Genomic DNA, 72,089 nt, shown 5'->3' with positions numbered 1-72,089 from the left:
GAGATAGCAAGGTAGCTGTTTGGTGATCGTAGTCCCTGCTCTTCTCCCTCTAGTTGTATTTAGTTATTTTCCAGGCTGAGTTAGCCTTGATATTGTTAGACGGTTTGAAGTAGATGCTCATGACTAGTGACACCCCGATGTCGGGCTTTTCTTTCCGCACTTTTATTTTGATTGGAACTCCTTTACGAAGGTTTTTATGTTAAATAACATTGAAATTATCTTTGAAATGAAAATATCGGTTTGTTTTGGAAATGAGTCGGCTTGCCTAGTTCCACGATAGGCGCCATCACGACAAGGGTTAGTTTGGGTCGTGACAGATTGGTATCAAAGCCTAGGTTACATAGGTCTCATGAGTCATGAGCGGGTTTAGTAGAGTCTTGCTGATCGGTACGGAGACGTCTGTACTTATCTTCAGGAGGCTGCAGAACCTTTAGGAAACTCCACATTCTTGAATTCTTGTTGTGCGAATCTGTTGATTCTAGTAACTAAACATCTGTTGTTTCATTCTCTCACAGATGGTGAGGACTCGTACTACCGGTCAGGAGGTCCAGCCACCAGTACCACCAGCCAGGGCCGTGAGAGGCCGAGGCCGCGATAGAGGCCGTGGTAGGGGCAGAGGTGCAGCCCATACAGAAGCTGGGGCAGTACCTGCAGATCCACCGGTTGTCCTAGATCAGGACCAAGTTCCAGTTGTTGATGCACCAGCTCAGGCACCACCTGTGCCGATTGTGATTCCAGACCTTCAGGAGGCCATAGCTCAGATTCTGACAGCGTGTACTGGCCTTGCTCTGGCGGTCTCCATTTCAACGGCCGCAACCACTTCTCAGGCCAGGGGAGGCACTCAGACTCCCGTCGCTCGCACACCCGAGCAGGTTATTCAGGGACTTCAGACACTGGAGGCACCACTAGCCCAGTCGGTTGCTGTTGCTCAGGATTATATGGTTCCTGCTATGCCTGAGGATGATCAGCGTAGGTTGGAGAGGTTTGGGAAACTTCAGCCACCACCTTTCAGTGGCATAGAGAGAGAGGATGCTCAGGACTTTTTGGACAGGTGTCAGAGGATACTCCGTACTGCTGGTATTTTGGAGATTTATGGGGTCTCATTCACTACCTTTCAGTTTTTTGGGGCTGCACTCAGATGGTGGGAGACTTACGAGAGGCGTAGACCTGTTGGCGCAGCACCCCTTGCTTGGCAACAGTTCTCTGTGGTTTTTTTGGAGAAGTTCGTGCCTCGATCCCGCAGAGATGAGTTGCGCAGACAGTTTGAGCGGCTTCGCCAGGGTGATATGTCTGTGACACAGTATGAGATACGGTTCTCTGAGTTGGCCCGTCATGCGATCTGGTTGGTTCCCACGGACAGGGAAAGGATTATGAGGTTTATTGATGGTCTCACTTATCAGATACAGTTGCTCATGACCAGAGAGAGTGTATCGGGTGCTACCTTTGATGAGGTTGTCAACATTGCTCGGCAGATTGAAATGGTTCATGGTCAGGAAAGGGTTGAAAGGGAGGCCAAGAGGCCTCGTGGTCAGGGTGGATTCAGCGGTGCTCCTTTTGGGGGTCAGTTCCAGCACGGTAGAGGTCGTCATTTCAGACAGGCTCAGTCAGCTCGACCATTTCATCGGGGTACATTATCTGGCCATGGTTCTCACAGTTCTCATCAGGGCCACTCATCACATAGTGCCCTTCCAGTTCAGAGTTCGTCCTGTGCTCCACCTGTTCAGGGCTCTTCCATGCCAGGTTCTTCTACCAGTCATCCCGGTGCTAGGGGTTCCCTTCAGTTTCCGCCACCAGCACCAGGGAGTTGTTTTGAGTGTGGGGAGCTTGGTCATATATGGAGGTAGTGTCCTCGTCATCATGGAGGTCTATCTTAGCAGAGGAGTCAGCCTCCGACTACAGCACCAGTTACCTCACCACCCGCCCAGTCAGCTCGGGGTAGAGGTCAGTCAGTTAGGGGTTGCCCTAGAGGGGGTGGTCAGGCCCGTTTCTATGCTCTCCCTGCCAGACCAGATGTTATTGCTTCAAATGTTGTGATTATAGGTATTGTCTCAGTTTGTCACAGAGATGCCTCGGTATTATTTGACCCTGGTTCCATGTATTTATATGTTTCCTCGTATTTCGCCCATTTTATGGATATGCCCCATGAGTTCTTAGTTTCATCTATACATGTATCTACTCCTGTGGGCGATACTATTATTGTGGACCGCGTATATCGGTCATGTGTGGTGACTATTGGGGGTCTAGAGACCCGAGTGGATCTATTGTTGCTCAGTATGGTTGATTTTAATGTGATATTGGGTATGGATTGGTTATCTCCATGTCATGCTGTTCTAGATTGTCATGCTAAGATGGTGACATTGGCTATACCGGGAATTCTGAGGTTTGAGTGGAGCGGTTCTGTAGATTATGTACCAAGTAGGGTGATTTCATATTTGAAGGCTCAGTGCATGGTTGAGAAGGGTTGCCTATCTTATTTGGCTTTTGTGAGGGAAGTTAGTGCAGAGACTCCTGTCATTGATTCTGTTCCGGTGGTACGTGATTTTTCGGATGTGTTTCCTGCAGACCTGTCGGGCATGCCGCCTGACAGGGATATTGACTTTGGTATTGATTTGGTACCAGGCACTCAGCCCATTTCTATTCCACCATATCTTATGGCACCAGTGGAGTTAAAGGAATTGAAAGAACATCTTCAGGAACTCCTTGATAAGGGGTTTATTCGGCCTAGTATGTCACATTGGGGTGCACCGGTTCTATTTGTGAAGAAGAAGGATGGTTCCATGAGAATATGTATTGATTACAGGAAGTTGAACAAGGCCACAGTCAAGAATAAGTATCCTTTGCCTCGCATTGATGATTTATTCGACCAGCTTCAGGGAGCGAGGGTGTTCTCCAAGATTGATTTGAGGTCCGGTTATCACCAGCTGAAGATTCGGGATTCAGATATTCTTAAAACAGCTTTCAAAACCCGACATGGCTATTATGAGTTCTTGGTGATGTCTTTTGGGTTGACAAATGCCCCAGCAGCGTTCATGTATTTGATAAATAGTGTATTCCAGCCCTATTTGGAGTCATTCGTTGTTTTATTCATTGATGACATCCTGGTGTACTCTCGTAGACAGGAGGAGCACGCTCAGCATTTGAAGATTGTATTACAGAGATTGAGGGAGGAGAATTTTTATGCAAAGTTCTCCAAATGTGAGTTTTGGCTCAGTTCAGTAGCATTCTTGGGGCATGTGGTGTCCAGTGAGGGTATTCAGGTGGATCCGAAGAAGATAGAGGTGGTGCAGAGTTGTCCCAGACCATCCTCAGCTACGGAGATTAGGAGCTTTCTTGGTTTGGCGGGTTAATACCATCTCTTTGTGGAGGGATTTTCATCTATTGCATCGCCCTTGACCAAATTGACCCAAAAGGGTGCTCTATTCAGGTGGTCGGATTAGTGTGAGGAGAGCTTTCAGAAGCTCAAGACTGCTTTGACCACAGCTTCAGTGTTGGTTCTGCCATCAGCTTCAGGTTCTTACACTGTGTATTGTGATGCCTCGAGAATAGGCATTGGTTGTGTTTTGATGCATGAGGGTAGGATGATCGCCTATGCCTCGCGCCAGTTGAAGACCCATGAGAAGAACTATCATGTCCATGATCTTGAGTTAGCAGCCATTGTTCACGCCTTGAAGATTTGGCGTCATTATTTGTATGGGGTTCATTGTGAGATCTATACTGATCACCCGAGTCTGCAGTATCTGTTAAAGTAGAAGGATCTTAATTTGCATCAGCGGAGATAGTTGGAGCTTCGTAAGGACTATAATATCACTATTTTGTACCATCCGGGGAAGACCAATGTGATGGCTGATGCTTTGAGTCGTCGGGCAGAGAGTTTGGGGAGTTTAGGAGCAGAGAGACCGTTGGCATTGGATGTTCAGGCCTTAGCAGGCCAACTTATCAGATTGGATATTTCGGAGCCTAGTCGGGTATTGGCTTGTGTGGTCTCCAGGTCTTCTCTTTATGACCGTATCAGGGAGCGTCAGTATGATGACCCCCACTTGCTCGTTCTTCAGGACAGGGTTCAGAGAGGTGATTCTAGGTATGTGACTACTGGTGATGACAGCGTGCTGAGAATGCAGGGGTGGATATGTGTGCCTAATGTAGATGGGCTTCGAGAGTTGATTCTTGAGGAGGCCCATAGCTCGCGGTATTCCATCCATCCGGGTGCCACGAAGATGTACCAGGATTTGAGGCAGCACTATTGGTGGAGGCAGATGAAGAAGGATATAGTTGGGTTTGTGGCTCGGTGTCTCAACTGTCAGTAGGTTAAGTATGAGCATCAGAGACCGGGTGGCTTGCTTCAGAGATTAGAGATCCCAGAGTGGAAGTGGGAGCGGATCACCATGGACTTTGTAGTTGGGCTCCCACGGACTTCAAGGAAGTTCGATGCTATTTGGGCTATTGTTGATCGGCTGACCAAGTCTGCGCACTTCATTCCAATTGGTACTACTTACTCTTCAGAGAGGTTGGCTGAGATTTACATCCGAGAGATCGTTCGCCTGCATGGTGTCCCAGTTTCCATCATTTCAGATAGGGGCACTCAGTTCACATCGCAGTTTTGGAGGGCCGTGCAGTGAGAATTGGGTACTCATGTTGAGTTGAGCACTGCTTTTCACCCTCATACAGATGGGCAGTCCGAGCGCACTATCCAGATATTGGAGGACATGTTGCGTGCTTGTGTCATTGACTTTGGGGGTTCATGGGACCAGTTTCTGCCACTCGCAGAGTTTGCACATAATAACAATTATCATTCAAGTATTCAGATGGCTCTGTATGAGGCTTTGTATGGGAGGAGGTGTAGATCTCCGGTCGGATGGTTTGAGCCGGGTGAGGCTAGGCTCTTAGGTACAGACTTGGTCCAGGACACATTAGATAAGGTGAAATTGATTCAGGAGTGGCTTTACACGGCGCAGTCTAGGCAGAAGAGCTACGCGGATAGGAAGGTCTGTGATGTGTCTTTTATGGTTGGGGAGAAGGTTTTGCTGAAGTTATCACCCATGAAGGGTGTTATGAGGTTTGGGAAGAGGGGCAAGTTGAGCCCCCGGTTCATTGGGCCTTTTGAGGTGCTTCAGAGGATAGGAGAGATGGCTAATAAGCTTGTCTTGCCACCCAGCTTGTCGAGTGTGCATCCAGTGTTTCATGTTTCCATGCTCCGGAAGTATATTGGAGATCCGTCCCATGTTTTGGATTTCAGCACGGTTCAGTTGGAGGGTGATATGACTTATGATGTGGAGCCAGTGGCTATTTTGGATCGGCAGGTTCGAAGGTTGAGGTCAAAGGATATAGCTTCAATGAAGGTGCAATGGAGAGGTCAGCTTATGGAGGAGGCCACCTGGGAGACAGCGGGAGATGCAGAGCAGATATCCACGCCTATTTGAGACTCAAGGTATGTTTCTAGACCCGTTCGTGGACGAACGGATGTTTAAGAGGGGGAGGATGTAATGACCCAGTCGGTCGTTTCGAGAGTTATAGCCCCATTTTCTCCATTTCTACTTCTTTTACTGTTATTCAGCTATATTGTGTTATATCGGGTTAGTTGGTTCGGTTCCGGAAGGAACTCGGAGTGAAATGAGACACTTAGTCTCATAATTGAAAATTTTAAGTTAGAAAAGTGGACCGGATATGGACCTATGTGTAAACGACCTCAGATTTGAATTTTGATGATTCCAATAGCTCCGTATGGTGATTTTGGGTTTAGGAGCGTGTCCGGAATATTATTTGGAAGTCCGTAGAGGAATTAGGCTTGAAATGCCGAAAGTTTAATTTTTGAGAAGTTTGACCGGGGGGCTGACTTTTTGATATCGGGGTCGGAAGCCGATTCTGAAAATTGGAATACCTCTGTTATGTCATTTATGACTTGTGTGTAAAATTTTAGGTTAATCGAACGTGATTGGTAGGTTCCGGAGTCGTTTGTAGAAATTAAAAATTTCAAAGTTCATTAGGCTTGAATTAGGGTGTAATTCATGGTTTTAGCGTTGTTTGAGGTGATTTGAGGGTTCGACTAAGTCCGTATGATGTTTTAGGACTTGTTAGTATATTTGGTTGAGGTCCCAAGGGGCTCGGGTGAGTTTCGGATGGTTAACGGGTTGGATTTTGGACTTGGAACTCTGCTGGAATTTTTTTGATGCACTATCTCGTTTCCTTCATCGCGTTCGCGAGTGGAGCCTCGCGTTCGCGAAGAGGAACTGGGAGGCTCGCAATATTTGCTCTTCGCGTTCGCGAAGAGAAGCACGCATTCGCGAAGGGTGGACTGGGTGTGCATCGCGAACGCAAGAGGTGTTACGCGTTCACGAAGAAGAGAGGAAGCAACCGAAGACCCTCATGCAATTGGTCTACGCGTTCGCGTAGGGGGTGTCGCGTTCTTGTAGTGACAGGGAAACAAAGCATCGCGTTCGCGATGAGGTGAACGCGTTCGTGTAGAAAGCATTGAGGCAGAAGCATTTTGTGCTTCGCAAATGCGAGGGTGATGTCGCGTTCGCAAAGGAGGAATTTGAACGGGAGTTATTTTGTGCTTCGCGAATGCGAGGCACTGACCGCATTCGCGAAGAAGAAAAGTCTGGGAAGTGAGTTTAAGTTCTGTAAATGGGACTCAGTTTTTGGCGATTTGGAGCTCGGAATTGAGGTGATTTTGGGTGATTTTCAGAGGAAACAACGGGGTAAGTGTTCTTAACTCAATATTGGTTAAATTACCCGAATCCATGGTTGTTTTTATCATTTAATTGGTGAATTGAGTTGGGAAAAATTTGAAAACCCTCTTGGTTTAAATTAAAGATTTGAGGGTCGAGTTGGGGTCGGATTTTTGTAAAATTGGTATGGTTAGACTCGTGCTTGAATGGGTTTCCGGATTTTGTAACTTTTGTCGAGTTCCGAGAAATGGGCCCCGCGGGCGATTTTTGAGCTAATTTTCGGATTTTTATGGAAAATAATTATTATCTTGTGGAATTAATTCCAATGAATTTTATTGACTGAAACGATTTATTTATGACCAGATTCGTGGCGTTTGGAGACCAATTCACGAGGAAAGGACATTGCAGAATAAGAATTTCGCGGTTTGAGGTAAGTAACGATTGTAAATCTAGTCCTGAGGGTATGAAACCCTAGATTTTGTATCATTCTACTATTATTAGTGACGCACATGCTAGGTGACGGGCATGTGGGCATGCACTATTGGGGATTGTGACTTGGTCCGTCCCGTAGCAACTGTAAAGTTGCATACTTTGTTAAAACTATATGATACTTATATGTTTTAGAAAGACTTTCTCTAAATTGGGCTGAATGCCATGTTTGGGCCTTGCACCAGTGCTGTTTGGACCCTTAGGGGCTTTTTCTTACTATCCTCTCATTATTTTCGATTGAAAATCTATACTCAGTCATGTTTATACTTGTTTACCGCATAACTCAGTTTTTGTGACTCTATTTTGATGCATATAAATGTTTTGGGCCAAATGCCCTGTTTTACTGAAATGCCCGAGTGGCTTGAGAGGCTTATGACTGAGTGAGGCCGAGGGCCTGATTTGTGAGGATATTTATGGGATCGGGCTGCACGCCGCAGCATGTTTGATATTGGCCGAGGGCCTGATTGTGAGGATGAGTGTGGATCGGGGTTGCCCACCTGCAGCATACTTTCGTATTATTATAGCACGTGAGTTGTTCGTGCAGCACATGAGTTGTCCGTACAGATTATAGCGCTTGGGCTGAAGGAGCCCCTCCGGAGTCTGTACACACCCCCAGTGAGCGCAGGTACCTACTGAGTGCGAGTGTCGAGCGCTGAGTGACTGGGAGGCATGAGTGATTGTGAGGTATGCCCGAGTGGCAAGAGTGATTGTGAGGTATGCCCGAGTGGCACGAGTGACTGTGAGGTTTGCCCGAGGGGTTGTATATGAGTGATGTTTTGCCCCAGGGGTTGTTTATGATTTCATCATTTTTGCTCACCTTTGCATTGAGCCTTTGTTTGAAAAACTGTTGGAAAAATATCTTTAAATGATTTTTACTGGAACCGGGTTTAAACTAGATGATTTGATTCAAACACTGATTTTTAAAGCATGATGTATTTTACTGAGATTTCATGATATGAATGTTATATGCTTTATTGCTCGTCACTACTGCTCAGTCTTTATTTATTGTTGTTACTTAGTGAGTTGAACTCACGTTACTCCCTACACCTTGTGGGCAGATTCATGTGTAGCTGGGCACGGTAGCGGTTATTGAGTGTTATGGTTGCAGATTTTCTTGGAGATAGCAAGATAGTTGTTTGGCGATCGCAGCCCCTGCTCTTCTCCCTCTTATCTCCCTCTAGTTGTATTTAGTTATTTTCCAAGCTGAGTTAGCCTTGATATTGTTAGACAGTTTGTAGTAGATGCTCATGACTAGTGACACCCCGATGTCAGGCTTTTCTTTCCGTACTTTTATTTTGATTGAAACTTTTTTACGAAGGTAGTTATGTTAAATAACATTGAAATTATCTTTGAAATAAAAATATCGATTTGTTTAGGAAATGAGTAGGCTTGCCTAGTTCCACGATAGGCGTCATCACGACAGGAGTTAGTTTGGGTCGTGACACACCATCTCTCCATGACCGCTACTCGTTTTTTGGCATTTGAAAAGCCATAGAATAGGAATTCCTCCCGATTCCTAGATTTTTCGGTGTTATAGCTGACGTCTTCCTGGATCTCCTATAATTTTTCCGGCCCATCAAAACCGACCTAAGTAACAATAGCCACTGCCTCACCATGACTATTCCTCATTTTTTGGCATTTTAGGGCCATAAAACTAGTATTCCGCCCGATTCTCAGATTTTCATGTTCTATAGCGCGCGCCTTCTGCATGGACCCCGGCCACCGGATACGGATCGCCTAAAATTTTACCGACCTATCAAAATTGACCAAAGAACAATAGTCACGGTCTCGCCATAACTGTTACTCATTTTTTGGCATTTTAGGGCCATAAAACTAGAATTACGCCCGATTTCAAGATTTTCTTATGCTATAGCCCACGCTTTACCCATGAGCCTGGGCCACCGGACCCGGATCCCCTAATATTTTGTCGGCCCATCAAAAAAGATCTAAGGAATAATAGTCAGCACCTCCCCATGACCTTTACTCTTTTTATGGCGTTTTAGGGCCATAAAATTGGAATTCCGCTGATTCCCAAATTTGTGTGTGCTACGCTTTAGGCATAGGCCCGGGCCACCTGACCCGGTTCACCTAAAACTTTGTCGACCCATCAAAAATGATCTAAGGAACAATATTCACCGCCTCCCCATTACCTTTACTTGTTTTATGGCGTTTTAGAGCCATAAAATTGGAATTCCGCCCGATTCCTAAATTTTTGTGTGCTATTGCCCACGCCTTCTGCATGGGCCTGGGCCACCGAACCTAGATCGCCTAGAATTTTGTCGACCCATCAAAAATGACCAAAGAAACAATAGTCACTGCCTCGTCATGTTCGTTACTCGTTTTATGGAATTTTAGGGCCATAAAATTAGATTTCCGTTTGATTTCGAGATTTACATGTGTTATAGACCATGCCTTCCGCATGGGCCCGGGCCACCCGACCCGGATCGCCTAAAATTTTCTCGGCCCATCAAAAACGACCTAAGGAACAATAGTCACCGCCTTTCCATGAGTGTTACTCATTTTTTAGTGTTTTAGGGTCATAAAATTGGAATTTCGTCCGATTCCCATAATTTTTTGTGTTATAGCCCACGCTTTACGCATGGACCCGGGCCACCGGACTCGGATCGCCTAATATTTTGTCGACCTATCAAAAATGACCTAAGGAACAATAGTCACCACCTCCCCATAACCTTTACTTGTTTTATGGCATTTTAGGGCCATAAAACTGGAATTCTGCCCGATTCCCAAATCCTTGTGTGCTATTGCCCACGCCTTCTGCATGGGCCTGGGTCACTGAACCCGGATCGCCTATAATTTTGTCGGCCCATAAAAAATGACTAAATAAACAAAAGTCACCGCCTCCCCATGACCATTACTCATTTTGTAGCGTTTTAGGGTCAAACAATTAGAATTCCACCCAATTCCCATATTTTCGTCTGTTATAACCCACGCTTTACGCATGGGCCGGGCCACCGGACCCGAATCCCTTAATATTTTGTTGGCCCATCAAAAATACCAAAGGAATAATAGCCACCACCTCCCCATGACCTTTACTCGTTTTATGGCGTTTTAGGGCCATAAAACTAGAATTCCGCCTGATTCCCAGATTTTCTTGTGCTATAGCATGGGCCAGGGCCACCGGACCCGGATCGCCTAATATTTTATCGACCCATCACAAATGACCTAAGGAACAATAGTCACTGCCTCCCCATGATCTCTACTTGTTTTATGACGTTTTAGGACCATAAAACTAGAATTTCGCCTGATTTTCAAATTTTTGTGTGCTATTGCCCACGCCTTCTGCATGGGCCTGGGCCACCGAACCTGGATCGCCTAGAATTTTGTCGGCCCATAAAAAATGACAAAAGAAATAATAGTCACCGCCTCATCATGTTCGTTACTCATTTTGTGGCATTTTAGGGCCATAAAATTGGATTTCCGTCTGATTCCCAGATTTTCGTTTGCTATAGCTCATGCCTTCCGCATGGGCCCGGGCCACCCGACTCGGATCACCTAAAATTTTGTCGGCCCATCAAATAAGACCTAAGGAACAATAGTCACCACCTCCCCATGATCGTTACTCATTTTTTAGCATTTTAGGGTCATAAAATTGGAATTCCACCCGATTCCCAGATTTTCTTGTGCTATAGCCCACGCTTTACGCATGGCCCCAGGCCACCGGACCCGGATCCCCTAATATTTTGTCGGACCTTCAAAAAATACCAAAGGAACAATAGTCACCGCCTCCCCGTGACCTTTACTCGTTTTATGGCATTTTAGGGCCATAAACCTGGAATTTCACCCGATTCCCAAATTTTTATGTGTTATAGCCCATGCTTTACGCATAGGCCTGGGCCACTTGACCCGGTTCGCCTAAAACTATGTCGACCCATCAAAAATGATCTAAGAAACAATAGTCACCGCCTCCCTATGACCTTTACTTGTTTTATGGCATTTTAGGGCCATAAAACTGGAATTTTGCTCGATTCCATGATTTTCGTGTGCAATAACCCACACCTTCTGCATGGACTCAGGACATCGAACCCGGATCGCGTAAAATTTTCTCGGCCAATCAAAAATTAACTAAGGAACAAGAGTCACTGCCTTTCCTTGACCGTTACTCGATTTTTTATGTTTTAGGGCCATAAAACTGGAATTCCGCCCGATTCCTAAATTTTAATTTGCTATAGCCCACGCCTTCTGCAATGGCACGGGGCACCTGGCCCGAATCGCCTAAAATTTTTCCGGCCCATTATAAATGACTTAAGGAACAATAGTCATTATCTCGCCATGACCGTTATTCATGTTTTGGCATTTTAGGGCCATTAAACTGAAATTCCGCTTGATTTCTAGATTTTCCTATTCTATAACACACACCTTATGCATGGGCGCAGGCCACTGGACCCGGATCGCTTAATATTTTGTAACCCATCAAAATTGACCTAAGGAATAATAGTCACCGCCTCACCATGACCGCTACTCATGTTTTGGTATTTTAGGGATTAAAACTGAAATTTCGCCCGATTCCCAGATTTTCATGTTCAATAGCTCATTCCTTCTGCATGGGCCCGGGCCACCGGACCCAGATCGCCTTAAATTTTTCCGGCCCATAAGAAACTACATAAGGGACAATATTCACCACCTCGCCATGACCACTACTCGTTTCTTGGTGTTTTAGGGCCATAAAACTTGAATTCCACTTGATTCTCAAATTTTTTTGTGATATAGCCCACATCTTCTGTGTGGCTCGGGTCATCAGACCTGGATCATCTATAATTTGGTCGACCTATCGAAAATGACCTAAGGAATAATAGTCACCACGTTGTCATAATCGATACTCGTTTTTTGGCGTTTTAGGGTTGTTGACGGAAAATTTTGACCCTCCCTTTAGAATTAATTTATTTTTACTTAATAATTTACAATAAATATTTTTAAAATAATTTCTAGTAACAAATATCTATCGTTTTACAAATTAACCAAGTATTAATTTTTAAATTAATCACATAGTATTAACATTATATAATTACAAATATATTTACTGTTTTTAAGATTATTAAAATAATTCTTATATATATACATCACATAGGTTCTATAATTAATTTGATAAATTACTCTTTAATTTCTAGTTAATTAGACTATTATGTGAAAATTCAAAATTAGTGTTACAATGCAGAAAGTAAAGTATTTTTATAAATAATTAATTTAAAATAATTAGTAGTATATAATAATTATAATTTTTATTATATTTTATTGAAATTATTAAGTTTATTTAAATTAAATTCAAAAGGGGTTAAAAGACCAAAAGGCCACAATTGCAATTCCCAAGTCAAATGCAAAATGATCATTCCGTAAATAATTTTGGCCCAATGCATCAGTCCATTCCGAAAATACACCCAACCCAAACACCCATCCATGGCGATCCAAGTCACTCTATTCGCACCAATCAACGCTTGCCACGTCGCCCGTCTCCCGCCCTCACATAAGAAACACAAACGATTTGAGCCGTTGATCCAAACCATCGACGACCCACAATTATTCTCATTTTCTCTTTTAATTTAGACCTGTTACCAGACATTATCTCCACCATTGGATCACACAAATCCAACGGTTTCCTTTTTTCCAAATTAATTTCTTTAGACATATAAAGCCTCGATTTATCAGGGTCGTTAATCAAATGATCAAACATGCCATATTCCATCTTCAAAACATAACCCTAGAGACCAATCCCCAATTACCCAAACCCTAAATCATTTCGCCTCTAACCTCTCCGCCTTTCTTTCCACTCCCTCTCTCTTTTCTCTCTACCTCACAAACCAAATCAATCAAAACCGTTGCACAAATTCGTGCAAGGTCACAAATCAACCAGAAATCATCCACTTTGCCTTCTAAATCCCTGAATGCCTCCGGTTTCTTCCCCATTTCATCGTTCCAATTTAAATGCCTAAAATCTGGAACCCTATGCTTAAACATGAAAATTCAAATCCTCTTATACTCCATCAAATTGGAGCATGCATGAAGCGTTCTTCAGAGATTCATCATGAAATTTTATACATAGAGGTCAAACGCAGTGACCTATGGGTTTTAGGATTTGTCCGTAGGTTCAAAGCCTTCAACAATCAATTCCCCCTCTCAGGTAAACTCAACATTGAATTCCCCTCTATCTTCGAGATGTTTTTACTCGATTTTCTATCATCATCTACCATGCGTCACTCTCCACTACTGATTTAAATTTTAAAACCTAGAGCCTTAGATGGCACTATAAAAGGGGCCTTTAATGTTCTCACCACATACACAACATAAACATGAACACAACAACCTAACACTGATATCATCTAAGAGCAATTTTGAGTTCAAAAAGCCTAGGGCTCCTAACTATTTCTTTTCCTTTTCATTTCTGAGTACTGTCGCTGCTTCGAACTTGAAGTTCTTGGGATCTTAAGCAACTGAGAGAGCCTTCATTTGGTCTGCTGCCCTCAAAAAGGTCAGCACATCCCTCATCTCTCTCTCTTTTGTTCACCTCCCTTGAATGCTATAAATATATTAGTTATCTTCTGAGAATGACAGTTGTTTATGGTGTTTGTGATTAGTATGGGAATGCTTATGTTCTGATAGTATAATGCCTGCTTGTGATTATTTGTCTTGTCTTTCAAGTCTTTAATTGATGATTGATCAAGTCATTAAGTGATTCTTGACTCCACAGCCTTTTATTGATGATTCTATAGTGATCTTTGTCTTTACATATTGTTTTCCCTGCATGTTATTAGTCTTATAGTCGAGTCAATTGTCTGATAATCATGACTGAGATGAATCTGAAGGTCCCTAAGTTTACATCATCTACCCTTTAACTTAAGCATGAATTTCTAAGTGTTTATATGTTTTTCTTCTCTATACTTATGTCTGTTAAACTGTGAAAGCAATTTCTGGGTTGTTACTATGACATCCTCATGATCTCATCTAGTTATGGTTGCATCTGTTGACCTAGTCTTGTTTTGAATTAAATTTTCTTCTTTGCATGAATATCAATAGTTCTATTGTACACATTCTATTAAGATTAAGTCATTCTCCCTTCATAAACAAGTCATGATCATGATTTGTTGACTGGTATTTGTGCAGCTATCTCATGTTTGGTTAAAACCTTCAATTACATGTTGCATTCAAAACTTATTTGTTATAGTACTTCCCTGTCTTTAATCTCTTTGAATTACTGTTGGTTTTTTTTGTAAAACTTACATGCATCTATCATTAAGTTATCTTCTTAAAAGTATGACTTAGTTATTCTATGTTAATCAAGTGATAACTTTTAAAAGCTGAAGCATGACTACTTCACATGTAGATACTAAACTAGACTTATGCCTAAGTTAAACTTGTTTCGATACAATGCTTTCTTTTATATGTAACTCCTTCTCTTCGTGACATATTTAACTTGATTCTATAAATGTGCAAAGCTCCCCTGTCTATATGAGGTTATAACTTCACTTGAAGTGTTCATGTAACTGTATGTTCCTGTTTGACTCTTAATTTCATGCTTTGTCCAGAAGCACCCCAGTCCTTTCCCTATTGTTGATTTGAAACTAGATATGATCCTTAAATCTTATTAGGTCATTTGTTGATACTGTTCGAACATGATAACTTCTTAGGGGGCTAACACTGTTAGGAGTATGACTCAGTTGAGTCCTTAGGGATTCCATGTTTAAATATGTGAACTTATAGTCATGTTGAGAGTCTAATCTTGTTCCTGATATCTTTGATAACTTCTGTAAAAATGTTTAGCCATGACTACTTTGTCTGAATCTTCATTGATGACCTTCAAAGTGCTAAGTAGTATCACCAATCCATGCATATGCTAGAAGCAAACCAATCAGTTCACAGTTGGTTTGCCAGAGATAGGAACATCTATATTTGTTGTGTTGTTGTATATATGACCATGTATAGCTTGCCTTTCCCTTTGAGTGTGCTCTTCTCTAATTTTCAGACCTTTATAGCATACTTGTGATGTTTATGCTCCATTGCTGTGTGCATTCGAAAGTCAGATCCTTAATTTCACCTGATATGCATTTTTTTTGTTTGGTATCAAATGTAGATTATGTGTTCTCATGTTAAGAAGGAAAGTATATTTTGCGGCAAGTAATGCTATAACATTTAGTTTACATTGAAAGGGCCTCATTGGCATTTAAACCTGTAAGAAAAATATGTTGTTAATGTTTAAGGGTATTTGGGAGTGGGGTTTAACTTTAGGTTGGGTTTCCCTCTCCGGCACAAGCATTGCCTTGGGCCTTAAGTCCCTTGGAAACTTTGAAGTGTCGGTGGATTCAAAGGGGGCATCGACCTTGAGTAGAACTTCCTCCTTAGCCCTTAATTCATTAACACATTTGAGCTCTTTAGGGATGTAGTCTTTAATGGTAATGAAAGGTTTTCAGTGTAAATTATTTGCCGAGTATAACTACCACATTAATATAATTTCCCATAACATTTGAATATTGATAGTTTCTTGTTCCAGTTGTTTGTCTATATACATTTCATACATGTTTGAATATGCAGAGAATGTGGAATATACATCTAATGACCTTCTTTATTTTTGGCATGTACATATTTGGGACTGCTGAGTTCCTAACCATCAGAGTCTAGTTTTCTTTCCCTCATTCTCTTCATTACTAGTTATTGCTTCCTTAATCTAGTTTACTGCTTTATTACTGCCTTGTTGCTTCGTCATATTTTGTTATCATGTATCTAACACTCATCTATTAGATCATGTACTTTACCTTCATGCTTTAATATCATATGAAACCTAGGCAATCTTTAAATAATATAGAATTTAAAGAGATTTAGTTAGTATTTAATCTTCACTCCGCTAATTATAATTTATTCATCGTGTTCACTCACCTCTCTTAAAAGATTTTTTTAAACCCTAGAATTTAATCAAAACAGCGCCCCGTTTTCAGAAATAAAAAAATCAGAAAGGATCGTTGGTCTCACCCACAAGAGGTAAATCAGATTTTTTTTATAAAAAAAAGTACGGTACTGTCACCCCAAATGAATTTTCAAAGATCGCTCATCTTCAAACTTTTAAATCAAGGTACATTTAGAATCACTTTCTTACGAACATCTTTTAGAATCATATAAACATTTATTCCCTAAGTTAATTACTTCCATATTATTACAAGCCTTGTAAAAATGTGGACTATTTTTTTAGAACTCTTTTAACCTTTCATAATTCTTTTATAATCTCACATCCCTCTTAAGTTTTACATCCCTTATATATACCCTCCCTTAAGTGTGTGTGTGTGTATATATATATATATATATATATATATATATATATATATATATATATAGTAAGTCATGCCTTAATAGCAATTAAGCATAGTATAAATAAATGGTTCCCTAAAAAATTAGTCTAAGTCCTATGGAGCTACCTCAAGTAGATTTTAAGGGGTACCTAATACCTTCCCCTTAGAAGAACAAGAACCTTACCCATAATCTCACCGGTTTGCAGACTCATAAGGAACATGACTTAGTAATTAAATAGATACCCTAATATACCTTTAAATATCAGGTGGCGACTCTCTTTCATCAACAACAGAGAAATCACAAGTTGAATCTTGTCTTGACTAGTGCAAAATAGGGTACAACAAGGGCCATAAAACTGGAATTACGCCCGATTTTTAGATTTTCGTGTGTTATAGCCCAAGCCTTCTGCATGGGCCCGAGCCACCGGATCCAAATTGCCTAAAATTTTATCGAAACATAACAAATGACCTAAAGAACAATAGTCACCGCTTCTCCATGCCCGCTACTTGATTTTTAGCATTTTATGGCCATAAAACTAAAATTTCGCCCGATTCTCAGATTTTAGTGTGTTACAGTCCATGCCTTCTACAAGGGCCCGGGCCACCAAACTCAGATCGTCTAAAATTTTGCTGGACCATCAGAAACAACCTAAGGAGCTATAGTCATCGTCTTGCCATGATCGTTACTCATTTTTTGGTATTTTAGGGCCATAAAACCGAAGTTCTGCCGGATTCCCTAATTTTTGTGTGCAATAGCTCACTACTTCTGCATGGGCCCGGGCCACCAGACCCGAATTGCCTAAAAATATTTTCTGAACCATCAAAAAAGACCTAATGAACAATCGTCACCGCCTCGCCATGACCGCTACTCGTTGTTTGGCGTTTTTGGGTGATAAAACTTAAATTCCGTCTGATTCCCAGATATTTGTATGCTATAACCCACGCCTTCAACATGAGCCCGGGTCACATGACCCAGATTGCCTAAAATTTGTTCGACCCATCAAAAATGACCTAAGTAACAATAGTCACTGCCTCGCTATGACAGTTACTAATTTTATGGTATTTTATGGCCATAAAACTGGAATTCAACCCGATTTCTAGATTTTCGTGTGCATTAGCCCATACCTTCTATATGGGCCCAGGCCACCGGACCCAGATCGCCTTAAATTTTGCCGGCCCATCAAAAATTGCCTAAGAAATAATAGTCGCAGCCTCTCCATGACCGCTAATCATTGTTTGGTGTTTTTGGGTGATAAAACTTGAATTTCGTCCAATTCCCAGATTTTGATATGCTATAGCCTAAGCTTTCTGCATGGGCCCGAGCCATAGGACCCAACTTGCCTAAAATTTTACCGTTCCATCAAAAACAACCTAAGGAACAATAGTCACCGCCTCGCCATGTCCACTACTCGTATTTTGGCATTTTGGGCCATAAATCTGGAATTCCACCGAGCCCAGATCACATAAAATTTTGTTGGCCCATAAAAATGACCTAAGGAACAATAATCACCGCCTCGACATGAACATTACTTATTTTTTGACATTATAGGGCCATAAAACTTGAATTCCAAGCGATTTTCAGAATTCGTGTGCTATAACCCATGCCTTCTGCATGGGCCAAGGCCAGCGGACTCGGATCGCCTAAAATTATGTCAACCCATAAAAAATGACCTAAGGAATAATAGTCACCGCATTGCCATGATCATTACTCATATTTTGGCCTTTTAGGGCGATAAAACTAGAATTCCTCCCGATTTTCATATTATCGTACGCGTTCTGCATGGGCCCGGGCCACTGGACCCGGATCGGCTAAAATTTTGCAGGCCCTTAAAAAAGACGTAAGGAATAATAGTCACTGTCTCGTCATGACTATTACTCATCTTTTGGTATTTTAGGGCCATAAAACTGGAATTTTGTCCGATTTCTAGATTTTTGTGCGTTATAGCCCATGCATTCTGCATGGGCCAGGGCCACCGGACCCGGACCTAAAATTTTGTTGGCCCATCAAAATATACCTAAAGATCAATAGTCATTGCCTCGCCATGACTGTTACTCATTTTTTGGTATTTTAGAGCCATAAAAATAGAATTCCACCCGATTCCCAGATTTTTGTGTGCTATAACCCGAGCCTTCTGTATGAGCCCGAGCCACCGGACCCAGATCGCCTAAAATTTTGATGGCCCATCAAAAAAGACCTAAGAAACAATAGTCACCACCTCGCCATGATTGTTACTCATTGTTTGGTATTTTAGGGTCATAAAACTGCAATTTCGCCCGGGCCACTAGACTCGAATCGCCTAAAATTTTGCCAGCCTAATAAAATTGACCAAAGAACAATAGTCATGGCCTCTCCACAACCGTTACTCATTTTTTGGCGTTTTATGACCATAAAACTAGAATTACGCCTGATTCTCAAATTTTTGTGTACTATAGCCCACGCCTTCTACATGAGCCCAGGCCACCGGACCCGGATCATCTAAAATTTTGTCAGCCCATCAAAAACGACCAAAGAAAGAATGATCATTGCCTCACAATGGCGGTTACATATTTTTTGGCGTTTTAGGGCCATACAATAGAAATTATGCCCGATTCCCAGATTTTCGTGTGCGATAGCCCACACCTTCTACATGGTCCTAGGCCACCAGACTCAGATCGCCTTAAATTTTATCGGTCCGTCAAAAATCATCTAAGGAACAATAGTCACCGCCTAGCCATGACCGCTACTCGTTGTTTGACGTTTTTGGGTGATAAAACTTGAATTTTAATTGATTGCCAGATTTTTATATGCTATAGCCACGCCTTCTGCATGGGCCCGGGCCACAGGACCCAACTTACATAAAAATGACCTAAGAAACAATAGTCACCGCCTCACCAAAACCGCTACTCGTATTTTGGTATTTTGGGCCATAAATCTAGAATTCCACCCGATTCCTAGATTTTCGTGTTCTATAGCCCACGCCTTTTACATGGGCCCAGGCCACCAGACCCGGATCGCCTAAAATTTTATCGTCCCATAAAAATGACCTAATGAACAATATTCAACGCATCGTCATGACTGTTAATCGTTTTTGGTGATTAGGTCCATAAAAATGGAATTCCGCCCGTTTTCTAGATTTTGTATAGCCCATGCCTCTACATTGGCTCGGGCCACCGGACCTAGATCGCGTAAATTTTGCTGGCCCATCAAAAATGACCTAAGTAACAATTATCACCATCTCGCCATGACCGATACTCATTTTCTAGCATTTTACGGCCATAAAAATGGAATTCTCCCCGATTACTAGAATTTCGTGTGCTATAGCCCACACTTTTTCCATGGTCTCGGGCCACCGGACTCGAATCGTCTAAAATTTTACCGGCCTATAAAATGACATAAGGAATAATAGTCACTGCCTCGCCATAAACATTACTCACTTTTTGGCGTTATAGTGCCATAAAACTTGAATTCCAACCGATTTCTAGAATTCGTGTGCTATAACCCATACTCTCTGCATCGACCCAGGCCAGCAGACCCGGATCGCCTAAAATAATGTCAACCCATATAAAATGACCTAAGGAATAATAGTCACCGTATTTCCATGATCGTTACTCGTGTTTTGTCCTTTTAGGGCGATAAAACTGGAATTCTGCCCGATTTTCATATTATCGTATGTTATAGCCCACGCCTTCTGCATGGGCCCGGGCCACTGGACCGGGATCGGCTAAAATTTTGCCGGCCCTTAAAAAAGATGTAAGGAACAATAGTCACTGCCTCGTCAAGACCATTACTCATTTTTGGTATTTTAGGGCTATAAAATTGGAATTTTTTCCGATTTCTAGATTTTTGTGCGTTATAGCCCACGCATTCTGCATGGGCCAGGGCCACCGGACCCGGATCACCTAAACTTTTGTTGGCCCATCAAAATATACCTAAGGATCAATAGTCATTGCCTCGCTATGACTATTACTCATTTTTTGGCGTTTTAGGGACATAAAACTGGAATTCCACCCGATTCCCAGATTTTTGTTTGCTATAACCCAATCATTCTGCATGAGCCCGGGCCACCGGACCTAGATCGCCTAAAATTTTGACGACCCATCAAAAATGACCTAAGGAACAATAGTCACTACCTCGCCATGATTGTTACTCATTTTTTGGTATTTTAGGGTCATAAAACTGCAATTCCGCCCGGGCCACTAAACTCGAATCGCCTAAAATTTTGCCAGCCCATCAAAATTGACCAAAGAACAATAGTCATGGCCTCTCCACAACCGTTACTCGTTTTTTGGTGTTTTATGACCATAAAACTAGAATTACGTCTGATTCTCAAATTTTTGTGTACTATAGCCCACGCCTTCTACATGAGCCCAGGCCACCGGACCCGGATCATCTAAAATTTTGTCAGCCCATCAAAAACGACCAAAGAAAGAATAATCATTGCCTTACAGTGGCGGTTACACATTTTTTGGCGTTTTAGGGCCATACAATAGAAATTATGCCCGATTCTCAGATTTTCGTGTGCGATAGCCCACACCTTCTACATGGTCCTAGGCCACCGGACTCAGATTGCCTTAAATTTTATCAGTCCGTCATAAATCGTCTAAGGAACAATATTCACCGCCTAGCCATGACCGCTACTCGTTGTTTGACGTTTTTGGGTGATAAAACTTGAATTTTAATTGATTGCCAGATTTTTATATGCTATAGCCACGCCTTCTGCATGGGCCCGGGCCACAGGACCCAACTTGCATAAAAAAATGACCTAAGGAACAATAGTCACCGCCTCACCAAGACCGCTACTCGTATTTTGGCGTTTTGGGCCATAAATCTGGAATTCCACCAAATTCCTAGATTTTCGTGTTCTATAGCCCACGCCTTTTACATGGGCCCGGGCCACCAGACCCGGATCGCCTAAAATTTTATCATCCCACAAAAATGACCTAATGAACAATATTCAACGCATCGTCATGACTGTTAATCGTTTTTTGGTGATTAGGTCCATAAAAATAAAATTCCGCCCGATTTCTAGATTTTGTATAGCCCATGCCTCTACATTGGCTCGGGCCACCGGACCTAGATCGCGTAAATTTTGCTGGCCCATCAAAAATGACCTAAGTAACAATTATCACCACCTCGCCATGACCGATACTCGTTTTCTAGCATTTTACGGCCATAAAAATGGAATTCTCCCCGATTACTAGAATTTCATGTGCTATAGCCCACACTTTTTCCATGGTCCCGGGCCACCAGACTCAAATCGTCTAAAATTTTACCGGCCTATAAAACGACATAAGGAAAAATAGTCACTGCCTCGCCATAAACATTACTCACTTTTTGGCGTTATAGTGCCATAAAACTTGAATTCCAACCGATTTCTAGAATTCGTGTGCTATAACCCATGCCCTCTGCATCGACCTAGGCCAGCGGACCCGGATCGCCTAAAATAATGTCAACCCATATAAAATGACCTAAGAAATAATAGTCACCGCATTGCCATGATCGTTACTCGTGTTTTGTCCTTCTAGGGCGATAAAACTGGAATTCCGCCCGATTTTCATATTATCGTATGTTATAGCCCACGCCTTCTGCATGGGCCCGGGCCACTAGACCGGGATCGGCTAAAATTTTTCCGGCCCTTAAAAAAGACTTAAGGAACAATAGTCACTGCCTCGTCAAGACCATTACTCATTTTTGATATTTTAGGGCTATAAAATTAGAATTTTGTCCGATTTCTAGATTTTTGTGCGTTATAGCCCACGCATTCTGCATGGGCCAGGGCCACCGGACCCGGATCACCTAAACTTTTGTTGGCCCATCAAAATATACCTAAGAATCAATAGTTATTGTCTCGCCATGACTATTACTCATTTTTTGGCATTTTAGGGACATAAACTGGAATTCCACCCGATTCCCAGATTTTTGTTTGCTATAACCCAATCATTCTGCATGAGCCCGGGCCACCGGACCCGGATCGCCTAAAATTTTGACGACCCATCAAAAATAACCTAAGGAATAATAGTCACTTCCTCGCCATGATTGTTACTCATTTTTTGGTATTTTAGGGTCATAAAACTACAATTTCGCCCGGGCCACTAGACTCGAATCGCCTAAAATTTTGTCAGCCCATCAAGATTGACCAAAGAGCAACAGTCATGGCCTCGCCACAACCGTTACTCATTTTTTGGTGTTTTATGACCATAAAACTGGAATTACGCCTGATTCTCAAATTTTCGTGTGCTATAGCCCACGCCTTCTACATGAGCCCAAGCCACCGGACCCGGATCGCTTAAAATTATGTCGGCCCATAAAAAACGACCAAAGACAGAATAATCACTACCTCACCGTGATGGTTACACATTTTTTGGCGTTTTAGGGGCATAAAATTGAAATTATGCCTGATTCCCAGATTTCATGTGCGATAGCCCACACCTTCAACATGATCCTAGGCCACCGGACTCAGATCGCCTTAAATTTTGTCGGGCCATTAAAAATCTCCTAATGAATAATAGTCACTACCTAGCCATGACCGCTACTCATTGTTTGACGATTTTGGGTGATAAAACTTGAATTTTAATTGATTGTCAGATTTTTATATGCTATAGCCACGCCTTCTGCATGGGCCCGAACCAAAGGATCCAACTTGCATAAAAAATGACCTAAGGAACAATAGTCACCACCTCACCAAGACTGCTACGCGTATTTTGGCGTTTGTGGCCATAAATATGAAATTCCACCCGATTCCCAGATTTTCGTGTTCTATAGCCCACGCCTTCTATATGGGCTCGGGCCACCAGACTTGGATCGTCTAAAATTTTATCGGCCCATCCAAAATGACCTAAGGAACAATAATCACCGGCTCGCCAAGACCGTTACTCATTTATTTAGGGCAATTAACTGAAATTCTGCCCGATTTCTAAATTTTCAGTGTTATAGCCAACGCCAACTGCCGGGGCCGGGACCACCAAACTCGGAAAGCCTAAAATTTTATCATCCCATAAAAAATGACCTAATAAACAATAGTCACCGCATCGCCATGACTGTTAATCATTTTTTGGCGATTAGGGCCATAAAAATGGAATCTCACCCGATTTCTAGATTTTGTGTAACCCATGCCTCTACATGGGCTCGGGCCACCGGACCTAGATCGCCTAAATTTGGCTGGCCCATCAAAAATGACCTAAGTAACAATTATCACCACCTCGCCATGACCGGTACTCGTTTTCTAGCGTTTTACGACCATAAAAATAGAATTTTGCCCGATTACTAGAATTTCATGTGCTATAGCCCACACTTTTTTCATGGTCCCGGGCCACCTGACTCGAATCGTCTAAACTTTTACCGGCCTATAAAATGATATAAGGAACAATAGTCACCGCCTTGCCATGAACATTACTCATTTTTTGCCGTTATAGTGCTATAAAACTTGAATTTCAACCGATTTCCAGAATTCGTGTGCTATAACCCAAGCCTTGTGCATCGGCCCAGGCCAGCAGACCCGGATCGCCTAAAATAATGTCAACCCATAAAAAATAACCTAAGGAATAATAGTCATTGTATTTCCATGATCGTTACTCATGTTTTAGCTTTTTTGGGCGATAAAACTAGAGTTCTGCCCGATTTTCATATTATCGTGGGCCCGGACCACCGGATCCGGATCTGCTAAAATTTTGTCAGCCCATAAAATAAGACTTAACGAATAATAGTCACTGCCTCGTCATGATCGTTACTCGTTTTTTGGCACTTTAGGGCCATAAAACTGGAATTTTGTCCGATTTTTAGATTTTTGTGCGCTATAGCCCACGCCTTCTGCGTGGGCTTAGGCCACCAGACCTCGATCGCCTAAAATTATGCCTGCCCATCTAAAACGACCTAGGAAACAATAGTTACCACCTCGCCATGACCATTACTCATTTTTTGACGTTTTAGACCACAATACTTGAATTCCGCCCGATTACCATATTTTTATGTGCATATAGCCCACGCATTCTGCATGGATCCGGATCACCGGACCCGAATCGCCTAAAATTTTGTCGGGCCATCAAAAACGACTAAAGAAACAATGATCACCGCCTTGCCATGATCGTTACTAGTTTTTTGGCGTTTTAGAGCCATAAAACTGAAATTTTACCTGATTCCTATATTTGCGTGTGTTAACCCACGCCTTCTGCATGGGCCCGGGCCACCGGACCCAAATCGCTTAATATTTTGCCGGCCCATCAAAAATTACCTAAGGAATAGTAGTCACCGCCTCGTCATGATCGTTACTCATTTTTTGGGATTTTAGGGCCATAAAACTGAAATTTCGCTCAATTCCTAATTTTTCATGTGTTATAGCCCACAGCTTCTGCATGGGCCCAGGCCACCGGACTCGGATAGCCTAGAATTTTTTCTGCCCATAAAAAATGACCTAAGGAACAATAGTCACTGCCTCTCCATGACCGTTACTCGTTTTTTGGCATTTTAGGGCCATAAAAGTAAAATTCCGTCGGATTCCCAGATTTTCGTGTGCTATAGCCCACGCTTTCTGCATGGGCCCTAGCCACCGGATCCGCATCGCCTAAAATTTGGCCGGCCCATCAAAAATAACCAAAGGAATAATAGTCACAGCTTTGCCATAACCTTTACTCTATTTTTGGCGTGTTAGGGCCACAAATGAAAATCTTGGAATCGAGCGAAATTCCAATTTTATGGTCCTAATACTTCAAAAACGGGGAACGATCATGGCGAGGTGATGACTATTGTTCCTTATATCGTTTGTGATGGTCCGACAAGATTTTAGGTGGTTTGGGTCTAGTCCCCGGATGCAGATGGCATGAGCTATAATAACACACGTAAATCTAAAAATCGAGTGGAATTCCAAATTTATGGCCCTAAAATGGCAAAAAAAAAAATGAGGAATGATCATAACGAGGAGATGACTATTTTTTCTTAAATCATTTTTGATAGTCCGAAAAAAGTTTATGCGATTCGAGTCCGGTTGCCCGGATGCATGCAGATGGCGTAGGTTATAGCACACGAAAATCTAAAAATCAGGCAGAATTCCAGTTTTATGGCCCTAAAATACCAAAACACGAGGAACGATCATGACGAAGCGATGACTATTGTTCCTTAGGTCATTTTTTATGGTCCGGCAAAATTTTAGGTAGTTCGTGTCCAGTCGCTCGGATGCATGCAGATGGCGTGAGCTATATATAACACACGAAAATATGGGAATCGGGTAGAATTCTAGTTTTATGGCCTTAAAATGCCAAAAAATGAGAAATGGTCATGGCAAGGCGATGACTATTGTTCCTTAGGTTATTTTTTCTGGTCCCGCAAAATTTTAGGCGGTTCAGATCTAATCGCCCGGATATAGCACATGAAATTTTGAAAATCGACCTGAATTCAAGTTTTTTAGCCCTAAAATGCCAAAAAAGATGAAGAAGCCTTGACTATTGTTTATTAGGTCAATTTTTATGGTCCCGTAAAATTTTATGCAATTCAGATCCGGTAGCCCGGAATCATTTAGTGTGTTTAGGTGACACACTAAAGGGTTGGAAAGTGGCTATATTGAACGAACTAAAAAATAAGTGGTAAAGTGAAAAGCTGATACGAGTTTAATGTATTTGTTTTAGACGTTTGGCTGCATGTGCTACAATACTAGTAGCATTCCCCATTTTTTATCACGTGCATGTTCTATATACTACTTTTGAAAGCATGGCAATGCAACTGGTTTCGAATTTCTTCGTTTTCAAAGGAAAGCATAACTTGTTGTCTGCTTTCGTTTTTTTCTTTCTTCACACCTCCAATTAGTCTTCTCAATCCAACAAGAACAATCAAATGGATAAATTGGCCGACTTGAATCACCTGTTTGTGACAGTGTTTCTAGCAAATTTTGCGTTGAATGTGATCCCTCCTGCTATAACTGATATCACCGTTGGCGCACTCTGCCCTGCTCAAGACGAGTGCTCTCTTGCCATTTATCTTTCTGGTTTCCAGCACGCTGTCTGTACCACTACCTCTATCTTTTCTCCTTCATTCCTTTTACACAATTATACTGCGCAAAAATCAAGTTTAGAACCTATTCGCTTATTTAGTCATTTCGACAAACACAAGGCATGCATTATCTGACTAGAGTGATTCTACTGATTTCAGATCTTAGGACTGGGATCAAAGCTGATGCTGCCATTGCTTGGACATCTATCTGATATATATGGAAGGAAGGCTTTGCTCACAGTTCCGGTGGCTGCCTCCATTGTTCCGTCAGGTAATTAATAATTATGTTAGAAGAGGAGCTTTCGAGCAACAGTCAAAGCTGTATCCATATGACCTATAGTGTGAAATCAGTGTAGACTGTCTACATTACGTCCCTTGGGATGCATTCCTTCCCCAACCCTGCGTAAACACGAGATGCTTTGTGCATCGAGCTATCATATCCTGTCCTTGGGGTCACTCAATTGAAGATCCGATCCGATGGCTCTAAAGTGATAATTAAACAAAACGTTTTGCAGTAATATTGGCAATTGGGAGGTCAACAAACTATTTCTATGCTTACTATGCGATAAAGACCTTCACTGGCATGGTCAATGACAATGGAATTGAGTGCCTTTCTATTGCTTATGCGGTAATTTGTTACTATTATTAACTTTTCAAAATCCTAATTTAGTGTAGTACAACAACTTCCCTCTTCCTTCCTTTAATTTTCTAATGCAAGATTTTCTAGGCAGCTAGCATATCAGAAGAAAAGTGTGTTTCTGCAATTGGAGCTGTTGCCCCGCATAGGCTCAGCTGCATCTCTTTTTGGTACTATGGCTGCTCACTTCCTCTCCACTGCTCACATCTTTTTGGTTAGTGGTCCCATTTACTTTTACTTAAATATTATATTTGTATTGAGAAATTTATTAAATATGTATAAATATTTAATTACGAACCTAATAACTAAGACAAGCTATGAGTTTTGTAGCAAATTCAGAATCCGTAAATTTCAAATTCAGGCTTCGCCTCTGGTCAGATAGTATCATATAAAATATAATACAGGAAACACGTAATTTGTTTTACTTAGTTTCTTTCTTTTTTTTCTATAATGAAGGTGGCAGCAATTTCTTCAATGGTTGCAGCAATATACATGAGAATATTTCTAGAGGAGACGAGCAACCATATTCGCAGTGATGATGCTCTAAATCAACCAATATTAGGGGAGAGCGGTGCAGAATGTTCTCAATCTGGAAGTAATGACTCATCAAAAATAGTATCACAGAGCTTTAAGAAAGTCCTACCACTCAAGGATATTTTCTGCTTGCTCAGGAGCAGGTAAGATATTGTATATTATCATTTGGTTGAATAATTTGACGTCAAATACATGGCTAATTAGACTACCATTATTTGACATTAAGCGCATGTCCGATTTGCCAAAATAGTGCAATTTTGGAGGATACAATACGACATTTTTGTAGAGTTCAAGCAAATTAGAGTAAAACCCCGTGAAAGCAAATATTATCATCATCCTTTTAATTTTTGTGGCAGCGTAACTCTTTCGCTAGCAACAGTCATTGCTTTCTTGAATAGTCATGGGGAAGGCCGAAGGTGGACAACAAACTCCATTTTTGGTGCACATTCTATAGCGCCCTGAAGTGTCAATAACACATAAAGTGATGATTCCTTAACTTCTGAAGTTTTTTGGTTTCACTATATATCTTGTAGTACTTCTTAAAGGCTCGACTTCAATACAACAAAGACAACTTTGCTGTTTTAATGCTTATTGGCTACAGTGGAGCAGCAATTGGGCAGGTTCGTTTTCAAATATTTGAGTTTTCTTTACAGAGTACATAATTCAACTATTATAACTGGAATAAGTGGTACATTCTGTCGCACATGTCTTCTAACACTATGAATTCACGTATTTTCACTAAATTTTATTATTCACTATAACAATAAAGTCACAAAACTATTTTTTAACATATTAAATTAATAAAACTTTACTCAATATAACTGTAAAGTGATCACTAAATATATTTGTGTGTCATATTAAATGAAATGAATTTCACCTACTATAAAAGTAATAGAACTTTATCCACTAAAACATTAAAGTCACCACAAGTGATAGGTCTTGTTGTTATAGTGGATAATTTAGTGACTTTACTATTATAAACATGGGTAGAGTTCAGCTACTTTGAAATGACAGAAAAATAGTGACTACACTGTTGTTACGGGGAAAGTTTAGTGAATCTACCGTTATATTGAGAAAATTTTAGTTATTTCTTTAATGTGACAAATAAAGTTTTGTAACTTGCTATTATAGTGGATAAAGTTCAGCGCATACTAACCCTTATTTTCCAAATACTGTGTGTTACCTTGATGCAGTTATTCTTGATGCCTCGGTTGGCTCCTATAATCGGAGAGGAGGCAATTCTCTCCTTAGCCTTCATTGCTGGATTCATAAACGTATGAGCTTCTTGGAATTTATCTACGTTTCAATTACCTCTGTGTAACGCACGCGCACTAATAAATTAATAATAACGTATTGAGATAGTTTTTATTGTTCTACAGATGCTAATTGATAGCATTGCATGGGCAGTCTGGGTAAGCTCGAGCTTTTTAACAGCCAAACACATTGTTTTTTTCATTTTAGTATACTTCAAATTTCAAGATATTGATATTCTTTATGTTTTAACATTTTCATGGTTTCAGGTTCCTTATGTTGCTAATTTATTGCCTATCATTGCCTTCCTAACAAGACCGGCTGTGAGTTTTCCTTGTTACTTCCAGAAAGTTAAACGCTTATTATAAGTTGTATCGATTATTAGATCTGATAAAGTGTTTATAAATTGTAGTTACAAAGCATTGTTTCGAAACAAGTTGGGCCAAATGAGCAGGTGAACAATTTAGATGTTTCTAATTAACAATGCATTTTATTATGATCATTTACCTTTATTTTCGTGTTGGATCAGTATTTTCTAAAGAGTGCTATATATCACTATTAACGTAATAGGGAATTGCTCAAGGGTGCATTGCGGGAATAAGCTCATTCGGCAATATTCTTTCTCCATTAATATATACTCCTCTAACAGGTAAGTTGAAGCTTTATATATCAAAGTTTTGTATCTTAATTATTGCGACAATTTGCTGTTTCATCCATGCTTTATGAGGTTAATTAGTGTATTATTAATCTACGGGCTGTTGATTGTCAAATAAACCATCTCTTTAAACAAGCTAGAACAAGTCATACAAGGAGCAGGTTATGTGACATAAAGAGAAATTAATCTGTTTACTTGTGACCCCTTTAAATTTTGCGTGCTGCAATTAGCTGTATTTCTAATAGCACACTGACTCTGTTGGATTTGCAGCTTGTCTGATGTCAAATTAATTAACTGTATTTTCTTTCCCTGTAGATTTATTTTTATCTGAGAGGGCTCCCTTCAATTATCCGGGATTCAACTCGTTCTGCGTCCGCCTTGCTTGGGTAAGCACTATACTAAAGAATCTGATTGAAGGCTTAATTAAAGAGTTTACTACCTTTGCAATAACATACATGATACATCTACCTTCTTGTTTTTCTTTTTTCTGTTCCTTTTTATTTTCCTAGAAGTAATTGCGCAAACTTAATAATGATTTTCCATATATATCTTGTGCAGTTGATAGTTTTTATCCCTAGTATGATGATACAGTTTGGTTCCCATAATTCAAGACTCAAAATCAGAGACGGTGGCTGCAGCTCGGATGCTTAAATTTTGAGGTTAGATTTTTTTTTTGACTGATTAGTATGACTATGTATCTGTTAGGAAGATTTTCATTCACTCAAATAAAGATCTCGGTTTTCTAAATAATGAAATATAATAGTGCGGGTGGTTATTTATTTATCTGGTGCCGAATTAAACCAGCTACAGTAATGCTCATTAACACATATATTGGGACAAAGTCTTTGTTTATTATAAACGATTATAGTCGTGATCCCTTCAGGTCACAATCACACATTCACACATTCACACATTAACTTTATTCATAGCCCTAGGCCCTGCATTGCAAGGGAATACAACAAAACAGATCATGAAATTACATAGTATCGACTAAAAGTCCATTTCCAAAAGACCTCTGGTTGCCGCAATCCAGATTGTCACCAGGACTAACTCCAAGAATACTGCAATACCTCCTGTAAAACCCAATGCGATCCTGGACCCTTGAGTCAGTGCCACGACCACATTCCAAGCCACCATTGATGATGTTTGTGATGACGCCAAATCCAGGGAGGCGATTGGCTGCGCGATCACCAGCTGATGGCTGCCATCTTCCGATGATGACATCGTGGCAAGAAGGTTTTGGTGATTGAGGAGTCATCCAGAACCAGAGAGCTGACTTAAATGAGATGACTGGATCTGTGGCCACTAAATCAGGATTGTTTAGCAGGTCCACTCCTATGGCTCTTCCACAAGGCCCGTAGTTATAGTTGCTGTATTTATGTCAAAATACACTTAATTAGATCCTACAAGTTCATCATATACTTTTTCTTTTTTAATCTGTTAAAAAAATGACATTTTTTTTGTGTTGTGGAAACTATTTAACTTTACACTTCTCATAGAAATTAATCACATACTCTTATAATCATAGAAATATCATGATATTGTGTACCCACTCTCACAATGAAATATATAGTAGGTAGTAAGCATTCCGTCCCACGACTTTGGTGTAAACACTCCGTGTGGGTAAGAAGGAACTTACTGTGAAATTTGGATGGGGCCTCGTCCGAAATATTTTCGACCAGGAGCACAAGGCCACTGACCACTTGGGGTACAGTAGTCGCCGGGGCTACCTTGTTCTCTAAGCCAGCAATAACCCCATGCATATGGACCATCTGGTGCTGTTGCCCATCCTCCTGTCAACGGTTACATGGTCAATTATTGAACGCGTCAGCTTATAAAAAACTTCGAAATTTAAGAAGCATTGTGATATCTCAAAATTGGATACTCCAGTGATGAGCAGATAGAGGTCCTGAATTCAAGTCTCAGCGCAATCATTTTAAAAGGAAGTTCTATGTGTTTGTCTCATGAAATCAGAATAGACCAGTATGATTAAATAAAAGTATGATCTCTCTAATTGATTAAACTTTTGAATAAGACGATCATATAGTTCAACGTAACTAGACTTACCAGTAGTTTCATGGGAGGTTTGAGCAAAGAAAGCCGCGATTTCTCTTTTACGGGCAGTGGTATCGCCACTGGTACCAAAGCCAGGAAAAGACCGAGCAGCATTGATAAAGGCATTGTAACTGTAGAATCCCTTTCCTTGGCATGCATTATCGTTGCGATGCTTAAGCATCTGATCAAACATGGAACTTGAGATGATACTGCCGAGGTCCCCACCACCGGGTGGGGTGGGGGGTGTAGGTGTGGGACCACCAGGGCACTGGCTCTGGCAATTGCCAGGGCCACAGTAGTCATTGGTGTTACCACACCAACCAAATTTGCTGCAGCAGAGACCCGAGGGACAACGCGCACCTCCGGCCTGGGAACCACATTGTTCTGCCGAGGCAGAAAGCAGTAGGAGAGAAAATAGTAGAGAAGAGAGAGCTGTGAATTTACAAAGCCTCATTTTAATGTAGTAGTAAACTGGTGAAATGCAAGGTATTTATTGCTAAGGAAGATGCTGGAGACATGGCTTAATTAATGTCTATTTTAGTTGTTGAGAGGACTGACTTTCTGACCAAATCAATTGTTGAATAACCAAGGCTCGAATTTCGGCTAGTTTGGACATAGATTTAATTAAAATTTGAAAAAAAAGTTTTTGAAGTTGTTTTGAAAAATAATTTTTGAAAGTTGTGTTTGGACATACAACTTTTGGGAACTTGAAGTTTTTTGAAATTTGTTTTTCTAAAACATGATCATATTTTATAAACAAACAATATTTTCAAAAAGAAATTAAAAGAGTAAAGTCAAAATCTATGAGCAAACCGGAGCTCAGTCCTATCTTTCTTATCCAGAAAATTAATTCAGTAGATTACGCCGACAGGTTACATATATTATGTGGCGGCTCTTACCTTTTTATATATTTTTAGATTTTTTTCTTAGTGGCGGCTCTTAGCTTCATCCCAGACAATTCTCGACATGTATTTTACAATACTTTAAGAGTTAAGACTGGAGACTTAATCAGGACATAGATTTGGTTAAAACTAGAAAACAAAAATTTTAAAATTACGTTGAAAAATAGTTCTGAAATTTGAATTTATGTTTCGACGTGTATTTTATTTGGAAAAAAGTTAAAATCTTGTGTGTGGAAGAAAAAATTTCACCCAAAAACTGATTAAATTACATGAACAAAAAATATTTTAATTTTTAATTTTTTTTTTTTTTTTTTGAAAAAAAGTAAGCCAAAATCTATGTCTTTAATTTGGAGCTTAATTCCTAGACTTTTGGTTTTGGCAAAAGCAAATTCGAGTTACGCCAGGTGTTTCTTGGGTTAGATAAGTGCGTCTTCTAAAAGTAGTCAATTACATGTTTAGACTTCTTATAGGATTTGCTAAAGTCTTATGGATATAATATAATATTTCCACTGATAATGTTTCCTATGTCCTAGAAAGATAGCTGAATTTAATTTGAGTGTTATGATTAAAGTTGGACTGTGATTTTTTATTTTATTTTCAAATAAAATTTACATATTCGATTAAAACCACACAAATTAGTATAGGAGTAATTTTCATAATTAAAAATATGTAGAAATGTATCTAATTCTTTGAATAGGAACCACTGCTCCTTTTAAATGGGTCTCATTCCGCATGAATCCGGTTTAGTTGAGACCCTATTTTAATATGTTGAGATATGTTTTGATCAATTCTACGGCAGCCCTAAAAAGAAAGCCGTTCACGTTTCTTCATGTGCAAAATCAAGTCAATCACAGAATAATATCCTAAATTACTAGTCTATGATCTCATAATTTGTTCAGTAATGTATTTCAAAACTTAGGTGTCGATATTTGACCGAAATCCTCTTCTGTTTCGTGTTTTAAGTAAATTGCTTATATTGCATCCACAATTATTTGAGCCTCAGCTAGCTTTATATTTATAAATCCAATATGTAGCTCCTCTTCCTCCTTTTGGTTCATTAGATATAATTAAAAAGAATTGAGAATTTGCAATTTCTTATTTGCCTCCTTCTGTTAAAATACAATATTGGTGTCTTTTGAACTGATATAGTATCTAGTAATAGAGAGTCCAATTGACTATAAGAGTTACACTAGCTCAACTTGGACTAAAAACTCTATCCTTAAAAAATTTAATCGCATCAAATCAAATTAATTAATGAATGCAAGATGTATGTCAATCATACACATGTTTGGTCTTAACTATGGTAAAGTAATATGTATTTATACTTTAACGTTTAACTGCTAAAACTAATTACATAGAGGAATTTCCTCGTGTCCCTTCGTAAATCAGAGGCGGACCTATGCTATATCGAGAGGGGTTACCGACATCCGTAAAGTTCGGTAAATTTTACATGTATACATGTATGTCTTTAAAAAATAGCAATATATTAGTAGTTGACACCCTATATACAAAACACATTTTGATTGAATTCAAAAGTGCACCCCTAAACTTTAAATTCTGGAATTGCCTCGATCGGGAAGATCCGATAAAAAATATCGACATAGTTTCCGAAGTGAGTGTCATAAGACTCTCCTCTCCCCATTTATAGCCAAAGTCTGATCCAACCCCAAGCACATGAAGAGCTAAATTTAGACCAAAAAAATTTGAGGCAAATTATTACTTTCTCCGTTCTAATTTATGTAACACTATTTTCTTTGAAATATATTTAAAAGAGATGGACACTTTTCTCTAGAGGGTGATTTATAGACGGGCTATGGTCTCTATAATTTAGGTGATTTTATAGAGGGTGTATGATTTTACCAGCTTTTAAGGACTACCATAGTTTTTTTAAGATTACAAATTTTAAAAATCTATATATTTCTCTTAAACTATATATCCGGTAAAAGGCTGAGATAAATGAAATAGGGGATCTACTAATAATATGATTTAATTAACAAATTCACTGACAAAACATGCAATTTTCTCGCAGCAACGTAGGTGTTATGATACCTAATGCATGTGTGGTATCCGCACATTATATTAATTGATTGTTTCACACATATTAAGAAATTTATATTTTAGCATTAATTAATATTGAAATTAATCATATTAACCTTAATTTGTTCATTGACAATATAATAAATACTCTCAAACTCTTTACTCCAAAGGTAACTTTGAAAAAAAAATAAGTTAATTCTTTCTTGAAAAAATCAAATATTGTGAACTAATAAAAATATCAAAAAGTCAATTAAGGTCGACCGGAGAGGGTATGATTTACGCTTTCGGAGAGAGAGTAATGAATGTAGAAAATTTGAGGCTAACGAGGACTTCATCCAAATACATGTATCCTTGTCATGCATTATTGCTGTAATGACCGAAGTGTAGAGCTGTCAAAACGGCCAACACAACCCAATCCAACCCGGACAGGCTTTTAAATTTGGTGGGCTAAGGCGGGTGGACCTGTCATCTAAATGAGCCTAAAAATGACAAGCTTAATCCAGTCCTAAGAGGGTCCGGGCTAGGACGTGCCGGCCCTTCAATTTTTTTAGAAATTTTTTTTTTCAAATTTTTAAATAATTTTTCGTGACATAGTCTCTTAATTATATGAATGACTTCCGTTTGTTTAGAGAGTACAAGAATCTTGATATTTGACAAGGAATCTCATAATTGAAATACAAATTCTCTATATCTTTAGCTCTTCTTTATTAATGTTACATGAATATTTTTTTAATACTTTTCTTTTACTTTCATAATACATCATATGAAGCTCAAGGATTGCTTCAATAAGTCTATATGTTGAGGTTTTTAAATTTAGGTTTTAAAATCATTTGTTGATTGTTGATTTTATCATTATATGTAAGGATCCGACTTATTATTTTGAACATTTACTCTCCTTCCAACTATTTGAAGTCTTGAATAGCTTCATATGATGTATTATGACTTGTGTGAATCGTCGGTTTTGATTCGTATGGAGATTTCAGACTTAGGCATATGTTCGGATTTGGATTTGGAAGTCCGTAGGAGAATTCGACGCATTTTGGTGAAAGTTGAAAAATGGAAGATTTTAAGAAAAATGTCGACTGAGAGTTGACCTTGATGTATCGGGCTTGGACTTCAATTCCGAAAATTTGAATAGCTTCGTTATGTCATTTACGACTTGTGTGCAAAATTTGAGGTCATTCCGGATCGATTTGTTATGTTTCGGCATAAGACCTAACTTAGAACGAGATTATCTACATATATATAAGGTGTTATGTGATGCACAACCTATCAAATAAAATATCTTCGAGTCTAGTTTCTAACGCTTCAAACCGTTCGTCATTTGGACATTTCTACAAGAAGTTATGACCAAATTACCAAAGGCTGACAGAGGAGACTGCGGATGCGAAGCATCCGGAGCCGCATCCGAAAAAGGGGCTGGCAGTGAAGTGCTGCCATAGCATCCAGAGCAGCATCCAGAGCAGCATCCGAAACTCAGAAATCTGGGCCTATAGATATAATTTCGGGGTTCATTTTTCCCACTTCATTTGGACGAATTTTGGAGCTCTTCTCCACTCTCTCAAGACCACCAACTCCTCTCTTCTTCAAGGTAGCAATCCCCCATTATCTTGATGTGAAATTCCATTATTTCTACACTAGTATTGATGAAATCTACACATAAAATACTTAGATCTTCAAGAAATTTCTTCAAGAACTCAAAGGAGGGTTTTGCAAGATTTCTTCCAAAAGGTAATCCTACACCCTTAGACTTACATGTATGGATATATTATGGGAACATGAGTATGAATTAAGTATTAGAATGTATTGCATGGTGATTGGAAGCCATAAGTTCCCAATTTAACTACATAACCATTGTAGAGATTGAAAGATGATTATTTGATGGAATTTTATTTGTTGGGTGTGGATGGATGGTCATATATGTGATGTTAGATGTTATGAATTGTTTAAGAATGATGGTGGGATAAATTATTGGTAAACGATAGTAGTTGGATGAACTAATTCTATGGTTAAGATATGTAGAGATTCATGCCTACTAGGTATTTGATAAAATGCCTAAATGACCAAAAATCTGGAAACTTGTTTACTAATATTGGTGCAATTATTTTGCATTGTTGTAGATTGAAATTTGTTTAGTGTGGTGGACCATCGTAGTATTATTAAGGGGTGAATTTCAGATTTGAGCCGTCCGAAGGTGGCTTCACTCACGAAGATCATTTAAAACATTGACTTAGTTTCGTCGAGGTAAGTGTCTTGCTTAACCTAGAGTGGGGGAATTACCCCTCAGGTATTGAGTATTATGTGTAAATTGTGTAATTGAAATCCATGTACGCGAGGTGACGAGTACGTACTTGATTTATATGTGCAAATTTTATGGATTAAAAATCCTTAGACGCCCTTATGTATTAAATTGGAAAGTATTGGCAATTATTAAATCCTCTATTTGTCATGCCTAGATCCTTGTTTGTTGGAATTATTTTTACATGATGATTTGGTGTGATTGCCACCTTGATTTTTATGTGAAATATTATTTTGTTGAGTTGTTCACTTCCGGATATTTTGTTAAGATTTTTGTACACATTATGGTTGAGCCATGGGCTCTTTATTGTAGAAAATAATGTATTGTTGATTTATGTGGCAAGTTGTAATATTTAGGCACTTGATGTGCAATTTGTAATATGTTGAAAGATTTGAGCACCTGATGTGCAATCTGTGATATGTTGTAAGATTTGAGCACTTGATGTGCAATTTGTGATAAGTTGTAAGATTTGAGCACCTGATGTGCAATTTGTGATATGTTGAAAGATTTGAGCACCTGATGTGCAATCTGTGATATGTCGTAAGATTTGAGCACTTGATGTGCAATTTGTGATAAGTTGTAAGATTTGAGCACCTGATGTACAATTTGTGATATGTCGAAAGATTTGAGCACCTGATGTGCAATCTGCGATATGTTGTAAGATTTGAGCACTTGATGTGCAATTTGTGATAAGTTGTAAGATTTGAGCACCTGATGTGTAATTTGTGATATGTTGAAAGATTTGAGCACCTGATGTGCAATCTGTGATATGTTGTAAGATTTGAGCACTTGATGTGCAATTTGTGATAAGTTGTAAGATTTGAGCACCTGATGTGCAATTTGTGATATGTCGAAAGATTTGAGCACCTGATGTGCAATCTGCGATATGTTGTAAGATTTGAGCACTTGATGTGCAATTTGTGATAAGTTGTAAGATTTGAGCACCTGATGTGCAATTTGTGATATGTTGAAAGATTTGAGCACCTGATGTGCAATCTGTGATATGTTGTAAGATTTGAGCACTTGATGTGCAATTTGTGATAAGTTGTAAGATTTGAGCACCTGATGTGCAATTTGTGATATGTCGAAAGATTTGAGCACCTGATGTGCAATCTGTGATATGTTGTAAGATTTGAACACTTGATGTGCAATTTGTGAAATGCTGTGATATTTGGGCACTTGAGGTGCGACTTGTGAAATATTGTGATATTGATACGCATGCGGTGAGATAAGGGTGACTTGAAACGCGTGGCTAGTAGGGGAACTACTAGAAGCCATGCGGTGATATAAGGTCAGGGTGTTGAAAACGCATGCGGTGAGATAAGGGTGGCTTGAAACACGTGGCTAGTAGGGGAACTACTAGAAGTTATGCGGTGAAATAAGGGTGGCTTGAAACGCGTGGCTAGTAGGGGAACTACTAGAAGTCATGCGGTGTGATAAGGGTGGCTAAAACGCGGGATGCTATTTCGAAAAAATAATTTCTTTAAAAATTTAATGTGAAGGCTCCCACGGTGATATAAGTAAATGAGATATTGTGAATTTATTTATGATTTGGGACTACGAGGCGGTACCTCGGGAGTGCCCTGTTGATATTTCTTTATTCATGTTCTTACCTTGGGTGATTTGGTTTTATTTAATATGTAATTTCTTGTCTTCTTCTGTGGTGTACTAGTTGACTTTATTATTATGTGTTTTGTGCTCCTAGTTGTATTGTGTAGACTTTGGCTTTTTAGCACGAGACTCTAAAGAAGTATATTTCTAGTTTTTCTTATTGATTTTCAATGATTGAGTTGATTTAAATAAAAAAAATTATTATTATGTTTTAAATTAAATAGTTTTATAACCAAACCAGTAGTTTATCTGATGCTTTGATATAAGTGCAAGGATATTTTTTTCACCCAAATGATTTTAAAAAATAAAATAAAATAAAATTCAATTCTTTGTTGATTTCTTACTTGATTTAAAAACTTTTAAACTCACTTTAGTGGAAATAAATTGATCATGTGGATCTTATATACATTGAGAATATTGGCATGTGAATTGTTCGTGTGATTGTGATATGAAATCTGGACACGAGGTGTTGTGACTAAATGATAATGATATTTGGCATGTGAGTTATCTGTGCAGTTGAGATATGAAATGAGGGCACAATGTACCGGAGAAATATAATGATTTAATAATGGGCTGAGACCCGTATTTATGAAAAATATGAAATTGGGTTGAGACCCGTATTTTTATTATTATGAAATGAGGTGTCACATGGTGACTTTTTAATTGAAGAATTATATTCAAAATATTTATTTGGAAGGATTTCTTTTTATTTAGAAAGTATTATATAAAAGAATTATATTTGAAAGATAATTATTTGAGGATAATTATATTTGAAAGAGAGTTAATTGGTAAAATTATATGTGAAGGATATTTAATTGAAGAACTTAATTTAACTGGGTGTAATTGTATTTATTAATTATTGAGCGATATTAAATGGTGATCTTATGGTCTTACTATGCATATCATTGGTTGTTTTATGTTGCCTTGTTGTGATATCACTGGTTGAGCTGTTGTTATCATTGTTAGTTATTTTTCAGTACCATTGTATACTGCTATATTGCACAGGGTATTAGACTAGTGAGTGTCTTAACTGTACCTCGTCTCTACTCCATTGAGGTTAGTCTTGATACTTACTGGGCACCGCTGTGGTGTGCTCACTCTACACTTCTGTACATTTTTATGCAGAGCCAGATATTTAAGATAACAGACTTGAGCAGAGTTAAAGTGGGGTCTTAAGGATTCAAGGTAGAGCTGCTTGGTCGTCGCAGTTCCTTGGAGTCCTTTCATTTCATTGTACTGTTAACTTGTAATCAAACAGTATTATATATTCGGTTCTCGTGGTCATTCTATGTATTCAGTTAGAGTTCGTGACTAAGTACTACCAGTCTTGGGAGGTTGTATATTGTAATTATTTCCGCTGTTAGTTTTGGTTACTTATTTAATTTTAAAAAATGGCTTCAAAATTGCAATGAAAATCGGCTTACCTAGTCTTAGAGACTAGGTGCCATCACGACGCCTGTGGTGGGATTTTAGGTCGTGACATTATCGTCCATAAAATTTTTAAAATTCATAAAATTTGCTAGTGTTGTCAATTTTCTTTGGGTATTAAACTTGACCTTTTTGATACTGAAGAGCAATTAATTATTAATAATATATTAAAGTAACCAAACTAATCATTGACCACTTAAAGTAATATTTTCAAAAACAAATTATTGGCCACTTAAAACTTTCTTGTTAATTAAGCAAAAGAAAAACCAATCTTGTCATACTACATGCATATTAAAAATCTAAATTCTAGTTGATATGGAAAGGTAAATGAGCAATCTAAGGTTGGGAATGTTAATTACAGTTAATAGTTGTCACACCTCCTCCTCCCCCTCCCCCCCCCCCCAAAGATATGTATATATTGTCGCGAGTTAAAGAGTTTTTCCAATTCAAGTGACATTTTTGAAGTAGGGATTATTTTAGGTGTTCTAAGTCACCTTTTATTTGAATCCCTATTCAAAAGAAGATTTGACTCTTTTATTATTAGTCTGCGAAAACAAAGTCCGGGTAAGGAATTTTGTTGACCGGGGAGAAGGTGTATGGCATTCCCCGAGTCTCGTGATTCTAGTACGGTCGCTTTATTGACTACAACTTGGCTTGAATTAATTTTGAATAAACTGTGATTTATTGGTTTCCATATTTTATCTATCCGCTTTTAATTATTAAAATATAAAATTATCTTTGAAACGAATCACGTGTGTGAATCCGTTTTGTTTATTGTGCCAAAATTATGTCACGCGTACGTGTACACAATTAATAACATTTTTATTATATTAAGATTGTTTTGGCCAAAGTTGCGCGAACACATACTTCGAATTTAATTTTGGAAATCATAATTATACCATGCGAACGTATACATAATCGCGATAAACTAATTAAAAGTGCGCCTAAAGCACTCCAACATTGTTCATTATTCTTCCTAAACTTTGAGAATATTATAAGGTCATGAATTATGGAATTACTTGTGGAAGAAGTGTATGATTTTAGATATTTGAATAAATAAACCATCATATACCAATACCTTACAGCCCAACAATTGAAGCCCAAACATATTAGGGTCCAAATCTTCCCAACTTTAAAGCAAGTTTGAATATCATATTTCCATAAATATGATTAAACATATAGCATTTAAGGACTAATTTATATTATTATTTATAAACTTTAAAGGCAAATAAATAAAATCATATAAAATAAGATAAAAAGAACGGAAGAAAGAACAAACCTTTAATGCAGAATTTCCAATTAAATGAGTCTCCAAGAACATGTACAATAACTCAGACGAACGTCGAACAAGCATAAGCGAAGAAGAACATCAAAGGTAGTGAACAGAGCTCCAACAGAATCCTCGACCTCGACTATTGACTCCACTGTTTGGCGTGTAAAAGGGAAAGTTATGAAGTATTTTTGTTGGGTTTTGGATAATGAATTGCTGGATTTTTTGAAAGAAAAACGAAGAAAGAATGACACAAGTGGAAATTCCCTTAGCATAAAAGAAGAAAAACATTTCTCTCAATTCCCTCCTCCCTCTTTCTTTTTTTCTCTCTTTTCTCTCTCCTCTCTTTTCTCTTCTATTTATAGAAAAAATTTTCAAATTTTTTTATATTTTTTTTATTGTTATATTTTTTTTTTAATAAAAACAAATTTCACTTCCCATTTTCCTTCTTTTTAAAAAAAATAATATTCCCCACCTTCATTTACTTTTATTTTTTAATTCCTTACTTCCCCTTTTTACCTTTTTTATATTCAAACCGAAATTTTTAAAAAAATATTTAATTTTTTTTTTTTTATTTTAAATAAATATAAAAATAAAAATAATATTAATAGTAATAATTGACAGTTTAAATTAATTTTTTAATTTTTTACCCTAAAAAAAAGTGTAACAAAGCTAAAACTGTAGATTAAACCCCTAAAAATATTTACATAGTAGAATTTGATAAAAATTTAAATATGGTCAAAATTTAGGTACTCACAACATGCCCCTCTTTGTTTGGAAACATGGAGAGTTTTCAGGCAAAGACAAAGTGAGTCATGTAACTAATTTTTGAACATATCTTTATTCAAAGGGAAAGAAATATAGAGAAGAGAAAACAGTGCAATTGGGTCTTGGTTTTGGACAACCTACATATCCCGAGTTTAAGGGAATCACGTCGTGTGTAATTCAAGGATGAAGAATGTAATGATAGAATGATGAGTTGGAGAGTCGAGTGAGGTTCTGTCGAGACTCCGGTCCGTGGTCCTGTTATTACATCAAGATCAAAAGAAACTAAACAAGTCTATCAGCTATCAGTTACAAGATTCCTATCTATAAGCCTTCTAAAACTTGATATTGAGTCTTGACTGGTTCTTCACGCAGACTCTGATATGAACTTTGACGCTATCTAGTTGCGGGTGCTAGTTCATTCTTCTACGGTTTCTTCTGATCAAAACGAAAAATGTAAAGCTCGTAACTTCAGTCGTCTTGAGCAGTTCATATCCTTTCCATCTGCTTCTGCATTTTGATTCAACTTCTTTTTTTTTCTTTATTCTGGATTGAGAATTCTTCTTTTAGTCATCTCGAACCTGTGCCTCGAGGTAAAACCTACTCAGACACCAAAACAAATAAACAAACAAATTTTTTCTCCAACAGTTTTCACTAGAAAAATTTCGTGAATTATTGTGTACCCTTCTTGTCAAAATGATGTCTCAACTAAGGGTTGGTGTACCTTATGTTGGGAAAATACGACTAGGGAATGGTGTATCCTATATTAACAAAGATATTATGAAGTGGTGTACCCTGCATTTAAGCTCAAATCAACTAGGGAGTGGTGTACCCTACGTTACTAAAAAGAAATGTAATCAGGGGTTAGTATACTGTAATATTGAGAAGAATGTAACCAGGGGTTGATACCCTATATTACTGAAAAGAAATGTAACCAGGGGTTAGTACCCTGTATTACTGATGTGAAATGTAACCGGGGTTAGTGCCCTGTATTACTGAAAAATAATGTAACCAGGGGTTGATACCCTGTATTACTGAGAAGAAATTTAACCAGGGGTTGATACCCTATATTACTAAAAAGAAATGTAACCAGGGATTGGTACCCTATATTACTGATCTGAAATGTAACTAGGGGTTGGCGTCCTGTATTACTGAAAATTGATGTAATGAGGGGTTGATACCCTGTATTACTGAGAAGGAATGTAACTAGAGGTTGGTATCCTGTATTACTGAGAAAGAAAGTAACCAAGGGTAGGCACCCTGTATTACGAAGAAGTGCTGAATCCCTCTAGGTGAAAAGGTTCAACCTGAGCAAAACTACGTAAAACAAACTGAGCGAATAGTACGTCTACCCGAAAATATGAGCTGGATCCCCCTAGGCAAAAAGGTTCTACCTAGGTTAAGCTACGTAAAACAGGCCTGGGTGAAGAGTACTTCTACCCGAAACTATGAGCTAGATCCCCCTAGGCGAAACGGTTCTACCTGAGTTAAGCTACGTGAAACAACCTGAGCGAAGAGTACTTCTACCCGGAACTATGAGCTGGATCCCCCTATGTGAAAAAGTTCTACCTGGGTTAAGCTACGTAAAACAAGCTTGAACGACAAGTACTTCTACTCGAAACTATGAGATGGATCCTCTAGGTGAAAAGGTTCTACCTGGATTAAGCTATGAAAAACAAGCCAGGGCGAAGAGTACTTCTACCCGGAAATATGAGCTGGATCCCCCTAGGTGAAAAAAGTTCTACCTGGGTTAAGCTCCGAAAAGCAAGCCTGGGCGAAGAGTACTTCTACCCGAAAATATGAGCTGGATCCCCCTGGGGGAAAAGGTTCTACCTGGGTTAAGCTACGTAAACCAGCCTGAGCGAAGAGCACTTCTACCCGAAAATATGAGCTGAATCCCCCTAGGCGAAAAGGTTCTACCTGGGCTAAGCTACGTAAAAGAGCCTGAGCGAAGAGTACTTCTACCCGAAAATATGAGCTGGATCCCCCTAGGCGAAAAGGTTCTACCTGGGTTAAGCTACAAAAATGGGAGGTATGAAAAGTAGTGATGCATGCTGAAAGAAAAAATGGAAATTTTGAGGAACTTACCTTTGGTGACATTCGTCCTTTGAGAATCGCCATTCTGCACTACTTTTTTCCTGCTTCAAACAAAGAAAAATTGTGAGTCTTCAAAGTGGTGGTCAGTTTGTGGACTTGATGCCCTAAATAGTATGCATTCACGGCTACTACCGTCGAAGAACCGATTCTGTCAGTGTGGTACCGAGATGCTCGGATACTCTGTATCGCATTATGGAGACCTTGGCTTTCCGGCGTTCCTCCTGACTATTTCATACCTGGATGTCCAGGGTACCGCTAACCCTTGTCCCTAAGGTAAGGCAATTTTTCCTTTAAAATCAAACTTAATTGTCTTGCACCTAGTATCAGTTTGTGTTCGTAGTGCATATCAACTTTTCCCATGAAGCAAATCTTGCTTAGGCAACCTTTTCAGTTTCTTTGAGATTCTTTGTTTGGCTTATCAAAAGAGATCACAGATGGATTTGTGCCTTCGTCAATGCAGTATGTGCCCCAAATTGTGCTCGGTATTACGGGGAAGCTGTACCCAGTTTTGCAGCCATTTCTTTGCTTTGATTTTTATGCAAGATTAGACCAAAGGGACTCAAAGAAAAATTATGGGAAAAATAGAAGAGCAATTGAAAGTGAAAAAAGGAATTGTGTTTAAACAAAAGGTGTCCCTTTCGGAGAGAGAAATAAGGAGACTTATCTCGAGGTATGTGCCGACTTCAATGAATCATGACATGCATTTTGGACTAGACGGATGATCTGTCTGAGCTGTCTAATCCTCAAAATCCATCGCAAATGTTCATCTTGAAACTGTTTTGGTTATGCTCATGCCTGAGTATCGAAGACCCTCATTCGGCTAGTAGCACCCTTTGTGGGTTTTCGCTAACTGACCTCTCTCATTTCTCTGCTCACCATCGCCTTATGGTGCCCCTCTGAGTTTTCACCAATAAGACTCTCTCATTTCTCTGCTCATTGTCGCCTTACAGTGCCCATACGGGTTTTTACCGATAAGACTCTCTCATTTCTTTTTCTATTTTTTTTTTTTTTTACTAAAATACTGCATGCAGAAGGTTGCCAACGCCCTTGGCATGGGGACTTCAAACATTATCAAAGATAAATCAGAAGTTCCTAACAGGGAAAAGGTGAAAAGAACCTTGTATTGAGTTACAACTTTTGGAACCGTTTTTACGGGGAAAAAACGTAAAATAAAACAAATTCTGCCCCAATTTTTGAGAGTATTGGGAATATGGGTTTTTTGTTGTGATGGGACCGAACCCAGAGTAAGGCTGCCTACATATCCTTTCAGAATCAGGTCGGACATAGTTCACTGACTCAAAAGTTTTTTTTTTTCATTTTTGCTTTTACAAGTACTAAGGTTCCAAAAAGAGGTAAAACAAAGACGACAAATACAGCTCAAAAGGATTAACAAAAGGGTGACACCTATTTGAGATAATGAGTAGTGATAGCCTTCGTCATCTCGTTCTGAGAAAATCATGTATGAAAGTTCCGCAGTGGATATATATCAAACATAATATCTTTTGACTGCATCAGTGTTAATAGTCATGACTGGTACCCGTCCTTCTTCATCTACCAAGTGCAAGGCCCCTTTTGGTAACACTTTCTTGATGATGTAGGGTCCTTGCCAGTTCGGGGCGAACTTTCCTTTAGCTTCTACTTGGTGTGGAGTGATGCGTTTCAAAATGAGCTGGCCTACCTCAAAGTGCCTTGGGCGCACTTTCTTATTATAAGCGTGTGCCATTCTTTACTGGTATAATTGGCCAAAACACACTGTTGCTAGTCGTTTTTCATCAATCAGCATTAGCTGTTCTAATCTGGTCTTGACCCACTCGGTGTCTTCAATCTCTGATTCCACAATGATTCGGAGAGAGGGAATTTCGACTTCAGCCGGTATTACAGCTTCAGTTCCATAAATCAGCAAATAAAGAGTTGCACCCACAGATGTGCGAGCAGTCGTGCGGTATCCCAAAAGAGCAAAAGGCAACTTTTCATGCCATTGCCTTGACCCTTGGATCATCTTCCTAAGAATCTTCTTGATGTTCTTGTTTGCCGCTTCAACGGCTCCATTGGATTTTGGACGGTAAGGGGTAGAACGACGATGAATAATTTTAAATTGCTCGCATACTTCCTTCATCAAATGACTATTTAGATTGGCTGTGTTGTCCATAATAATGGTCTTTGGTATACCAAAGCGACAGATGATGTTGGAATCAACCAAATCTACCACTGTTTTCTTCGTTACTGCTTTGAAAGTGACTGCCTCTACCCACTTGGTGAAGTAATCAATGGCGACCAAAATGAATTTATGCCCGTTTGAAGCCTTTGGCTCGATTGGACCAATAACATCAATTCCCCAAGCAATGAAAGGCCAAGGAGAGGACATAGGATGTAAATCCGACAGAGGCGAGTGAATCAGGTCACCATGAATCTGGCATTGGTGACACTTGCGAACAAAACTGAAGCAATCTCGCTCCATAGTAAGCCAATAATACCCCGCTTGTAAAATCTTTTTCGCCAAAACATATCCATTCATGTGAGGCCCACATATCCCCGAATGCACTTCACTCATGATACGTTCAGCTTCTATGGAATCTATGCATCTCAACAAGTTTAAATTTGGGGTCCTTTTGTATAAAATTTCCCCATTCAGGAAGAAACCACCAGCGAGCCGCCTTATAGTTCTTTTTTGGTCTCCTTTGGCATGCTCTAGGTACTCCGTTGTTTTCAGAAATCGTTTTATGTCATGATACCATGGTTCACCATCTGGTTCTGCCTCAATTGTATTGCAATAACCGTGTTGATTCCAAACTTGAATTTCTAATGGATCAATATGAGTGTTTCCTGGATAAGGGAGCATCGAGTCTAAGGTAGCCAAGGCATCCGCTAGCTCGTTGTGAAACCAGGGAATGTACCTGAACTCGGTGGATTTGAATCTTTTGCTCATGTCTTGTATACATTGTCTGTATGGAATAAGCATGATGTCTCAAGTCTCCCATTCTCCTTGGGCTTGCCGGATAAGCAAGTCAAAATCTCCCATAACCAATAGTTCATGCACATCCAGATCGAGGGTCATTTTCAGACCCATGATATAAGCCTCGTATTCTGCCGTATTATTGGTACAGAAGAATCGAAGTCATGCCGTTGCACGGTAATGTTGTCCAATAGGTGAGATGAGGATTGCCCCGATACCAACTCCTTTGATATTGACAGTCCCATCAAAATACATTCTCCATGCATGGTTGTTGTCCGGAACTACTTCCTCTATTGAGTTGACCTCTTCGTCTAGGAAGTATGTGTTTAGTGGCTCATAGTCATCATCGATTGGATTCTTTACCAAATGATCAGCCAAAGCTTGTGCTTTCATTGCGGTGAAAGTGACATAGACGATGTCGAACTCTGTGAGCAGAATTTTTCACTTTGCGGGCCTGCCAGTGGGCATTTGCTTTTGGAAGATGTACTTCAAGGGATCCATTCTGGATATGAGGTAAGTAGTGTAAGCCAAAAGATAATGCCTCAACTTCTGAGCGACCCAAGTCAAAGCACAACAAGTCCTTTCTAAAAGGGTATACTTAACCTCATAATTGGTGAACTTCTTGCTCAAATAATAGATTAATTGTTCCTTTTTGCATGTCGCATCATGTTGCCCCAGAACGCATCCAAATGAATTATCCATCTCTGATAGATATAAAAAAGGCCTACCCGGTTCAGGTGGGACCAGTACAGGGGGTTTCGACAGATAGTCTTTGATCCTGTCGAATGCTTTTTGGCTATCGCTTGTCCATTCAAGCGCAACTTCCTTTTTAAACAACTTAAAGATGGGCTCGCACATGGTTGTGAGTTGAGAAATGAACCTACTGGTGTAGTTCAACCTCCCGAGCAAACTGATGACTTCAGTTTTGTTCTTCATGGATGGCAGGACTCGAATGGACTTTATCTTAGATGGATCCAATTTGATGCCTCTCCGACTGACTATATAACCGAGGAGCTTACCAGACGAAACCCCTAATGCACACTTGGCTGGATTGAGCTTAAGGTCATACCTTCGCAGCCGTTCGAAGAACTTTTTCAAATCGCACATGTGATCAGCCTGTGTCTTTGATTTTATGATAACATCATCGACATACACTTCAATATCTTTGTGCATCATGTCGTGGAAAATGGTAGTCATGGCCCTCATGTAAGTTTCCCCTATATTCTTCAAAACGAATAGCATGACCCTATAATAATAAGTACCCCATGGAGTGGTGAAAGAGGTCTTTTCTGCATCATCCTCATCCATTAGAATCTGGTGGTACCCATCATAGCAATCCATGAATGATTTCATCTCATGCTTTGCGCAATTATCTACAATAATGTAGATATTTGGTAAAGAAAAATTATCCTTTGGACTTGCTTTGCTCAGGTCCCTGTAGTCAACATTGACTCTAATTTTTCCATCCTTCTTTGGCACATGAACAACATTTGCCACCCAGGTGGTGTATCGGACAGCTCTGACCACATTGGCGCTCAGTTGCTTCATTATTTCCTCTTTGATTTTGTCACTCATATCCGTTTAAAATTTTCGTTGTTTTTTTTTTTGGATTGGTGGAAAATCAAGACACGTAGGAAGCTTATGAACCACTAGATTAGCACTTAAACTCGGCATATCATCATAAGACCAAGCAAACACATCTCTGTATTCAAATAAAAGTTGAATCAAAGCATCTCTATTTTTTTGTTCAGTGTGAATACTTATCTTTGTTTCTTTAACTTCTTCATGACTTCCGATATTAATTGGCTCGGTTTCACTGAGGTTGGGCTTAGGCTTGTTTTCAAATAGTCCCAACTCTTTTTTTATTTCCTTAACAACCTCATCTTCATCATATTCTGCCTCTTGATGCATTATTTTAAAATCTTTTTAAGATTTGTGTGTGAATTCCGCATGCATGTCATGTTATTAAAGCCGACATTAAAAAAAACTAAAATGGAAACAAAATGACAGGAATTAGGAAAAGGAAAATATACAAAACTTAATACGAAACTGAACTGCATTTCATTGAATTTGAAAGGATAGAAGGGTTAACAATAAAACAAAACAATCATACTAAGATGTTTGGATTACAACCCTGAAAGTAACCCAAAGTACAAAACAAACCTACAAAAGCAAACTACCAAGACTCATTCCTTGTGGGGAGAGGAGTTGCTTCCCAGTTGTTGAGCGTGGTGTCTGGGCCAATTAGTTGCATATCGGCACGACTAATGCCATCACCAGCCTGGATCATATTCACTTCAAAAAATATCTGGCTGAGGCCATGGCAAATTTCGTCAATATTTTCCTGTGCCGAGGAATTTTGACCCTCTTGGAGTCGTGGCTTAACAAAAGTATAGAAAATATGAGGGATAGGTTGCTGCAAGAGACACCCATGCTTTTTGTGGTGCTTGGCTTTGTCTTCGTCTGCTTGTGTTGGCCTGAAACCTAAACCAAAAGTACCCTTGTTACTAAAAGGAGAAATGGGTTCTGAAATTCCTTGCAATGATGCCCCCAAGCCTTTTCTTGGCTCATAACCTTATATCAGCATAAGTGAAGCCACCATTACAGACGTGGCGGAAAGACAAGGATGCAAAATAAGCTTTCCTTCCTCAACATGGTCCACAGTAACCACTTCGAAAGCCTGATAGACAATTGACTCACACCCTTCCTTGGCCTCAATACACACGATTAATGGGTCTTTATAAATGGATGACTCGTCTTCTCCATGAACAATAATTTTTTGCATGTCATGTTCGAATTTTAGCATCTAATGCAAGGTGGATGGCACAGTTCGGGCCGTATGGATCCATGGCCTTCCAAGAAGAAAGTTATAAGAAGTTTTCATGCCCACTACTTGGAAGCAATTTCAAAATCAACTGGCCCAATCGTCATGGTGAGGTTGATCTCCCTAATGGTATCTCTCGTTGAGCCATCAAAAGCCCGGATGCGAACATTGTTGCGTCAGATTCTGTTTGTATTGATCTTCATGCTTTGCAAGGTAGAGAGAGGGCATACATCTACACTCGAGCTTCCATCAACCATGAGTCGTTTTACATAATACCCTTCACATTTGGCAATCAGTTGCAAAGCCCTATTGTGCCCGGCTTCCTCCTCGGGAAGTTCATCATCGGTAAAGGAGATTTTGTTCACCTTGAAAAATCTGTTGGCCACCTTCTCTAACTGATTCACGGTGGTCTTCTCTGAGACATGTGCCTCGTTTAGGATCTTGATTAGTACACGGGCATGCTCTTCTGAGTGTATGAGCATAGATAACAAAGAGATTTGGGCAGGAGTCTTTCTCAACTGGTCAATGATTGAGTAATCCTGAACTTTCATATTTTTCAAAAACTCTTCTGCCTCTTCTTCAGTGACTGGTTTCTTTATTGGCATTTGGCCTTCTCTGATTTGCTTGGCCTTCCTCAACTCTTTTGTAGAGTAACACCTCCCCGATCAAGTCAAACCTATAGTTTCCCCCACTTCTTCTTTGATTTCCTTGCCTTTGTAGGTCACTACAGTTTTGTTGTAGTTCCAAGGAATGGTTTTCGTGTTTATCACACGGGGTTATATGGCAGGATTGATTATGATCTGCTCTGTTATACCCTTCGTACCCCCCTGATTATGCCTTGTGATGAGGTGGCCTCCAAGGACATACAACCTTGGGCTTGGAACATTGTAGCGAACTTCCAACCTTGAGACCTTGGGAACAAATAAAGTTGCCTTTTCTGAGCTCGGGGCTCCTTCACAATCAACGGCACATCTTGGCTTGGACTTACTTCCAGTTTGGTTCTCTCTTGAATCGTTCCCGCTGTTAATTATGCTCGACCAACGGGCTTGTATTCTTGATCTCGGCCAATCATTCCCATAAAATGAACATCATTGTGTATTGGAAACGGGTTGTTGGTTACATTAGGACGGTCATCGCCATTCGTCACTACAATCAATTTTTTAGCAATGAGTTTTTCTTTGGCTCTTTTCAGAGTCCAACAGTCATCAATGTTATGCCCCGGGGCACCTGAATGATATTCACATCTAGCATTTGCTTGAAATCCATGTGAATCAGGATGCATATGGTGGAGAGCGATGGGTCCAATCACACCCATCTGCTTCAACTTCTGGAATAGACTAGAGTATGATTCAGCCAATGGAGTGAATTTTTCCACCATCCTCTGCTCTCGGCCATAATCCTGCTTGGGACGAGCATTATAGGGTGCCCGAAAATTTTGTTGTTGAGGTCGGGGGATCCTTGGAGCTGGTGCCCGCACCTGTTGATTGGGAGGCCGAGCATAGGATTGAGCATTAAACATTGTATAATGTGGTGGGCCCACAGAGTATTGAGGAATTGGCTGGGGATAATAATGTTAAGGGTAGCCGGATTGCCTATATTGAACTTGCACATAAGGGTGTGATGCCCCTCTTTGAAATTCCCTGGATCCCTAGGTCATCATGGACCCATCTTCTCTCTTCTTTCTATTTGCCAAACTTCCCGACCTATTTTGGATTACTTGGGTGGTGGCTTGACTTACAATTCTGCCAGTCTTGAGGCCATTTTCGACCATCTCCCCTATTTTAATTGCTTCTGCAAAAGGTCTACCCATCGCAGACATCATGTTCTGAAAGTAATCAAGCTCTTGAGCCTCCAAAAAAATAGTGATCAACTCGTGGTTATCCATGGGTAGCTTAACTCTAGTCGCTTGCTCCCTCCACTTGATGGCATACTCCCTAAAGCTTTCAGTCGGCTTTTTCTTTATATTAGACAGGGAAATGCGATCTGGCGCAATATCAATATTGTACTGGAATTGTTTCATGAAGCCTGGGCCATGTCATTCCAAACATGCCAGTGAGAGATATCTTGGTCAATGAACCATTCGGAGGCTACCCCCACAAGACTTTCCCCAAAATAAGCTATCAGATATTCTTCTTTTCCACCTGCACCGCTCAGCTGGTTGTAGTACCTTTTTAAGTGGGTGATAAGGTCACCGTGTCCATCATTTTTCTCAAATTTTGGGGTCTTGAACCCTGGTGGCAAATGGATGTGAGGGAACATGCATAGATCACTGAATGAAATAATTTTGTGACCATCTAGTCCTTGTATGTTCTTTATGTTCTGTTCAAGACTTTTCATTTTCCTGGCCATCTCATCTGGTTCAACCGTCTTGGCAAACTTTTCATTTTCCATTGGTGACTCGTACTGAGGAGTCTGACTGTATGGAATCGAGACCCTGAAAGCCATATTTGGAGAGTAGTATTGGCCATCATAAGCATGAGATGGTGGCTCATTGTTTAGCCTCGTCACAGGAGGTGGTGGCGGGATTGTATATACCGGTGCGCCAGACACAACGAGAGGGGTGTTCCTGACCGGTGCGACTGGAGGTCGCACATTAGAGGTACCAGGGACAACATGGAGGCTGTAGTTTGACAGATACCCTGGTGGTAGAATGTGATCGCTCATTGCATGAAGCAGTGGTTGAGTAGCCTTGGGTACGGTGGAAGTTCCCTCTGAGGGACCCTGGTGTGGAGGCTGACCGAAAACCCAAGCTTGATATACATCACACAATTGCTGTCTAAATCTTCTTATTTCCTCCGACTCTTGCTCAACTGACTGACCCTGGGGGTTGTCTCTGACCAACTTGATTTCATCAGTGTTAGTCATTACTACCGTTTCCGTAGATCTGGTGAAGTAATGATGTGTTGCCAGTTCACCACAAACCAACCATCTTAAGGTTACTTTATAAGAGACAACAAACATGTTAGGGTTAAGCATTTTATATATATGAATTACACGTAATATGCCATATTCCTAACATTATCATCATTTCTAGCATGTTTTTGGAAGACTTCATATTTCATTTCGGCTTATCAGGTTGCTTCTTATTGACGCTCTTATTTTCTTCTCTCCCTTTTTTTTCTTTTCACTCGCGCCTCATTTTGATCCCTCATCTTAGAATCGTTGAAAAATATTTTGATCGAACCTTTTGGGGGTTGCCTATGTATCATGTCGCTGCATGAATCAGATCATCACGTAGTTCAGGGGAAAACAGTAATAGTCTTGATTTTTTTCATTTTTTCATTTATTTATTTTTTCAAAACAATTCCAAATACAATGACAGAAAGGACATTACATCGAAAATGACTTAACAACTCTAACAGGAATAAAATATAATGATTAAAAAACTCAACGATGACTCAAACTAAAATATTATTGCTACATGAAAAGTCCTAACAACTACGACTATATTTCAAACTCCACAATATTTTCTTTCAACCACTGGAACATCTGCTCATGGTGGCGCTTGCCTTGGATGACCCCCAAATGTATGGTACATCCTCTCTAACTCTGCTACAAGATGACAGGCAAAAGTAGGTGCATGATCCAAAAACTTCTCATAATCCATCCCTTGGCAGTTCACATAACTTTGAGCGGTATAAATAGCCAAATCACAAACTTGCTCTCTGAAGTACTGAAAGTTCTGGTCTCGATCTTGTAACTTCTTCTAGAGAGTGGTGGCTATCTCTCTTATGTATCCCTCATGATCTAAAGCTGACTCTAACTGAGCCCAAAGTCTAGCCTGCTCGAGTGTCGAATGAGCCCTTTTTCCTATCAAAATTTGCATGCTAGTAGTCTCTATTGTACCTTCTAATTTCTTCCAACTGTGCCTGAAGTTGAGCTTCCAAACGTACCCAATGGACCCTCTCTCTCTTGAACTGATCCCGCTCTTCTTCAAATTTTGTTGCTTGGCGATGCTTTCTAGATTTGGCCTCCTTATTTAACTGTACGATTTTTTCCTTGGCTTTGTCCAACGCCTTTTCAGTTTTTGCCAAGATGGTGTCATAATCTTGCACCTTTCCCATCAGATTGGCAATGATTTTATGGTCTTTCCAACTTCTGACCGGTACCTTGGAGGCTTTCTTCATTTGTTGAAGTTGGGCACGAAGGGCTTCATTTTTTTGGATCATACTCTTTTTTTCCCCTTTCGCTTCTTTTGCTTGCAAGTCTTTCTCAAAATGGAGGTTCCTTAGCTTTTCTTACAAAGCATGGATAGTTTATCCCTTTTCTTTTTCACCCCAAGCCAACCGTTCGTGGATCTTATCATTAAAGGCTTGAATATGCGACCTTTTTGCAGGCCTTTCGTGCTCGGGATCTGGCTCATCATTTACGCAGGACCTCTTCTCAAACCACCTAGCATAAACTGGATCTACCTCACCTCTCACAGGATCTGGCATCTGGGTATCATTTTTCAAGTAGCGGCAACCATTCCAAATTTGCTGGATTAAAGCCTCGGGGAGTGGGGCTTCGGGGTGTAGCACAATCACTTGCACGCTCAAATCTTCATCCTCGGGCACTATCCGGTACCTTTCTAGCTGTCTTAGAACTCTTTGTGTCGCATACGGCTGGACAATTCTCAAACCCAACAGCAACAAATAACTTTTTAGGGCCTACATGTGTATCACCTCTCTTACCGAAAGCCATCCCAAAGCCCACTCAATTTGACTTGCGTTTAAAGATCTTAGGTGGGATATCCAGGATTCCACCCCTTCTGGAGAGTTGTAATATTTTACTCTTTCTTCGTAACTCTCAATGAAATTGTCCATGCTCGGACCATAGCTCATGAACTTGGGGTGATGTCAGAGATGCTCAATCAACCACATTTGCAACAAAAATATTGCACCCTTCAAAGAATTTTGCCTCGGACTTACACAAAGTCAACGCCCAATAAATGTCTGATAGAATGATCGGAGCAACAGTGTGATGTTCTTTGGTAGTGAGGACCTGTACAACCCTGGCTGTGCAGGTATCAATTGTCCGCTCCTCCTTTGGGAATACCATAATTCCCAGAAACGCCACTATGAAGGCGAAGTGACGGTGAATCTGCCATGTGTCCTTGTTCTGCTTGTTGTTAAGGCCCTTTTCATGCATTTCAAACCCATTTAGCTGCCCGAACCTAGAGTACAGTAAATAGAAAGAATAGCACCCTTCGACTACGTTGGTCTTTCTGATTTGTTTACTGATGTTCAGAAGATCGAAAAATCGGTGTACATAGAGAGACCTCGGGAATATGAGCTTCTGGTTTCTCAAATCCCTGCCAAACCCGGAATATCCAGCTATCTCTTCTAAAGTGGGAGTAAGCTCAAAATCGGAGAAACGGAAGACATTGTGAACGGGGTCCCAAAAAGTCACTAGTGCCTCAATCAAATCGTCCCGTGGTTTAACTTTCATAATATCTGGGAGGGCTCCCAGGTGCTTGGTGACCCATTTCTAACCATCTTTCCCAAGTCATACTACCACATCTGAAGATGAAGTGGAGCTTCGACTACAAACTTCAAATGTGCGTTCTGAACAATGCTCATTTTGTACCTGTGGGTGGTTAAGGTAAGGGTTGATACTAGTTCAAAAGACAAAACCAATACACTCATTTTGCAAAATAATCTTTTGTGAATAACCCAATTTTAAGAAAAGTCAAAGAGAGGGTGGCTATTTTTGCAATTGTGGTCAAGGAAAGGGTGGCTATTTTGCAACTATGCCCCTTCATACTTCCAAGGAAAGATTTAGTGCCGGGGGAAGGACATTATGGTAAAAGTGATGCCCAATTGACAAACACATCTGTTCTTGCGAGTACATCCCTTCAACAATTTTGAAGATGTTCTAAGGCTATTCCGACAAAAACGGCTCGGGATTAACCGAAGCTAGGTCGGCTTATTTGTTTTGACAAAACAAAAGAAAACACTGGACACATTTCTTTCTTTTGGTTATTTTTGCAAAAAATAGGGCCGAACCCTTTGAAGGTTGCCTACGTATCTCACATCCGGTGAGAATCAGACCTGCGTAGTTCATAAATATTTCAGGAATGGGATGACACCTCTTTTTTTGGGAAAATTTAATCTTATTTTGTAATAATCGTTTTGGGGTAAACTTTTGACAGGGTTTTTGGATTTTCAAATATCGAGATTTTTTAAAAATTGGGTAAATTTTCTCTCTCCTATTTTCTTCCTTCTGGTTTTCTCTCAATTCTTATTTTTATTTTTTAGAAATCGGTCAATATGCACAAACCAAATCAAACATAATGTACATGTAGCATATAAGATGCATCGGGATGGTCTTGTAATTTTCAGGTACACGTGTCCTAGACGGACTCAACCCCTGTGTTGAGTCCCCAAAGTCAAATGCACGTGATGCAAAGAAACGTTCCTACTAGGGATCCGACATGAGCCTATGTTATTCTAGGTTTAAAATCTTGGGGGGGGAGGGGGTTAGACCTGGATTACCCAAGCGGACAGCTCGAGCCGAGGTGGGGGCAACGTACCGGGAGCACGAAAGTCTACCCGGCCTAGTTACTAATCCAGACTCGTTCTATTTGGTATGACCTCTAACAATGGGGCACGCGCACGTGTGCACCATAAATTCAAAAGACTCATAAGGGAGGAGTAAGAAGGCAGTTTATATAGTTCAAATAATATCAAAGCGGCAATTATCATATTAGGGCCACAAACACAGTAATATCAACAATCAAGAAAGCCAAGTATAGATCATATTACAAGCTCGAATTCTGAACCCTGAACCACAAGTTCTGGTTTTTGTCCCCAGCAGAGTCGTCAGAGCTGTCATACCTCCTTTTTACCACCCAAAATATATGTATGTATTGTTGTGGGTTAAAGAGTTTTTCAAATAAAGTGACATTTTTGAAGTAGAGATTATTTTATTATTCAAAGTCGCCACTTGGAATTTGATTTTTGGGTGGTCCAAGTCACCTTTTATTTGATTCCCTATTCAAAGGAAGATTTGACTCTTTTATTATTAGTTTTTGAAAATAAAGTTCGGGTAAGGATTTCTGTTGACCGGGGAGAAGGTGTAAGGCATTCCCCGAGTCCTGTGATTCTAGCACGGTCGCTTTATTGACTATAACTTGGCTTGAATTAATTTTGGATAAACTGTGATTTATTGATTTTCATATTTTATCTATCCGCTTTAAATTATTAAAATATGGAATTATCTTTGAAACGAATCACGTGTGTGAATCCATTTTATTTATTGTGCCAAAATCATGTCACGCGTACGTGTACACAATTAATAGCATTTTTATTATATTAAGATTGTTTTGGCCAAAGTTGCACGAACACATACTTCGGATTTAATTTTAAAAATCACAATTATACCACGCGAATGTATACATAATCGTGATAAACTAATTAAAAGTGCGCCTAAAGCACTCTAACGTTGTTCATTATTCTTCCTAAACTTTGAGATTATTGTAAGGTCATGAATTATGGAATTACTTGTAGAAGAATTGTATGATTTTAGATATTTGAATAAATAAACCATCATATACCAATACCTTACAGCCCAACAATTGAAACCCAAACTTATTAGGATCCAAATCTTCCCAACTTTAAAGCAAGTTTGAATACCATATTTCCATAAACATGATTAAGCATATAGCATTTAAGGACTAATTTATATTATTATTTATAAAGTTTAAAGGCAAATAAATAAAATCATATGAAATAAGATAAGAAGAACAGAGGAAAGAATAAACCTTTAATGCAAAATTTTTAATTAAATGAGTCTCAAAGAACATGTAGAATAACTGAGATGAACGTCGAACAAGCATAAGCGAAGAAGAACATCAAAGCTAGTGAACAGAGCTCCAACGGAATCCTCGACCTTGACTGTTGACTCCACTGTTTGGCGTGTAAAAAGGGATGTTATGAAGTATTTTTGTTGGGTTTTGGGTGATGAATTGCTAGATTTTTTGAAAGAAAAACGAAGAAAGAATGACACAAGTAGAAATTCCCTTAACGTAGAAAAAGAAAATAATTTCTCTCAATTCCCTCCTCCCTCTTTCTCTTTTTTCCTCTTTTTTCTCTCCTCTCTTTTCTCTTCTATTTATAGAAAAAAATTTGAGAATTTTCAGATTTTTTTATTATTATTATTTTATTGTTTTATTTTTTTTTAATAAAAAAAATTCCCACTTCCCATTTTTCTTCTTTTTTAAAAAAAAATATTCCCCACCTTCATTTACTTTTATTTTTTAATTCCCTACTTTCCCTTTTTACTTTTTTTTATATTCAAACCGAAATTTTTTAAGAAAAAATTAGTTTTTTGTTTTATTTTTTATTTTAAATAAATATAAAAATAAAAATAATATTAATAGTAAATTGACCTTTTAAATTAATTTTTTAATTTTTTACCCTATAAAAAAAATATAACAAAGCTAAAAACCTTAGATTAAACCCCTAAAAATATTTACATAGTAGAAGGTGACAAAAATTTAAATATGGTCAAAAATTAGGTGCTTACAATAATTTTTTTAGTTTTTATTTTTTGAAAATATTAAATATTTAAATTTAAATTTAATTAATTTTGGCCCATGGGCCGGCCCAGACCCAACCTCAATCAAGCCTCAAGGACCAACGGGTTGACTTGGGCTGGGCTTATAAGCCTCAATTTTCAATGGGCTAAAAATATCTCAATCCAACCCTAGTTGTTGGCCTCACACGCCAAGACCATTTTGACTGCTCAAGAAAAAGTGAAGGGGCTAATCAACATAATATCGCTTGTTTTGGCATATTCCTAAGGATATCTTTTACTGAATTATTTAACATTTGACATTCACACATTATTGACAGGGAAATTACAGGATACTCCCACATGGTGTGACCAATTGGGTTGGGCCATCTCTATGTATCCCTACCTAAAAGCAGGGAATAAGAATGTAATAATCACTATTTTTTGTCTTGCGTTTTTACCAAGTTAGAAGGAAGATTCGCAAAGCAAAGACTCTCAAGTATGTAAATGCAGCTCTGGTCTAAATTAATGATCCATATCTTAGTTATTTTGTATTCTGAATTCCCAATTCAAGAAATTAATAACCAGGAACTCCAGAATATTTTAAAAAATGTTACTTAATTGATTAATGTCTAGTGATGGTCACAGTGTGTCCTGCTGAATTAGTTACGTTTTCTTGTACGTATCACTTGGTGAAAGGTAAATTTCTTGTAAATTTCAATTCACATAATGCTGTATTAAATGAATTTACATAGCAGAATGTCTCAAGACCTACGAAGCTGTTGGTGGGGTGGTGGAAGGAGCTAATATGTGTTACCTAGTAGGCGCTTGGACATAAAAATTGTACTTTTTGAAAGAAAAAAAGTATTTAAGTTAGAAAAATAATATTTGAAATTATATTTGGACATGAAAAAATATTAATAATTTTGCGAGCGAGGAAACAAAAATTTCTGAAAATTTTGAAAAAGTGATTATTTGAAAAACTCATTTTCGATTTTTTTTCAAAAACTTACAAAATTTCACTGACAAACACGTTTTTAAAAAGAAAATTCTAAAAAGGGAAAAAAATGGATCCCTAATATGTCTACTGCGAAGATGACTATAGTTTTCTGCTGACTTATTTATACTGCAAGATTAATATTTATGATCCTTTCCACCTTTTCATTATTATCTTTCAAGTCCGGCAATGTCACTGAACATGTCTCTGCAGTGTTGTTTCATGTGCATTTATAGCCTTATTGAACATGTCTGCAGTACATACATAAAATTAACCACAGATAAAGAAGATATGAACCTAAAATGTGTAAAATTTAACAAGCATATGGAGATCTGTCTTCAAATATTCTGATCAAAACAGACACATCTCGTTCCCCTATAACCTAAATACTTCATAGTAAGGAAGAGCTGACATTAAAAAAAATCGAGAAGAGATAAAAAGGTGCATAATCCTTCTTCATGGAAACCAACTAGACATATACAAACATCAGATAGAATTTTACCTCGTTGTCGTTAAAACTCCATCGGCTTCAACCATTTCCTTGTGTACATATCTTATGTTAGTTACATATTATTGATTGGATCTTAAAAAACACACCCCTATTCAACTATCAGAATATCTCCATTCTCATGCCCAGGCAACTGCAGTTTCATGACTTGCGTCACCAAACATCCTCTTTGTCTCCGCGTGCAGACTCAAAAGCACCTACTACAAAATGAAGAGTTATTGGCCATGAAAGAATAATTCTACACCTCTTTTCTCCCCGGCGCTCCAGCTTGGCATTTCAGCACTTTCGACCACCCAAATATCTCCAACTATCAGTTCTAAAATGTTCATCAAAATAGTTCCAAGAAGACAGCACAAATTGCAGCTTTCATCATTAAATTTCCTTCCTGGGTAATATTTAGTCAGAGGTCTCCAAATAATTGTTGGACCAAAACTCAAGGAGAGCTAAAATTGAAGATTCGAGGATATCCGATCCAACTATTGCAAAAAGTTCCTGTTGCAGTGACCTGAAAGGCATATTGCTGTCAGCTTAATTTAAACTCTCTTTTCCGCACAGGGAGGATGAAACTGATCAAGCTGTAACAGTGCTACAGCAGCAGTAGCAAGTCCGATGAGGCAATAACGGAATCTTCTGCTCTGTTTCCCTTTGTCCCCTAACCTGAAACTTCTGTAACTTCTATCACAGAATAAGCGTAACCAACCCCCTGAAAAGTACCTTTTCAAGCTCTCAAGCAAGTCTATCCTCCTCAATACGTTGCAAAAGCTCCTCGTATACCTTCAATGAGTTGGCAGCAAACCTTTCCATGGACTCAAAGATACGTTGTAAACCAACCTGAAGGTTACTGTTTTTGCTTGTCTCGCTCTGGTAAACAACATGCCTATTTAATGAGAGACTATTTTCCTCGCCAGAAACCAGTACTATTCTTTTGTCTAGTGCATGAATCCCCTTTTGTATCTTCTGGTCTTCCCTCTCCAAGTTCTTCACTTGTCTCTCCATATCCTTGTTCACCAACATCCGTTGGCGCAATTCAAACTTATCTCGCTCCCAAAGATGAAGAACATTTGTAGCAAAATCTCGCAAACAATCAACCACCTCTTTCTCAGAAACTCTTTCAAACGATTGTGACCAATGATTACAAATGACAAAAATAGGGGGCGCACCAATCCTACCAGGAGAAAAGGGAGCTATTCCATCGACTGTTTCTTCTGGCGCATCCGGAAAAAATTTCATAAGCCAATTGTTCAATGTTCTCACATAACCCTTCTGTGCACTCACCCAACAAGAGAATCTCAAAGTCCAGTTCAAAAGTTCATGCTCAAGTTGCAAAGTGGCTTCAAGATGAGCATCACTAAAGTGTTTGTGAGATGAAATGGCGTCTAACTGCTTTGCTTCTCCAATAGCTACACATTGGTAGCGATGGCACTCAAGCATGCATTTCCACATTCTACTTAGCCTAGACACAAAAATCACAAAAGATAAACTTAAAAGATAGAAATAATAGAAAAATGTCTTATCAGGGAAGACACAGAAAGTCGGCGAGAAAATTTGACGGTTAGTCCTACATCCGAATAAAAAGCAAACTTACTTGGAAATTCAACTATTTTAAATAGTAACTAAGGTAGCAGACCAAATGGAAAAGTATTTGACGAAGTCATCAGCAGAAATTCTTTGTGTGCTTTGCTCTCTACAGGTTTTATTGCCCCAAGGATACAAGAAAACAGAACAATATTTTGGACCAAATCATTTCTTGTTTTAAAATTATTCAGGCAGATAAGTAGATTATTTTAGCTGATTGCATTAGACAAACGCATGCGACGAAGCTGTTAGAGATAAGCTTGTAGAGGAAAAATAAAACCAAAGGCAGAAAGTTCTTCACAATTTCATGCGAGATTTTTAATACGACAAAAACTATTTGTTCATTCAATAAGGTCAAAAAGTGCACATACCCCTGAATGAGTTCATTCAGTTGTGGCCACAACTCTTCATCCCTCAGTCTGTTTATCTTCTCAGAAACCTTATCAACGACCTGAATTGCAATTCTTATTTTTGAGGAGAGACTTAAAACCAATTTTCTGGTCATGTCAACCTTGTGAGACTCAGCACCCTTTTCATCTAATTGCTTCAGCTTTCGACTTTTCCTTTCATGAAGCACCCTTATCTTCTCCTCCGCCTGCAAACCACAACCGCAATCTCAGAATAACCCAGCAAAGGAAACATATCAAGTATCATGCAAATGTACGGTTGATTCAACTGCAATCACATAATAACCAAGCTAAGGAAAGATATCATTATCATGCAAATGCATAGCTGATGACATTGGAGAAGAAAGGAGAAAGAGAAAAGTCAACATTCTAATGAGGTGGAACACCTAGAAAACTACTCCCTTCCATTTCAACTTATGTAGTTATGCTATGAGGGCTCGTTAAACTGATTATCTATACCTGCAGGCATGAATGCAGCGTCTCCAACAAAAGGACATCTGTACGAATAATGTATCGAGTATGTAAGGCATGTAAATCAGTATATAAAGGACATGGAAGAAACATGGAGTAAAGGACTCAACATGTAAGTCTGGATAGCTCTGTAAATCATAAAATATTTATAATGTCATGCAATGCATCGGTCTGTACGTACATAACATCATCAAGCCTCTGAGGGCATCCCATCATATCATCTCAGCCACTGTGGGCAAATCATCAACGTATACCAGCTGATCAGGTGGTGGTGTGTATATAACGCTGTAACCTTTTTTCATATCTCATATACATATATACGCATATATAATGCCATCTGGTCATGGGTCAATGTAAATGAATGCAATGCATGAGAAGTACGTCAATAAAATCTTTCGGAGTGTCATAAAACCATTATGCCTTTGATTAATATCATGAAGTAAACTTTATCAACTTACGTATTTTCTGAGACCCATGAACAGACGATAGAATAATATGACACATGGGGAATCAAGAATATAAGTATCTCTAGCATTTCTATGAATAGAGTCATTTATGGAAATTTTGCACTTGCTCGTTTCGTTTGTATCGTATGGATCAATGCCAAAAAGAAAGAAGGGATAGCCTTAACATATCTGGATTAGGGAAAAATCAGTAGTTGTGACAAAACATTTTCATGTTTCATCCTCAGACATCAGAGAACTAAAACTAAGCGTTTGCTTGGCGGTTTTGCTTCTACACACAGATCTCTTAAGTTTGACATAATACCGGGAAAAGTTAACCTCTGACGCTAAACAAATAAATGTGTAGAAAGCCGAAGACAACTATCCCTGGTGTTCAAAGGACACATTTTTCCTTAAGAATATGGAAGAATAAGAAGTAATGTTCACCAGTAATACAATACTAAAGTTTAATATCTAAGTTTCAACTCGAGTTCAGATGATAATTACTATATAGGGAGTCAAGTCAAGTTTCCTTTGACCACATTTTTTGCAAATATTTTGAATTGTTAACTATCGACTTAGTTACTTTCTATGTAGTTACTAAATATGTATATTTTATTTCAAAAGTTTTGAAATACTATGTCCGACTTCACTCCTGGAAATTAGTCAGTTTAACCCTTGTACTCCGAAAAGGTTCACATGAACTAAAATGGAGGGAGCAGTACAAAAAGACTCTCAAAAACCTGCAGACATTGTTAAATAAAGGAGCTCTACAACAAACTGAGGGGAAATGTAAGTAACACCTTTTCTTAGGACAAATGGGAAAATGAAAGTATCACTTGCCACAAAAGAAGATATGCTGATCAACCACAACTGTAATTCACAAGCCATACATCCATTAAAATGATACGAATTCCTTTGAGACTAGGAAAATATCTACGCAGAGATTAGTGAAATAACATTACAGGAATAACAAGTACACGTGAAGCATTAAAATTTCCCGATTAGCACAGAGACGCATTGTTGTCTATAAAATTTCTAAACTTTTGGTTATGACTTACCAAATACGCCAATAAAAACAGGATTCAGAAACAATCCCAATCAAGGAAGAAACAATTTTAATTCCTCGGATCACTTGACCTATATATTGAACAGGCAAACAAGACAAGTAACTGCCACCGTCCAAAATAAATGGCCCATCCAAAGTTTCTAAATGGTAGACAACAGGAAAAAAAAAAAAAAAAAAAAAGAGTGAACCAGTAGAAAAAACAATACCTTAATCTCCTCAAACAGTTTCTTCTCCCAGAGGTACAGCTTCTGTAATGTAGACGAAATATTTCTAGACCTTGAAATAATATCTCCTTCTACATCTAAAATGGCAGGATCAGCACTCTCAATTGCAGCATTCTTTGAGGTAGAAGGTTGCGAGACTATAGATAAGGAATTAGGGGTAATCGCGTGCAACATCTTGGAATTCACTATCCCGATGAAATGACCATGAAATGGAAAGTTAAAGATCAATTAGAAACAACCTCAAACATCAAGAAAAGCAATTATACTCTTTGCATTAATCGACAAAAGTTCAATAGCTCATAAAGATAAACTCTTTCCAAGGAAAAAGCCATCAAAGATCAAACATGGTCAAAATTATATACCTTGATATGTGGCGTGCTTACGGTTATGAGGAAGTTTTCCAACCTCGAGCATAATAGCAAGCTCATTCCCTGATTCAGAAGCTCGCTCAAATTGAACCTGAATCTCCTTCACAACATCAGAGTCACTCTTCAAACTACGACCCTTAAAACCAGCTACATTTCCTCGCCCCTCCTCCTCATCAACCACTTTCTTATCCACCACGTGCACCTCATACTCAACCGGATCATCCTCAGTGGATGAACTTGGCCTCGGCCTGTGCAACAATTCTGAATCAGCCATCTTCTCATTATCATTCTCATTCTCAGCAACTGCCTTCGGGCCCTCCTCCGCAAATCTTTGATCCTCGTGAACTTCCTTAACAACCTCATGATCAAAATCCTCACTTTCCAAATCAGGTATCCCCTCCTCTTCTCTCACCTCTCTCGAGTCTCTGCTCGATGTGTACGCTGGTGCTGGATAGTTCTCAAATGTCTCAAATGGATTCAAGAATTCCCAAGGTGAACTCCTCGGCGGAGATGGTGGAGGCGGTGGCGGTTTCGAGCTCGAAGCCACCGCCGCCGTGGATGACGGCCCCGCCGCCGATGAAACCCCATACGGCCTTGACAACGAAGAGGAAAAAAATTCGCCCCCGTAAATAGGATAATCCAGATAGTTATTAGCATAAGGATAAGGATAGGGTTCACTCATACGAACAGTTTCAGTACTCATTGGCCGTTGTTCATGTGTAACAGACGGTGTAGTTTGGTTCCTCATAAAATTCATATGCATATACCCACTACCCCCACCAACTGGATAAGGAGCTCCAAAACCAAGCATTTCATGATCCGCATAACTGAGATGACCGTACTGATGACGTGGCATCTGAGTATCTAAATGATGATGTAAAGATTCAGAACCAGAACCAGAACCTTCTTCATCAGAATCAGAGTGAAAATGAAGATGAGAACCGGAACTCGAATGAGAATCATGATTTTGATCAATGGCAGCAGCAGCAGTAGCAGGCAGAGGAGGAGGAGCAGCGGCATGAGGTTTTTTAGAGGGGTCAGTTTTAACAGGGGAATGAAGTTCAGGGGTAGAATCAGAAATATCGACATTTTGTTCGAAAAAATGATGAAGAGAGAGGCCGACTGATTTGAGGGAGTGAAGATAAGCGAGATGAGCTTCAGCTAAAGCGTAACGGTAGTGAATAGCTTCGTCTAAAAAGGTACAACGGTCACGGCAGAGAGCGACCGCCGGCAAATCATCAATTTTGGAGCTGGTGCAACCCATTATTATTAATTTAGTTTCAAACAGAAATATAAAAATAATGAAAGAAAGATACTTGGAGAATGATTGTTGGTTAATAATAAAATAAATAATTAAAAGGGTGGGGTTTTGATTTGTGAGAATGAAATAAAGAAAGAGATGGGAATTGCACTAGACTGAGCAGTTGTAGAATTTTAGGTTGTGGGGAATTAGAGAGTGATAGAGGGGAAGAACAAGAACTACCCTAGGGGGGTGGGGGTGGAGTAGGTCTTTGGAGGGACAATTAAAGATGGAATCTTTGCCAGCGCGGAGTTTTGTCGTCTGTTTGTAGTTTAGCAGAGAGAAAGTGAGGAGGTGGAGGTGGGGGTGGGGGTGGGGGTGGAGGTGGTGGAGGTATATTGACAAATAGAAAAGCTGCAGTAAAAGCACAGTGGATAGGAAGAAAGCAAAGTGAAGAGTTACAAAAATGGGAGGGGTAAGGAATACAAATGGAAAGCTAAAATGCTGTTGCCAGAATGTAAATACTACTCCTAATCCTAGTAACAAGTAATAGCATGTTACCACTAATTACTAGGTTAGATGGAGGAGATTCTTTCCTTCAGGTTTCGCATTTGAGTTCTGAATATAAATAACATCGTCTCAGTGAATTTACTGCTTTCGATAGACCTTCGATGAAGACGAAAAAGAGATAATATATCAATACTATCAACAAAAATTATAGGAGAGTTCTTAATATAGAGAAATTTTATAAATAACATTTTTCTTTAAATATGTTGTGTCAATTCAGTAGTACCTAACTATCTTTAATTAGTCTTTGATTTGCACAAATTCAAATTAGGCTCCAAATAAGTAAAAAAAAAATTTAAAAAAAAAGGCGGAGGTAGAGTGCTTGATGCGAGTTCGGCCGAACCCAATAACTTTTGATCAAATTAAGTATTTGTCTTAAGAAATCTATTGAATATGTACAACTTATTAATTTAGAACTCAGTAATTTAAAAAAAATTACAATTTTAAACTCATAAGGTTCAAATTCTGGCACCGTCTCTATCAAAAAAAACAAGTAATAGTAGCTTTAGTGTAAGAGTTAAAACAAGTACTAGGAGTGATTTTGTGATTAGCGTACGCGTGTGGGTGTAGAAGAGTGTCAAGTTTAGACTAAAGTTTGCTTTTCAGGGATAGGAGAAGGAAGCCAAAAGAGGGAGGGCCTCCCTTTTAACTTTGCCAGAGAATTGCTGTTACACTTTGCTCTGAAAATTTCCCCTTTTTGTGCCTCAAGTTGAAATACATACATTACTATTGTTAAAAGAAATTATAGGGAAAAGAGTATTTGACAATTTGTTGGAACTTTGAGGCCTGTTGGATGCTGGCAAAAATAGGCAGATTTAAAGCCCCAATTACGGGCACGTGAACTCATGGTCTCACCGTCAAATTAGGTATTTTATATACGTGCTAGAATTAGTCTATATTATTAGGTGGCATCCATGTTCCAAAAAGATTGATTAGTGCACTTGGTTGAATATTGAGTTATTTACCATGAGGATCAGGGTTCGATTAACACTTACTCCCTCCGTTTCAATTTATGTGAACATGTTTGACTGGACACAGAGTTTAAGAAAAAATGAAAGACTTTTGGAATTTGTGGTCATAAACAAATCAAAAAGGGACCCAGAGTATTTGTGTGGTTATAGAAACTTCTCATTAATGGTAGAATTGTAAGTTTAACCTAAATTGTTACCAAATTTAGAAAGGAGTCATTCTTTTTGGAACGGACCAAAAAGGAAATAGGTTCACGTAAACTGGAACAGAGGGGTACTCCTTTTATTTAGTGGTGCACACATATTCAAGAAATCTTAGATCCGGCTCTACTGGTAAAGCCTGAGTCAAAATTTTAACTCATTGCATTTTGAGTTTTATAAAGATTTGAAATCTTATTGTATATTTGGAAATTTTTGACACAAACACGTTATTCGAGCAAAAGTTACTAAGTTCGACTGAATTCGTATACAGAGTTCCAGCTCCGCCCAGCATCTGAGCTTTTGCTTTTAAGCGCGGTGGTGCCGAATGTGGACTCAACTGGACTATAACTTTTTAAAATACCTATCAATACTTTTCCTATATTGTGAATGCGAGGAATATTCGAATATTGGGTCTTCTTTATTTATTTCATCTTTACTGCAGCAATCTGCTAATTCTCGTATTTCCGCACTATTATCTGACTAGCCTGTTATTTTTTCCTTTAATTGTTCCGTTTGCATATGTTTATATGGAATGTAAAGTAGAGAAGTAGAGAGAGGCAAAGATTATATAAAAGGCAGATTTACTTGGTTTGGCAAAAACAAAAGTGAGGAATGAAAAGGCCGTCAAAATTACGAGATGTTTAAGAAAGAAATAAAGTAAATTTATTATAGCGGAAAATGAGTAAATAAGTTTGACGGATGTAAGGGCTAGTAAACTGAAACCTAACAATTTTATTGAGTATTTTTATTGCATCCACCTAAGTAAGTTTAACAAAATAAAAGGTTTTTGTTAGTAAGTACGTCTGTGCCCGCAATACGAGTGGATTGTAGTCTCGCCATATTACACGGATAGGATCCAATTATTGATATCTTAAATTCATCAAGATTATACATTGACTCATCTGAAATTAGATTATTAAACTTATATATTCTACGTTGAATTGTCGGAAGACTATCAATTATGTGTTGACTAAAGTCCAACACTTAATAGTTCAAAGTGTAACGTTTACTTACTTGATTCGATAAACTTGTAACTTTGAGATTTGTAACTGGTAAGAACTTTTTGTTTTTATTTTTAAATACACTGACATTATATATTATCAATAAATATTAACAACAATAATAATTAAGTTATCACTTTTATCATAATATTAATTATTACTCCAACCCTCATTCACTTTTACATGTCATGTTTCATTTTTCAAGAGTCAAACTATCTAACTTTGACCAACATTTTAACATGTATTTTTTTACCATATTGATATGAGACTAATTGCAAATTATAATATATTTCGTATAGTTTTTAAATATTTAAATTTTAATTTTAAAATATTAAAAAAAATTAATCCAATTTAGCTTCAAATATTAATCAAATTGACTCTCGAAAAGTGAAAAGTAAAATTGAAGAAAAAGAGTAGCTTTTATCGAGAGATTTACATATAAGATAAGTGACATAATTGCAAAATACAGTTGACTTCATCATTAGATGGAGAATTTTCTAACAATACGTGATTTTCACATGGCAAAAGGAACGTTAGAAAGGAACAACAAAGAACATGGACCTGCAAATCATTAAAATTTAGGGAAAATTTTAGAGACTATTTGGAATTGATCGATTTGAATTATGTGCATGTATCATTATGATTTAATAGTAATGATTGAATTAATATGATAGTGAAATGCTATAAAAGTTGTTTGTTTATTTCTGGACTCTATCATCATTATTCATCCCTAAACATCTGCAATCACTATACGATGAGTGTTTTACTATATATGCCTAGCATCTTTTTTGCTTAGAATTGATGTCACCGATACGAAAAAGCGGAGTCAGTATTTTAATTTTATAAGTTCTAAATTTTAGAATAATGACTTCAAGTAATAATAATTTAGTTCTAAATTTAGTATGCGTATATATTTAATAAATTTCTTGCAAATATATCATTTGAACAAAAATTATTGGTACCGTGCTGCAATATGCCAAATCCAACCCACTCTCATACTTACGCTTTCCTTTCTTTAAGCACATTTTGTAGTGTCCCACCTCACATGGTGCTACTGATATTGGTAGAATTAATGACGAGTTGTACAGAGTAAAAGATAATTGATTTTTAAATCGGTCAAATAAATTTGTAAGCTCTTTTTAGCTTTAATTTGAAAGAATTGAATTCACCATCCGCAGATAAAAAATATTTCAGAGGCAATCAGAAAAAATACAGTATTAATTGTTGTCAAAGAGTACTGGACTGTCATTCCTTTTTTGGGTACATTGTAAAATACTAAAATTGAAATAATAAAATTATTCATAAGCTACATTGTTTAAATCTGTCAAGTGTAAAAACTCTATATTCATGTCTATGACCTTCATTTGCCAGAACGTTTGTATATATATTTGCCTAGTATTCGTATTGAAGCCCAATTAAGTTATTAGAATTTTTTTTTTTTTGGGTTTTTCACCCAGTATTTGATATTCGTATTAGAGCCCGACTAAATTCAGATTTGCATCGAAAAATTTTATAATGGGAGGTAAAATATTCCTTAACAAAGGCGATTTCATACCCAGAGTTAGAATTCTAGACCTCTAATTATGAATGAAAGAGTACTTATTGCTGTACTATAACCCTTGATGATAAAAATTTAAGAAATTTCCCAAACTAGATTCAAACCCGAGACCTCCGTTGTTTTAGAATTTACCTCATCCGGTAGGTCACACCGTTCTCTTTTTTCCCCATATACCAATAGCTTTCTCTTTTTTAATTTAGATGGCACATTTTTCTTATTAGTCCGTTCCAAAAAGAATGACATATTTCTACGATAGGAAATAATTCAACTTTAAACTCTTTATTTTACCTATTTTATGCTTAATGGAAATTTTATAACCATACAAATGTCATGGCTCTACAAAGATTTTATAACCACACAAATGACATATTTCTTTTATTTCTTAAATTTCTTGTCGAGTCAAACTATCCATCTAAAATTGAAATAGAGGGATAACAAAGTTCGTGCAGTGCCACAACGGGGAAGTTGCTCATTCCTTTTTCTTTGTGCCAAAAGAAAGAAAAAAGTGCTGTAAAGAAGTCAGTCGAATAGCCCGTTTAGCCAAGCTGCAAAAATGATCTTATTTTGATAAGTATTTTCTTTTCAAAAGTGCTTTTGGTGAAAAAACAGTTTGTGTTTGGCTAATTAATTTGAAAAGTACTTCTGAGCAGCAATTAGTGTTTGGCCAAGCTTTAAAAAACTATTTTAAGTGTATTTTTCTCAAAAGTGATTTTCAAAAAAATATTTTTGAAGATAAGTTACTTTTTTCTGCTTCTCCAAAACTGTTATGCTTCTCTTCAAAAACACTTTTTTTTCTTTCAAAAGTTTGGCCAAACATCTTAATTTTAGAAAAAAAAAACATTTTTGACCAAAAAAAATATTCTTGCCTCAAAAGAAGCTTGACCAAACATGTTAGAACTTTGACAAAAAGAGTTTGAGAGAGAAAAACACACAGCATACTTTGTCAAAAGACACGGTCACCAAAAAGAAAAACGAAGAACTTTAAATTTGGCTAATTCTCCTAGTTTCTTTCTTGTTCCGATCAAAGGTGTTGATAGCTGGTAGTATCAATCTACCTAATTTTTCAAGATTACAAAATTTTTATGGAGGTTATTATCTTGTAGTAGACATTTTTGGGTGATCTGAGAATATAATTTTTTGCACTATTTGTATATATAAATTAAGCTCTTTCACAATAGATTTATTTTTAAATGTGAGAAACAATGCTAAGGGATCACCCCAAGTAGTTGCCCGAAGTTCCCCTGGTGAGCTCCCTGTCTTCCTCAGTTACGATGAAGGGTTCAAATCTCATCTGTAACATAGCATTTCCTTCTCCATTAACCCTCTCACCTACGGGTATTCATCGGTCAGTATAATATGATATTTAGATATTTCGTTTTAATATTTTTGATATTCGATTTCATAAAATGATATATTATACCATGTCTAATTAAATTTGGTATGTTTCGACTTTTCTTCTTTCGGTTTCGATTTTTATAAGGTGCGATAACTTTGGTTTGTTCGGGTTGACTATTAATTAGTGCGTAGAGTCATAACTCACAAAAACAAAAATAAAAATATTCTAAGCTCACATGAACGTTAACAAAATCTTTTTCCAAAATTAGCAAGTATTAACCCATAAAGAGAAAAAAAAAGGTACGTAAAGTTCACATTTGATCATTAAAAATATCTTGTTACTTGCTTAGAGATAATTGTTAATCTTATAGAATATAACAAGGACTAATCTAATAGATGCGACATCAATACACTACTAAGAAACACTCTAAAATCATAAAGACATTACATTAACATGTTTCAAAACCTGAATAATAAGAGTCAGAATCTAAAGCCTAACTTGTTCCTCTATTTTCCTAAAGAAGTATATGGATTTTACTATCAGCCTCAGCATGAATGCCAGGGAAAAGTATTATGTAACTTAGTACGCTATAATCAATAATACATGTATTATATAACTTATATATATTTCGGTACGGTATTGTATGGGTGTCACGACCCAATTTTTTCTCCGTGTGACGTCGTGACGGCACTTAGTGTCTACAACTAGGTAAGCCTAATATTTTGCGGAATAATAAAATAAAAATATAAATTTAACCAATTATTCAAAAATACACAACAAATCCCAAAACCCGAAATATCGTGAATCACAAACTACACAAGGAAAAATCTAGTGTCTCTATACATTAGAGTCTAACAAGGAAAAATACAGAAGATAATGGACATGAGAAAGAGTAGAAGGGGACTCTGAGGTCTGCGAATGCGGCAGATATACCTTGAAATCTCCA

General features: G+C 38.6%; 3 protein-coding genes across 6 annotated transcripts; 1 reads left to right on the top strand and 2 right to left on the bottom strand.

Annotated features, from left to right (window-relative positions):
* Positions 1–26,072: 26,072 nt before the first annotated feature.
* LOC104109654 (uncharacterized) lies at positions 26,073–30,437 on the top strand. 4 transcript variants are annotated; one of them, XM_018775415.3, is made up of 12 exons: positions 26,075–26,405; positions 26,556–26,667; positions 26,912–27,024; positions 27,128–27,247; positions 27,490–27,710; positions 27,924–28,006; positions 28,101–28,187; positions 28,761–28,841; positions 28,947–28,979; positions 29,088–29,141; positions 29,231–29,272; positions 29,389–29,459. In XM_018775415.3, exons 1-9 carry the CDS (start codon positions 26,241–26,243, stop codon positions 28,955–28,957), a joined length of 993 nt encoding a protein of 330 aa, XP_018630931.1. In that variant the 5' UTR covers positions 26,075–26,240; the 3' UTR covers positions 28,958–28,979; positions 29,088–29,141; positions 29,231–29,272; positions 29,389–29,459. The 4 variants fall into 4 exon arrangements, with proteins under 4 accessions (XP_018630933.1, XP_018630931.1, XP_018630932.1 ...); XM_018775416.3 differs by having other exon boundaries at positions 27,124–27,247; positions 27,518–27,710; XM_018775418.3 differs by lacking the exons at positions 26,075–26,405; positions 26,556–26,667; positions 26,912–27,024; positions 27,128–27,247 and adding exons at positions 29,789–29,859; positions 30,032–30,437 and having other exon boundaries at positions 27,568–27,710; positions 29,389–29,467.
* On the bottom strand, positions 30,305–32,038 carry LOC104109655 (endochitinase A). Its single transcript, XM_009619007.3, has 3 exons — positions 31,541–32,038; positions 31,113–31,266; positions 30,305–30,843 (listed from the first exon to the last, which is right to left on the bottom strand). The coding sequence occupies exons 1-3, from the start codon at positions 31,980–31,982 to the stop codon at positions 30,450–30,452; spliced, it is 990 nt and encodes a 329-aa protein (XP_009617302.1). The 5' UTR covers positions 31,983–32,038; the 3' UTR covers positions 30,305–30,449.
* Positions 32,039–59,499: 27,461 nt separating this feature from the next.
* LOC104099910 (protein ALTERED PHOSPHATE STARVATION RESPONSE 1-like) lies at positions 59,500–65,871 on the bottom strand. The gene is made up of 4 exons (XM_009607045.4): positions 64,267–65,871; positions 63,887–64,089; positions 61,662–61,885; positions 59,500–61,168 (listed from the first exon to the last, which is right to left on the bottom strand). The coding sequence occupies exons 1-4, from the start codon at positions 65,534–65,536 to the stop codon at positions 60,442–60,444; spliced, it is 2,424 nt and encodes an 807-aa protein (XP_009605340.1). The 5' UTR covers positions 65,537–65,871; the 3' UTR covers positions 59,500–60,441.
* Between the last annotated feature and the right edge of the window lie 6,218 nt (positions 65,872–72,089).

Source organism: Nicotiana tomentosiformis, chromosome 10 (genome assembly GCF_000390325.3).
Source record: "Nicotiana tomentosiformis chromosome 10, ASM39032v3, whole genome shotgun sequence".
NCBI lineage: Eukaryota > Viridiplantae > Streptophyta > Magnoliopsida > Solanales > Solanaceae > Nicotiana > Nicotiana tomentosiformis.
Note: the sequence above shows the minus strand (reverse complement) of the source record. Positions and strands in the feature narration are given on the sequence as shown.

Coding starts and splice junctions, on each gene's coding strand:
- LOC104109654 (XM_018775415.3), top strand. CDS start 26,241: ATGGATAAATTGGCCGACTTGAATCACCTGTTTGTGACAGTGTTTCTA. Junction 26,406..26,555: donor TTTCTGGTTTCCAGCACGCT/GTCTGTACCACT, acceptor TACTGATTTCAG/ATCTTAGGACTGGGATCAAA. Junction 27,711..27,923: donor TTCTGCTTGCTCAGGAGCAG/GTAAGATATTGT, acceptor TTTTTGTGGCAG/CGTAACTCTTTCGCTAGCAA.
- LOC104109655 (XM_009619007.3), bottom strand. CDS start 31,982: ATGAGGCTTTGTAAATTCACAGCTCTCTCTTCTCTACTATTTTCTCTC. Junction 31,267..31,540: donor AACCTCCCATGAAACTACTG/GTAAGTCTAGTT, acceptor AACCGTTGACAG/GAGGATGGGCAACAGCACCA. Junction 30,844..31,112: donor GGCCCCATCCAAATTTCACA/GTAAGTTCCTTC, acceptor ACATAAATACAG/CAACTATAACTACGGGCCTT.
- LOC104099910 (XM_009607045.4), bottom strand. CDS start 65,536: ATGGGTTGCACCAGCTCCAAAATTGATGATTTGCCGGCGGTCGCTCTC. Junction 64,090..64,266: donor TAAGCACGCCACATATCAAG/GTATATAATTTT, acceptor TCATCGGGATAG/TGAATTCCAAGATGTTGCAC. Junction 61,886..63,886: donor AACTGTTTGAGGAGATTAAG/GTATTGTTTTTT, acceptor TGTGGTTTGCAG/GCGGAGGAGAAGATAAGGGT.